The 72,089-nt window shown below is 29.9% G+C and overlaps 4 protein-coding genes across 11 annotated transcripts in view; all 4 read left to right on the top strand.

The window, feature by feature from the left end:
• The window catches only part of LOC113867249 (ribulose-1,5 bisphosphate carboxylase/oxygenase large subunit N-methyltransferase, chloroplastic), an 11,500-nt gene extending 5,496 nt beyond the window's left edge, over positions 1-6,004 (top strand). Inside the window, exon 13 of one of the 3 annotated variants that reach the window (XR_003505152.1) lies at positions 4,041-4,431. The gene's annotated coding sequence lies outside the window, so the exon portion shown is untranslated. Of the gene's footprint in view, positions 1-4,040; positions 4,433-5,648 lie in introns of those variants that run through there. The other 2 variants (XM_027502432.1, XM_027502430.1) reach the window with 2 other exon arrangements.
• A 6,733-nt stretch (positions 6,005-12,737) lies between these two features.
• On the top strand, positions 12,738-15,963 carry LOC113866952 (cytochrome c1-2, heme protein, mitochondrial-like). The gene is made up of 7 exons (XM_027501782.1): positions 12,738-12,794; positions 13,428-13,642; positions 14,152-14,431; positions 14,520-14,591; positions 15,226-15,342; positions 15,450-15,515; positions 15,847-15,963. Exons 1-7 carry the CDS (start codon positions 12,738-12,740, stop codon positions 15,961-15,963), a joined length of 924 nt encoding a protein of 307 aa, XP_027357583.1.
• Positions 15,964-21,091: 5,128 nt separating this feature from the next.
• LOC113866549 lies at positions 21,092-22,293 on the top strand. Its single transcript, XM_027501377.1, has 3 exons — positions 21,092-21,412; positions 21,810-21,860; positions 21,997-22,293. The coding sequence occupies exons 1-3, from the start codon at positions 21,092-21,094 to the stop codon at positions 22,291-22,293; spliced, it is 669 nt and encodes a 222-aa protein (XP_027357178.1).
• A 7,681-nt stretch (positions 22,294-29,974) lies between these two features.
• Positions 29,975-40,630, top strand: LOC113866951 (cytochrome c1-2, heme protein, mitochondrial). Of its 6 annotated transcripts, none has more exons than XM_027501776.1 (8): positions 29,975-30,041; positions 32,696-32,763; positions 37,503-37,717; positions 38,304-38,583; positions 38,667-38,738; positions 39,653-39,769; positions 39,874-39,939; positions 40,022-40,630. In XM_027501776.1, exons 2-8 carry the CDS (start codon positions 32,707-32,709, stop codon positions 40,136-40,138), a joined length of 924 nt encoding a protein of 307 aa, XP_027357577.1. In that variant the 5' UTR covers positions 29,975-30,041; positions 32,696-32,706; the 3' UTR covers positions 40,139-40,630. The 6 variants fall into 6 exon arrangements, with proteins under 6 accessions (XP_027357577.1, XP_027357580.1, XP_027357579.1 ...); XM_027501779.1 differs by having other exon boundaries at positions 30,032-30,177; XM_027501778.1 differs by having other exon boundaries at positions 30,036-30,145.
• The last annotated feature ends 31,459 nt before the right edge of the window (positions 40,631-72,089 follow it).

Raw genomic sequence — 72,089 nt, 5'->3', positions numbered from 1 at the left:
TCCCCCATCGTTGGCATCACTTTCTGGTGCAAGTCACCGTCTCCACCCAACTTCTGGTTGTCGTCTTCATCTCTGATGAAACCTAACTTATTTCTAACGTAAGCATGGACATTTTCTGGTTGTCTTCATCTCTGGTGTTATCCAAGCTATTTCTGTCGAAATGTATACTTTCTTCGATGATAGTGAGCCATTTGTGTTAGAGTTTTTTCCAATGATTGAACACTCTTTGATATATTCTCCTTCTCTATTTTGACTATCTTCATAATAGTGGTCATCCCGCTATCCACTATCCTACTATAGCATTTTTTAGGTTGGCCACTTCGAGTTGTTATCTGGGATTGACTACTATGTCTACAATTTTGACAACCATGAAAATTGGTGTTGGACCACCTTTAGCCTTCCAGCCTAGGTGTTGCTAAAGGTTGGTTGAGTGATGAGAGGCCTCCCCTTCTATTTAGGTCGAAATCATACAGCTCTTTATCTTAAGTCTTCTCGGGATTTTTGAATCATTTAGGATTTATAAATCTTTTTTTCTCCATACTTTGTCTCAAGATCTTAACGGAACATGTTTCTCCTCATCTCTAATATTCTTTTGCACACTTTAATTCCACTATAATGATTATTAGATTCACCTAAAATTTTCATGGCAACTTTCTTGACCTTCATAGCCATTTTGTCCTAAATAATGTTAGTATTAACTAGTGCAGTTCAATTACGTATTAACTGGTGCGGTTCAATTACCCTCTTCTACTAATTGCTTTTGAAAATCCAACTGTTTCTCACCTTAAGTAGCTATCATTTAATTCTTAGAACAATAACTTGTTGAATTCTCTATTTTACCGGTCTTTAAACAAACATTAAGGACCAAAACCCTGTGATGTCTAGTAAGGCTCTTTGCTGGAATCATTGTACACAACTTTTGCAAATTCTTTACCAAGAAAAAATCTATTTGCGACCTTGAAACTTTGCCCTTAAAAGTGATAAGATGTTTTGTCCTCTTCTTAAAACAAGTGTTCATAATCTTAAATCATAGGCATTTGAGAAATTAAGAATAAATTGTCCTTCATTTAACTCTTAAAAACTAAAATCACCATAAGCCTTTGTAAATTATCTTAGATCATTTAAGTCTCCATTTATGAAAATTTTTCATGTGGAGTTGATATTAATAGTGTTTTGTGCTACCAATAACTTTAAGGACATAATCCTATATTCCATGAACCAAACCAAAAAACACATTTGTTTACAGTGTGTTACTTCTGGTTTTGGCTAGCCCTAGTACAATATTATTGAGTGTAATCCTTGTGAAAGGTTCAATAAGTTTTACGTTCCATTTTACCTGGGCTTGCTTGGATCAACTATGCAGCCTTAGGCAGAGTTATTGGCTAGTTCAGCCCATTGGCGTAAATTTTTCCCAAAAATTGCTTTTGTTCTCCAATTTCTGGTAAGTTTTTGTGATATTTTCCTTCTCATCAAGTACTATGCCCACTAATAGCCACTATTTTCTAGCTACTTTTTTTTATCTTCAACCCACCACCTAACGACACTTACCTTCATCGGAGCTTCCACAAGTAGGCATGACTTAGCTGTCTTGTTGGTGTTGTCGCCTGTTTACGGTGAAAATTTGCAGGATGTAAACAAATAAATTCAAGAGCAATCTGGGACTGAATTTTAGGTCCTTTTAAGTTGTTTTAAGTGTGTTGTGATTAGAATGATTGAATCAACGTTGTAAAGCATGAAATTGTCCAGGAATAGTAGTAGAATAGTGAAACCAATATTAAACTAAATGTAAAAAGATTACAGAAACCAAGTATACGTGAAACTAAATTGCAACAACGTAGATGAACTGGAAACAAACAAGTTAAAAAGTAAATTTTAGTAAAATAAACGTATGACTTCAGCAACAACAAACAACAACAGCCGTGTGGGTTCCTGGTAGCTAGTATCTGATTTGGTGCAGAATTTCAACGTGCAGAGAGTTTCAGGTGCAGTGTCTAGGTGTAAAAAGTTGTCCTCGACAATGTGAAGCTTCGTAACATTTATAGGCAATGGCTCCTCAACCGCCTTCCATCTTTAATGGGCACATTTTGATAATTGTTTCCTGTGCGTGATTGCTTTCAACCATTGCTGCCTATTATCTAGAACTGCTTATGATTGTGCTGACGATTGTGGCTTGTCAATACCACTATTACCCAAGATCATCTCTTCATGCTCACGATCTTTTCTTTGTGTTTATGATCTTCAACTTGTGGTAACCGCTTTAAACTTTGTTCGAGCCTTATGATTTTTTGTTACATTTCCTCACCTGTTTTCACCGTGTATCTTGGCCTTAAAATAAAATTCTTGTTATGTTTTGACAATTGGGAGGAAAATTGTCATCCTTTGTTTTTTACCAATTTTGAGAGAAATCTGGAATCTCATTCAGGCTTGTGGATTTAGAATAATTTTTCTGTCGGTTTCTATTTTTTGACCAATTCTGAGAAATATCTAGAAGCTCATTTAGTCTTGTGGATTTAGAATAATTTTTCTGTCAGTTTCTATTTTTCAATCAATTTTAGGAGAAATCTGAAAGTTCATTCAGTCTCGTGGACTTAGAATAATTTCGTACCAATTCCTGGAAAATCTGGAAGTTCATTCAATCTAGTGGATTTAGAATAATTTTTTTTGTCGATTCTCCTTTTGACAAGTTTTGAGGAAAATTTGTGAGCTCCATCTTGTCTTGTGGACTTAGAATAATTTCTCTCATCGATTTTTTTTTCAATAAGTTTGGATGTTTTCAATCTTGGTCTCAAAATGTCCATCTTTTCGACCAAGATTAAGGCTCTTCTCACAACTCTTCAAAACTCCTTGAAATGTAGTATTCTTTCCGACAAGGAATGAGACTTTTCTCAAGACCCTCTAAAACTCCTTAAAATGTAGCTCCTTTGACAAGATTTTTAAACTTAGATTTTCATGAGTCCTTATTTCGTCAAGATGTAGGAACCTAGGATTCTTTTTTATTTCAGTCGAAAGATGTGCCCATGCCACTGCTCTTTGAGGTATGTTTTTTCTCGGAAAGACAGTCCATTTTCGACCACGAAAGTTCTGATAAAGGCCTTTGTAACTTAGAAAATTTTTCTTTCTCTCAAAAACTGCCATGTGGTAGTGTGTATATTTTTGGTTGCCATTGATTTCATTTTTTGTCATTGTTTTCCTTCTTGGTTGGTGTTCTCAACATTGTTTATGATCTTTCTCTCCTTAGTACTTCCTATGGACACCACTAACACTGTGCCTCTCTCTATTGAGTAATTAGATGGTAAAAATTATACCACTTGAGCTTCTTCAAATATTAGTTCTTGACTTGTGAGGCAACGTTATGAGGGAAGATGGTGAAACTATTGTTGAGGCTAATTGGTCTCGTTGGATGAAGATTAATGTTCAACTTTATTGCATTATTATGGCTAGTTTTCACCCTTTTGTGCAACTTGTTTTCTGTGCCCATGAGACGTGAAGATATATGAACTTTTTTTATGAGGTATGTCACAACCATGTGATTATTATTGGTTGTCTCTAGTCTCCTCAAGTTTTCAATGAATTCTTACCTCACTCTAGTGTCTTATCAGGGTGATTGTACTCTCTCTTGTGAACATGAAAAATCTCGCCCTAATTGTGACCATTGTAGACTCCTCTGCTATGCCCTTCATGGTCACTCTCCTTGTGTGGTCAATGTTGCTCATTCCTCTTAACAAGTTCATTTTGACTCTGCTGGATTTGACTACTTGCTTCTCAGGTGCTGTCTATTTCTTCTGATGACTTATTAAAGTGGTGTGCTCTCCTCGTGTGGTCAATTCGTTTGCTAACATCACTCTCATTCTCTTCTTTTCTCTCTACTCTTTGTTTTCTAATGTTGCTCACTCATTGTTTGCTAATGGTTCTCTACTCTTTGTTTCCATTGATAATGTCTTCTATGTTCTTGTCTCCCTTTTAATCTATTCTCTATCCTTCGTCTTATACGTTTCTTTAATTGCGTTGTTTCATTAACTAAAGATTTTGTTACCTTGTAGGATAGAGCTGGGCTTGTGCTAGCTTTGTCAATCCTTTGATATTGGTTCAGCGGTGGATACCAATGATTCGTGTTTGTCACTTTCCATTTGCTTCTTGATTATTACCATGTGGTGTGCTACACTTCTCTGAAGAATTTGGCTTGAAGTTTGCAGACTTTTTCTTCTATTGCCTCATTGGTTTCACCTAAGGAGAGATCTATTCTTGGCATGTCTGCTATACACGTGAAGAAGTCATAGTTTTTCTTAAGAAATTCTGAGTTTACTTACATAGCAATCAATTTCACCTTATACAGCAAGTGTTCTCATTGCAAAAAGGAAAAGTAGGATTGTGTAATCTAGGGGATTATCTTATCTAAATGATAAGATATTGGTCAATTTAATATTTTTTTCTCTTAATTATTATTGTCAAAGTTAAAAAGGAAGAGAATAGATAGACTAAACCAAAACAAGACATAAGTGATAAAATGACGGTTTGCCAAAATGTATCTTAATAAATAAACTACAATACATGCGCTTCTCCTTTTCATCATCAAAAGCTGAGGCATTCGAAGACGACAGTTACATGTTAATACTTTTAATGACAAGACAGTGACTATTAAATATTTTATGTTAATATCTTTATTTGCAATGCAGTAATATAAATTTTAATGATTAAAAGTTTAAATGATTATGTGGAAAATAACATGTAAAACGTCACAGTTAATGTGACATTTACAAGGAATTTTTTTTAAATAAGCTGTTGCAATCAAATTTTCTTTTTAATTTTTCAAATGTCAAATAAGTAGTTTTTGGAAACTAGTATATTCTGGATCTTGAGTAATGCTAGTGATACACTCTTTTATTTCTATTATTGACTAAAATTTATTGAAAATTGCAAAAATCTTTAATTTAGGAGAAAAAAGAGTGAAACATACATAATTTTAGCTAATAGTAAGGCAGAGTGTTAGAGTGTGTATAAAAAGTGTGTTGCTAGTATTATTTTCCGTATCCTTTACCCCTACAAGTATGAGTTATTAGAAAACTAAGAATTCCTCTCTTAAAGTAGTTAGAAATTGAAGACTGAACTGTTATAAGAAGCAATCACTCATATATATTACTAAATAAAATACCTTTATAAAACAGTTAGAATATATTTGATTACTGTTTTAAAAACAGTTTTCTATTTTAAAAATAAAATTTAATATAAATTTGTATTGAATTTTATTTTTAAAAACAGCAAACTGTTTTTAAAAAGGAAAACAAACACTCCTTTAATCTGGATCTTTGCCATGACTTTTTGCTTTACTTTACTTGCCTTATTCTCTCTATAGAGCAATTAGAAATTGAAAAGGAAGCTATTATAAGAAGCAGTTCACTCGTATATATATTCCAAAATAAAAGAAACAAATGAATGAGATCTTGGCCATTGACTCTTTGCTTTTCTTTTGGCCATATGATAATCCATGAGGGATTTAGGAGATCTTCCAAATTACAGTCCACAACTGGGTCTATTTATAATAGTAGACAAAATTTCCAAGTCTAAAAGAAAGAACGGGACATGACGTTTGATTTTTTCAAAGACCATCCATAGAATAAAGGAATTTCTGAATATTGTGATGGATTTCGTAGGTCAATATGTTTGAGTTATGGCTCATGCAATGCTCTGCGTGCTTATCCATTGAACAACGATGCAAGAGAATTCTGGATTTAAAGGGGTTGTGGACGTGCTTATATATTTCCACCTGAAGATAAAATCTCAATCCTCTGCGTGCCCTCTACAATTAGAATTCGGCATTGCTTCATTCCCTAGGTAAGGAAGCATCATTTAAGCAAAGTTTTGCCTGTCTTACTGTAGACTGTAGTTGAACGGTTGCACTGGAGATTATAAAATTTGAGTGTTGGAATGATAGTCAACTTACTTTGTAAATTGAAACCTGAATCACTTTCTAATTCAATTATGTATATATTTCTATGCAGCTCTGGATTATATTGATCCGGTCTTTAATTTTATTCGTGAAAAACCACCTGTTTGTTTACTGAAGTAGTTGGAAAAATGTTAGATGTCGAAAGAAATTTTATACTAAATGTGCTATAAAGAGAAACTAAATAAGATAACTGAATTACCTTAAGGCTTAGAAAAGTGGATATGTTGGTGGTTCTAGGTTTTGTGGGTCTTGTTGGAGTTGAAGATGAGATGTAGAGATGCAAAATGGGTGAGTCTAAACTAATTTAGCCTAACTCATGGGTTAGAGCTAAAAAATTCACATGTAAAAAGTGCATAGGGTTAAGTGAGCTAGGTTATTTAAAAACTTATTATAATTTAATAAAAATGTTTATTTTATATAATATTTTTTACTATAAACTTGTAAATAAATAAAATTACTTAAAAATAGAGATGAAAAAAAATATGTTATATTATATATTTAGAATGAATTATTATTATTAAATAATATTAAATAAAATATAATAATTTATTATTAAATTAAGTTACATGTTTATCTAATTTTTGTCTAGATTATTAATAATTATTAAATTATAGTAACATTTTTCATTCATATAATTTTATAAATAATTTTTAACATTTTATAATTTTTTTAATATTAATAATAAATTTTTTTTATGTTTTAATATTTTTATGTTATTATTTATTTATTTACTTTTATAAAATTATCTTAGGAATAACACATTTAATAAATATTTTTAAAGTAAAAAATAGAGAAATTAAACTGATAGCAAAAAATGTTAACTAAATTTATTAAGTCGTCTATTATTAAAATGTTTAAAATAATTTATTTAAATAAAAAATGTTAAAAAAATAAATACAACATTATCATCGTAAAATTTTAACTCTATGATACTTAATATTACTAAATTAAGCAAAAATAGTAATTTATAAATTTAGTAAAAATTGATGAATATTTGTAAATTTAAATTTTGACTCATCTTAATTTGATAAAATTTATTTTTAAAGTGAAATAACTTGATTTGATTTTGAATTGATAGAATTTTTTATTTTTCAAAGTATATTTTTTATATTTAAAATATAAATTGTAATTAATTTTAAATAAAATAAAAATTGATAAATAAAGACATGTTTTTTATTTAAAAAAATAATATATATGCATGCCACAGCATTCCAATGTTTCTTTGCAGCAGTATACGTAAAATGTTACGACTCTAGTATTGACTTTGATTTTCGCCCTCCATAAACATCTGCGCACAATAACACAATTGTTGTTGAACAATTACTCATTTAGGTCGTTGAAGCAATTGAAAATGGAGAAAGGGAAAAAGAAAGTAAAACAAATTGAATTGAAGTGGGGTAATTTCGTTATCCACATATCCTCTCAATCACCTTCCTTGGCTGTGAAAAATGTCTGGATCTCTGCCTCATTGAAAGTACAACCATGCATCCCAGAAACCAGCTAATGTGGGTTTCACAAGGTAAGGAAGCTTTCCAATCAGTGACCAAGCAGCAATTAGTAACAGAACACTACTTTCAGATGTTCATTAGGGAACTAGTAACCAATCCTTAAGTCAAATGCGTTAGAATTTAGTTGCACATTCCATCACCTCACTGACTAGTAGGGATCTACAGAATGCCTAGCTAGTTATTAATAGCTCATAGAATACAACTAAAAGTAGTCCAGCAGCCTTCTGTCAAATAACACGGCAGCAATGGACCAGAAGAATAAAATAGCTGCATAATATTTTAAAAGATAATTTTTATTTAAACCACAACAACCAAAAGTTGCCAATAGCCAATATACAAACGATAATCAAGTTATATTTCACTGGTAAAGTTGGCTGTAGGAATCAAAAATATAATTTTCTATTGGGAATTATGTTCAAACACAAATTATTGACCTTTAAATTCTTAATTATTTTGTAGTCCCCCTCTAGTAATAGGGTCAGTTTTTCTTTTGATCTACTTTTCTGATTGGGACTTTTAACTATTTTATCAACAGATTCCCAAATCACCTATGAAGAGATTCTGTAAGGTTTTCTACAATAAGTGCCACATCAATTAGTTTTTTATTTCTAATGCACTCATTCCTAATTGTACAATTGGCTATATACATAGCATGCATAATAAAAAAACTATTAGTGTAGGATATAATTGATTGGAGATGACATTCAAAATGTTAAAATGAATGGTAAATAGAAAATTGCTCAACCAAAAGCAAGGCAAGGAAATATGTCCCACCAAAAAGTGCAGTGGTAAGAATAGATCAACCCTACTTTTAAAAGGCAATATGGTGTAATAAACTTAAGCATAGACTACAACTATGTCTGGATTCACGAACAAGGATGGAATAAACTAGATTGAAATAGAATGGTATTATGTTTAGATTATTTAAAATAAAATGGGGATAGGATTGAACTAATCTTTCTTTTATTTATAAAGTATCTAAATGATGGAAAGGTAACTTTATTCTGCAATCATTTCCAGGTAGTTTTGTCATATTTTGTTTCATTCTTATCAATTCGAATGTAGCTTACGAGAGCAAACATGATAGCAGGTCGTTGGATCTCTTCAAGAATGGTCATGGTAAAATATTAGACTTGGGGCTCGTCTGATGAACAAAATGAGACAAGGAAATGATATGATTTAAGAGTTGAATAATTATAGGATATGACGAGGAAAAAATATACTTTTATCCTATCTCATGTTTGATGTACATTAGGATATTATGTATGAATAATTTTTTTTAAAATTAATATAATTACTCTTTTATCAAAATTAATATAATTTTTTTTAAAAATATTTATTTAACAAGATAAGTTAATCATATTTTATTATTTAATAAATACCAAAAATAAAATAGGATACAATAAACTATCATATCTTATCGTCTTATCTTAATCATCAAGCATGTTTAAAGATAAATTTCTTAATTTGCTCTTTTAAAGTTATTTGGTTACTATGTTAGTCTTATAAAAGTTTTGGTCACCAAATTAGTACATATAAAAGACTAAAGTGGTGTACAAAAAGTATTAATTACATTTTAATTTAGTGATAAATTAAATCTTTTACAAAAAGATTTTAGAATGTCATAAAATTAATTTTTATGGAGCCTGAACTTGTTGTAGAAAGAATTTTAGAGACTAAAAGAAAACTAAAATGATGATAAAGAAACTTTGAAAAATTAATTTAATAACCAAAAATTTTAAAAGACTATTGTGATGATGCATATAATTTTGAAGAACTAAATTAGAGATTTTCTTTTATATTAATTAAGGAATAAATTGATATGAGCATTGCATAAATAATTTATTCATTGATAATCCAGCCATTAACAAATTCGAGTCTTTTGTAAGATACTGTAACTTCGTACCTTTATATAATATGCTCCTTATTTTCAATCCTCAGTAATTGACCTTACATATATAGAGAAAAACTCTCTTAATTGGTTTTTAAACCTAGCAAGATCTTTGCCACGTTAATTAGCTTCAGTCAATGCTCAAATTTCTTGGAATTTTAAGTCCCGAAACAATGATATAAACACATTAAAACTTCCGGAAAAAAGTGCACCTACTAACTAGTATTTCCTAAACTTAAGATAGGCAAATAGGATAATGTCAATGGATAAAAATAAATGCAGACCCTATTTCTAGTTAGGACAAGAAGAGTACATAAAACCCGAAGGAAACCTGAAGAGCTCCCCAATTGGAATCACTCATTGGTTTTGGCACACCTGGCAAAACTTTACATTTCATTTTGCATCCAGCACAAAAACGTCACCATAAGACACCACTTCTAATTTTCATAAGAAAATATAATTGATTCCAATTCAACTCTCAAATCTTTTGGACTCAACTATCCTATCATACAATGTATCATTTTTAATCACAGCTGAATGGATGACACAACTGTTGTCAACAAAATGTTGCGGATAAACAAGAACTGGATGATACCTTGTGCCTATGTTTAAAAGAACTAATTTGAACTTTTCATTGTATGTAGTTCTTAAAATTTTGATTCATCTGTAACATTGAGAGCCAAACATACAATTTTGCAAATAGATCAGATAAAGAGTTACACTTTTCAAACTAACACGTGGGGTAGTAGTAAATTTGAACCTCTCAAGAAATAAGCACAATCTAAGTCATAAACAAAAGGATGAAATAACCACATAGTCGAATCGAAACTGCCATAAAACAAATTCTTGATCTGTGCTGCTGTTACATCCACCAGAGGCACAGGTATCAGGTGCATGCAGGGCATAAGTTCATAACTCAAAAGTTGTTGACGCGAATCTCTCAAGAAAGCGGTTCTTGGCACTGCTAGCAGCTTTTCCCCATAAAAATCATACATTGACCACAACCAACCAAGAAGTATATACTATACATACAAAGCATTCATTGGTAATCCTAAGTTAAATGTTCAACAGTTTGGCTATGAAAAAAATATAAATCGTAAAAACAACTGTTCAGAATCATATAACACAAGACGAAATCATAATTTTTGTGTAAAGATAAGTAAAATTAAACAAGATTGAAGACATTGGGGGTGAAGATATCAATTTGTTCTTTTATTTATTAATTTTATATTGTGGGTTTAATAGTGATCGATGCGAAAAATAAGAAATGGTTTTGACAAAAGGGGTCACCTTCTTGTGGGTCTAATGGAAGAGTTGTCACTGACCAAATTGGATGCAATGAATAGGTAACCAAGAGCCTTGAACCACCCACAATAACACACATTCACCTATCTCAGTTTTAATACATGAGTTTTAGTAAGAACAATAATATAATAATGCAGTAATCTGATAACTTAGCTCATTATTATCTTTAGATAGGTTATCAAAAAAAAATAATTAAAAAGTCTAGGGTGTTACATTTAGAATAATTAATGGTTTGATGAAATTTGAAAAATTTCTAAGGTTAGAATTTTGAAAGAGGAAAAATTTATAATTCTTTATTTTAATTAAATGAAACATGATATTTTGATTGGTAAATTTTATATTAAAGAAGGTTCAAAATGATTTCCTTGGTCTATTCATATAGATATTTTAAGAAGAAAATGAGAATAAAAGAAATTTAAAAAGACAAAAAAAATGATAAAAGAACCTGATTGTAGCACTTAAAAAATATTAAAGGAATAAATTTAAGTAACAAAATTATTGGAAAACAAAAATGGTATGATAATCATAATAAAGAAACTAAAAATATAGTTAAACTTATAAATTTATAAAAAAATTGTTACAAATGATTTTAAATTAATATAAAAAGAATTAATTAATAATTAAGTTTCACTATTTATCTATTTGTGAACCTTAACATAGGATTAACCTTTATTTAGCTTTTACTCATTTTTTATATTTTTATTTGTAGTTGATAATCTGTTATAAATAGTAATCGTTTAATGGATGAGCGTGATATTACGAGTTGAAAGGATTATTTTGTTTAAATTTTTCAATATCTTGATTGGATTAATGTTCTCATTTATTTTGGTAGTAGTTTTTAGAGATTTTTTTCAAAAAAATAAAGACACATAGGGTGATAATGAAAGAGCAAATAAAGCAAGTACATGACATATTAAAAAATTACATTGAGAATTTCATATTAACAACTTAATAAACTGCTTAAATTCTCCAATTTGTTCATTTGACTTCTTCAAATTTCAGTTGTTAACTGAAAATTTTCAAAGTTCCTCTTTTGGTTAATCACTCTCACTCTCCCGTTAATTTTGAGAGTGGACTTTGGGTATTATTGTTATGAACCTGTCAATAAAGCCCAGAGCAATTCTCGTTTGCATCCCGAATTATCCTCTTTCCATCAGCATGTTCTCTCTCTCTTTCTCTCTTGCTCCTCCTTCTCCACCTTCTCCTTATTCTTCTTCCTTCGATCCTCTGTTCCTAATTGAGCTTCTATTTCGTGAGTCCTTTCTCTTCATTTCCTACTATCTCTCATATCATTGTCATTGTTTTTTTTTTTAAGAAAATGTTTAGCTATCATTGCAACTTTGAATTATGAGTTTTTTAATTCTCGTGTGTATCTATTTGCACTTGTAACCGTTGAACATCTATGTGTGGATTCACCAGGTTGATACATTTTGTGTTTTTGTTACTGTCGTCTTTATTATTTTTGTTGTAGAATTATGTTATTTGAACCACTTTTTAAAACATCTACACCTCATTTTTATACTTTATTGTGCTTGGGGACACCATATTGCATCTCCTATAAGCTGAAAAATGTGATATTGACATCTACTGGAGAGACATTGTAGGGGACACTGCATGATGTCCCCACTTTTGTTTAGAAAAAAAATATAAATAAGTATGATAAAGTATAAAAGTATGATGTTTAAAAAAGTGATTCAAATAACATAGCTCATGTATGCATGTCTTGGCATATATATTTGGTGTTGAAAAGGCCTAAAAATACACAATTTGTGGGCGAGACTGAATTAAAGTTGCTATTTTTTTTTGTCTATAACAATTACTTTCAAACAGTGCATCCATGAGTAGTAATCCTATTTTTTTCACTTTGCCTACCTTATCCCTTCAATTTTCATTTTATGATTCAATTTTCATTATTCTTCATTGCAAAGGAAATTAATAATTTTTACTTATTACTATTCACACGTATTTGATGATGATGTCTTTATCGTTGTCGTTATGTATATTTGTTGAACTATATCATACTTGGTTGCTGCATTTATTTACTTGTTTGTAATCTTTTTTATATAAATGATTTTCAGTGTAAACTGGGATGGCTGGAGGTGTTATTCAGCAGTTATTAAGGAGAAAACTCCAATCTCATTTCCTTGTAAGCATTAACCCCCCTTTTTATCATAATTTTATACTTTTTACAGTATATACTTTTTTGGTCATGTAGCTTGGAACTTAAAATGGAGACCCTTGGAACAAAAATTAGAGGTTGGAAAAATAAAAATAAAATTCTATTATACAAACACATTGGTTTTTCTAGAAGATGTTAGAGCTAACTATTTATCAGTTCTTATAAGAGCTTATTTGAGTTGGATTGTTTAGTGTTAGATTAATATTACAATACTTCTGAAAAAATTGTGTATACCACCGTATCATTGTTGCTAATTTGTGAAAGATTTATCATCTTTTTAAGATTCATATTTAGAACAGACTACAACACATCATATATTACACACACAAAATACTCGAACAATGTCAATCTTTAATTGAAACTAAAATGTTTGTAGTTGATAAAATCGTACATCTTTCTAAGTCTTAAATAATAGGATCTATCTTCCATTGTAGGTTTGTAGTCATTGTTTGACATGTAGGAATAACCAATATGCATATTGGTGTGGTGGAATTACATACTTGTGCATATAAAATTTTTTGTTGAGTGTATAACAATTTACCTTCTATGGAACAATCTAATTGTGTTTTTTGGCTTATAGTTGTTTTATACTTACTACAGAAATTTTCTTTTATGTCATCAATTATCACACAGAAAGATGGTGCTGGCTCTACAGGCAATAGCTCCTTTAGAGCAATGGCATTAATTGGAGCTGGTGTCTCAGGGTTTTTGTGTTTTGCTACAACAGCATTAGCTGATGAAGCAGAGCATGGCCTGGCAGTGCCAAGCTATCCATGGCCTCACAAAGGCATCCTTAGTTCATACGATCATGCTTCGTGAGTTCAACCTATAATTTTCCTATATTTTCCTTTCTATTCTTTTGACTTAAAAATATCATTTGCCAAGTTAGCAATTATATATGTATAGTTAAACTAGTCCCTGTTGCAATTTAAACGTGAATTACAAGTAATTATTAATCATAGATATATGCTTAGTTTATAAATATATGTTTTTAAGGTGACATGTGATTTAACATGCTTTAAATCTTATTTAGCATATATTGATTAGTAATATTTATTATTCATTATTCTATAAAAAACTCATACAATGATTAGTAGAATGTAATTTTCTAAAGGAAACAGTTGCAATTACAAATTCCAAAATATAAGTACCCCTCTCTTATTTTCTTTTAAGGTATTTTTCTAGGCTAAGATTCATGATATGTTGAATATGCATTTTGCTCTATGCTGTCATCATTTGTTCAAATCAACTTCATACATAAATACTATATAAATATTTATAATAATTGAGGTCTTAATACATTTATGTAATTCTTTATGAGCAGGGTTCGTCGTGGTCATCAAGTTTATCAACAAGTTTGTGCTTCCTGTCATTCTATGTCATTGATATCATACCGTGATTTGGTTGGTGTTGCTTATACAGAACAAGAGGTTAAGGCTATGGCAGCTGAGATTGAGGTGGCTGATGGCCCTAATGATGAGGGTGAGATGTTCACACGCCCTGGTAAACTCAGTGATCGCTTTCCTCAGCCATATCCAAATGAAGCAGCTGCTAGGTTTGCAAATGGAGGAGCCTATCCTCCTGATCTAAGTCTTATTACCAAAGTAATGATTTTGTGGTCTGCTAGTAATGTCGTTAGATTTCTCATTACTACTTTTATATCAAAAATAATTTTACCCTTTATATTTTTAGGCTCGTCATGATGGTCAAAACTATGTTTTTGCACTTCTAACTGGTTATCGTGATGCTCCTGCTGGTGTTACGGTAATTTCTTTTCTGTACAGTTTTTTTTTTTTCCCCCTAAACTAGTAAGTTTTACATATTAAACTTGTCATATATGAAGATTTCCAAACCACTTGATGGGTGGTTCAAAGCCAAAACAAACAATGTTGTAATATCTATTGCATACCTTTGAAATTTGATCAAGCACAATCAATAATGCTAAAAAAGTTTTACCTTTACTATTTTCTTTTTTCTTGCACACCAATAAATAAAAGTTTGCATGCTTGGTGAGTCCGGGATTGTTTAAGACCATTTTATATCATGCATGTGATTTTATTTTTTTTAATTTTGCATAAAGTTTCTTCTTGTATTTTTTGTAGGCTATTCCTAGGTGAAACAAAGTTCTTAACACTTAACACATAATGGTTAATGTTTCTTTGCATACTTATAATATGTGACTCCAGTTATCATCATGATCTAAATAATGAGTGATGGATTTCATTATACTTTCTTAACATTCTAATTCTTGTTGAATCAAAATGTTTGATGCAATTTCATGATTAATTGGTCCCCAATTCCTATACTGTGTCAATATTGTGTAGGCCATGCCTAGGTGTGCTAATATTGTGCTCAAAGTGAAAATTTTGTTTATGGTTATCTTTAAATAATAATGTAGATTCGAGAAGGGCTACACTATAATCCTTATTTTCCTGGCGGGGCCATTGCCATGCCTAAAATGCTTAATGATGGTGCTGTTGAATATGAAGATGGAATCCCTGCTACAGAATCTCAGGTTCTTCTATTTGTCAGGACTGGTTTCAGTAAACTTATAACAATTGAGTATCCATGAACTTAGGAAGAATGAAGCAAGTTTTTTTCTTCTATTATGTTTTGTTGCAGATGGGTAAAGACATTGTGTCTTTCTTGTCTTGGGCTGCTGAACCAGAAATGGAAGAGAGAAAACTGGTTTGTTTCCTTCATAATCATATTTCTATAAAGGCCCTATTTGTGTGAGCTTGTGCAGTCTTTACAAGATGAGAAAAACAATATAAAATAAAAATAAAAATTTTCTCATAAATTAAAAATAATTTATCCCCTTCAGGTTTTAAAAATGTTAAATAAGAGTAACTTTCAAAAAATAAAGAAGTATAAATTAATTTTTACATGTAGGAAGAGTTTGATTTGTATTATTACTTAATTATTTTCTTTTTAAATAATTATCGAGAAGTTTATCCAAATTAAGCCAAAATAAAAAAGAAAATATCTTATTTTCTAAAGACATTGCTGCCATATGCAGATGGGATTTAAATGGATATTTATTCTATCACTGGCATTACTTCAAGCTGCCTATTACCGTCGCCTTCGATGGTCTGTTCTTAAGTCTCGCAAGCTGGTTCTTGATGTTGTCAACTAGCTGCATTCAACATTCATTTTTCACTTCAAGAAAGATTATTGTTGGCAATAATTTTGTCAGATGCTTAAGTTGCCTCATCATATCAAATTTGTTGATTGAGTTATTGAAGCGTATTCTATTTTTGTTTGAGATAGAAATAAAGTTGTTCCATGTATGTGAGATATAGTTACTTTTTTTTTTTTCTCTTTTCTCAAAGATGTGTATTGTTTACATTCTCCAAGATCCCTAAACTCATTTTTTTTTTCTCAATCTGGATTGTTATGGTAATTGACCTGTGATTGAGGTTTATTTTGGTTATCTTTAAAAGAGAGAGAAGTTCAAACTGTTCCTTTTAGAAATTGGAAACAAGCTTCATTTTTACTTTATTGATGTATTGTTATGATACATGCGGCTCCATTAAATTCAACTATCTCTCTCTCTCTCTCTGTATATATAGATAGATAGATAGATACCGTTTATCTAATTTTCTTTTTTCCTAATGAACCGCTGTGTGGTTGATGGCATATGAATCAAGAGTACAAAAATTTTATGCAAATTATGAAAAGTAAATATATAATTTTATATTCTAAACCATAATATATGTTAAAATAAAAGAAAGTGATGAATTATCAAATTTTTTAATTTATATGAAATTTTATAGACATAATTTATTTCATAAAATTTCCTATTCGTAAATGTTATTAGAGACGTACATTATTATTATTATTATTATTATTATTATTATTATTATTATTATTATTTGTAACAAGGGAAAGAAAGCAAGGCAAAAACAAAATACATTTGAAGATTGCAAATGAAGATGTCATTTCTTGTCGGGAAAAAGGGTGGTCCTCAACCAAGTTGGGCTCCTGCAGAAAGAACCAAGGAAGGCATCCTTAGCTTCTTCCAATAAAAGAAATAGGATGTGTTATAGTCACCATCAATAGGCCTCAAATATTTAAAATTAGTTTGGCATGTTTGTAACTATGAGACCTTCTATTCATGTTAAATTAAGTGATTTAAACAAATCAATTTCACATATTGGCATGTCCATAGTTAGTTAGAACTAGAATTTGATAAATTTTTATTTACATCAAACGAAGAATGTTAATACACATGAAACTACATGTTCAAATGTTTTAAATTTGTGTACAATCTAATTTTTTATTTTTATTTTTGAATTTTCTTTAATTAATTATAATAAAAATATGAATTATTATGATAAATTATAAGTAATTGTGCACCAAATTTAAAAAGCTGAAAGATACTAAAGACACTTTTCCTTATATTTATGTATTTTTCTTCTTTCTCACACTACTCTTTTTGTTTATATCATAATAAGTGGTCTTGTAAATGTATATTTTGTAGTTGTTATAGAGAGCGTAAGGCTAAGGATGATTTTATGAAGAGTTTTTTTTATCTAATTTTAGAATTTTCACTTTAATTTTTGTATAATAATTGTGTTAACTTATTTATTTTTTTATATGTACATTTTGTTTCTTCATATTAAACATTAATTTATGTCATAACAATTGATATTATAGATATTTACTCGAGTAGTTGCTATGAAAAGTGTGGAGCCAAGGGTCATTATTAAAAAGGTCTATTTTTTATTTTATTTTAGAGTTTTTATGATAATTTTTGTATAGTAATTTTGTTATTTTTCTATCTTAAGAAAGCCTTCAAGAGAAATATGCAATTTTTTCAAGACAAAAAGATTAAAAAAATATATATATTAAATTTTAATAATATTTATGAATAAATTTAATTCAAAATTTATCATTAGTTTATTAAGGAACTTATTTTTCAATGCAAGAATAATTATATTATTTTTTATATATACTTTAAATTCTTAATATAATTTTGTTTACATACATGCATATACATACAAATACACTCTCAACTACAACTAATCATACAATTTCTTTTTTATCTATAATCATCAAATTACATATATCTAATTTAAAATAAAATATTTATGTATTCTCTGGCTATTAATTAATAATTATTTTTACATAAACTTTTAAGATCTTTTCAAATTTAAAATAAAATATAAAACTTTAAATATATTTTTTTTATATCTCAAAACATGTCTTTTTTTAATACATAACTCATATAAGGTATGATTCATAATTTATACATAAATTACACCACCTTAGGATGACTCATTATGTTTAAGATGAGCACATATTATGTTAAAGTAAACACGTCTTGTACTCAACATAAATCACACTATCCAACATGAGTTACATCACTCTTATGTGACTTATGCCTAATCACTATATAGAACATAAGTCACATCAACTTACTTATGTCTAAGCACTAGGGTGCTTACTTGAATACATTAGCGTTATTTCTAAACTAAAGTTATTCTAAAAAGATTGTGTATGTGATTGAAGTTTGGGAAGGGTGCATACTTGAATACATAAGCGTTATTCCTAAACTAAAGTTATTCTAAAAAGATTGTGTCTATGATTGAAGATGGGAAGGTGGGACCTAAGATTTTTGGAGTCATGCATAGTTGACTTATAATGGTGCTTATATAATTTGAATAATAATGAATAAGTTTGAATATATAGGCTCCAATTTAATCAAAATTTAAAACAAAAATTTGTGCACACTACCTTATCACTTTTATTCTTCACCTTAAAAGGCAAGTTATATGAAAGTAAGTAATGCTAGTAATGCTAAAGAATGTTAACTCATGAAGAACAGTTAGAATAGCTTAATATTATTTTGTATTGTCGGTCCATGTTATTTAATAAATGAAAAGGCCAAGTTTTATAGATTAAGTTGTACAACGGACTCCCTAGAAAGTAGTTAGCTATCTAATATACTAATGTTACTTTCCTAAACGTGTAAACATGGATAGCAAAATAGAAAAAAAAATAAAAAAAATAGCCAACTGACCACACACTAACAACATTTCCTAGTCATAGGTAACAAAATAAAAATGCAGATAATAAAAACAGAATTGAATAACTTCAAATATGTTATTGGACTCAGTCAACAATCCCTTCCTTAAACTGTATGCTCCTTGCAGCAGTTTATCCTAGAATCATCAAGCATGCCCATAGCACCTCGCAGATATTGGAAATCCTCAATGTACTGGATAAGATATCCTACTCGGCCACTACGACGAAAGAAGGAATCCGAATATCCCTTCGGCCTAAAAAGACGAACACCTCTCTAGTCAAATTAAGATAAATTGGAGATGATTAAACAGATTAAGGTAGATAATCATTAATTATCTACTTAAATGGAAGGCTTAAGATAAGGCTAAGTCATGAAGCTCATTAGCCCAAAATATTGTCTATAAAAAAAAAAAGTAAAGAGTACAGGTAAAAAGTTGACTTCTGAATAGTAAATAACAATTATTGTCTAAAATAACACCTGACTTTATCATCAGAGTGTCTTTTGCAGGTACCTTCCCTACGTCATATAAAGAGGATCTGACATATCTATGAGGACGTCACGACGTAGGACAAAAGAAGAGATAATTGAAGACTATAGTATCCTTAGCAGAAACATTTTGGCACCCACCATGGGGCCCGAATTGCTTTAACTTCAATCAATTATGGTACTAATAAGGAGCCAACATGAAGGACAGAGTTGGCAATAGGGAGTTTCTCATCAGCAGAAGGAGACCATGCCTAACCAACCTATACCTGAGGTTCTAGCTGAAAGGAGAGGGGATGAAAATATCTCTTCGATGGTAAGACAATTAAGGGCTGAAATGATGGAGATACAATGATTAAAAGAAAAAAACGCTCTTGAGTTGTTGGCCTTAAGGAGGGAGAATGCCAATTTGAAGGATGAGATCAGAATTTACATACCTTCTCAAACTACCCCTTTTGCCCAGGAGCAAGGAGAATCATCAACTTTGCAGGAAAAGCCAAATACATACCAGCAAACAAGGACTACTCCTCCTGTGGAACGAGATAGGACGTCGGGTTGAAGCCTTTTCACCCAGCTTATCATGGAAGCTAAGTTACCTGAGAATTGGAAGGGCTTAACACTGGAAAAGCATGACGAAACATCTGACCTTGAAGAGCATTTGAATATCTTTACAACTCAAGTTGACCTATACATAGACAATGATGCCTTATTATGTCAGATATTTCTCACATCACTTCGTGGACCAGCCCTCAACTGGTTTACCAAGTTGCCCCTTCGTCCATCGATTCGTTCACAACACTTACCAGACGATTCAATTTGTAGTTCGCCACAAGCCGTCATCATCCATTGACATCATTAGCATTAGTTAATATTCATCAAGAAAAGAAAGAGACACTTAGAGCATTTATGCAACGCTTTGGCAAGGTGGCCCTATCAATCCACAACATGGAGTCGGCAGTCGCAATGCACCACCTTACAACAGCTTTAAAACTAGGGTTTTTTGTCAACAATATATGCAAAAAACCACCTATCGACTTAGATGAATTGAGAAGTCGAGCAGCTAAGTACATACAAATGGAAGAGTTGGTCGAATACCAAGGCCATGTCCAAATGGAACTGGGGTCAAATCAAAAAGAGGGTGATAGGAATGAACCATTCAAAAAAAAAAAGAAAACAAGGACTGAAGAGGTGGAGTTGAGCGGCCCCCAAAACAGGGGACATACCACTGAAGAATATATAGCCCTAAAGGATCGCATTGAGATTTGATTAAAGCTGGGCATCATCAAAGATTTGTACAAACGCCAGCTGAGAGGGGTAGGGACTACTAGTTCGAGCCATCAAGGAGATACAATGATAGAAGAACGAAATGACAGCGTAGTAGATCAAGAGAACCACCTATCAAGCATCATGATGAGCGCGAGAAATACCCTCGCAGAATTATTAACACCATAGTAGGTGGGTTTGCTGGAGGTAGATCCACCAACTCGGCCAGAAAAAGACATTTAAGATATGTTCAGTCAGTAAATCACATATCATTGGTAAGTAGAATCCGGATCTCTCCCATCACGTTTACCGATAGAGATTTTCAAGGGGATCAAGGTTGCATTGATTGGAAACTCGAGGTTGCATTGATTTGTATACGCTGTTCGGTTTAAAGCTGGATGGAAGACAAATCAAGGTAACTTACCTAGTGGTACATGCATGCACCTCATATAATATACTGCTCGATTGTTCGTCCCTCAACAAGTTGATGGCCATAGTATTCACTCTTCACCTGGCTATGAAATTCTCGTCTGATAGAGACAGAATTATCACAGTCCATGCAGATCAGAAGCTGGCTAGAGAATGTTATTTTGCAAGTATGCGTTTAAAACCCTTCCCTGGGCCAAGCCGAGATGTCAACATCGTATCAGAAGTAGAACTAGATGTAGAACTTGACCCAAGAATAGATGAGGGATTTTGGGTTGAACCCAGTGAAGATAAGAAACCCTTTCAACTAGGGAAAAAATCGAAACAGACCACATACCTCAGAACAGGCCTATCCTTGAATAAACAGCAAGCACTTCAAAAGGTATTGCTAAGCAATGTCAAGCTGTTTGCATGGACAGCAGTAGATATGACTGGAATAGACCTAAATTTTTTCTATCATCACCTATTAATATACAAAAATGCAAAATCAATCGCTAAAAAAAAAAAGTAGGGGGTGATCGAGCTCATGCAATTCGGGAAAAGACTGATAAGTTGTTAAAAGCTAACTTTATCCGAGAAGTACAGTACTCTACGTGGTTAGTTAACATCGTCATGGTGAAAAAGGTCAATGGAAGATGGAGGATGTGTACCGACTTCACAGACCTTAACAAAGCATGCCCTAAAGATGTTTACATTTACCCAATATAGACACTTTAGTTGATGGAGCAGTTGGCCACAAGATACTTAGCTTTCTCGATGCATATTCCGGATACAACCAGATTCGGATGTACCCACCTGATGAAGGAAAAACAGCTTTCATTACTGATACGGTGAATTTTTTTTTACAAAATTATGCCTTTCAATTTAAAAAATGCAAGGGCAACCTACGAACGACTAATGAACAAATTTTTTACTAATCAAATAGGAAGGTGTATGAAAGTTTATGTGAAAAATATGGTAGTGAAGTCAGCTTCCCTTGGCGATCACATAACTCATCTGATTAAAGTTTTTATTGAAGCACAACGTTATGGGATGCGATTCGATCTAGAAAAATATATGTTTGGGATAGCCAAAGGAAAATTCTTGGGCTTTATGCTATCCGAACGAGGAATTCAAGCTAACCCTGACAAGTGTCAGGCAGTTGTAGATATGCGCAGTCCCGATAATACTAAGGAAGTACAACGGTTAACTGGCCGAATAGCTGCATTATCTAGGTTTCTTCCAAGAATTGCTGAAAAACCCGACCTTTCTCGGATCTATTAAAAAAGATTCAAAAGTTTGAATGGTCCGGTGAGTGTGAAATCGCCTTTGCAGTTCAAACCCCTGTTAGCGATCCCTTCAGTCCTAATAAAACCAAGGCCTCACTTGGAAATGATTGTCTACTTAGCAGTATCAGAGAAAGCCATCAGTTCAGTATTATTACAGGAAATACCAGAACAGGTGCCAGTATATTTTGTCAGCTAAACATTACAAGATGTAGAGTCTAGGTATCAGGTAATGGTGAAAGCAGTCCTAGCCCTAGTTCATACAGCTAGACGCTTAGGACACTATTTCCAAAGTCACCCTGTAGTAGTACGAACTGACTGACATATAGCAAAAATAGTCCAAAAACTCGAGTTAGTAGAACGAATGATGACTTGGGTTGTGGAGTTATCCCAACACGACATCCGTTTCAAAACTAGAGGACCTCTTAAAGCTCAAATTCTTGCAGATTTTGTCAATGAACTCCATCCAACCGAAAAGCCAAAAGCCGACATATGGAACTTGCATGTAGACAGATTCTCAAACACACGAGGTAGTGGTGCAGGAGTCATTTTGGAAGGACCAAATAAAGTGATATTAGAACAATTAATCCGTTTCGGGTTCAAAGCTTCCAACAACCAATCCGAGTATAAGGCACTTCTGGCAGGACTCAAATTAGCAAAGGAAATCGGGGTGAAAAGACCTTATTATGCTACAGTATTACCAAGAGTTCAAACGACTACAATCCAAGTTTGATGACCTGTACGTCCAACATACACCGAGAAACTCCAATATACAAGCCGATAGACTTGCAAAATTGGCTAGTCATCAAAAGCTCAGGCAGCTCCAAAGTGTTATTCAACAAGAAATTCATAAGCCTAGCATTTGGGGTCATGAATGTATGGAAGTGGAAGGCACCCCTCAGAATTGGATGACTGCAATCATTCAATATCTTGTTAGCAACAAACTCCCAGATGATCTGGTTTAGGCTAAACGAATTCGAATGCAAGCAGCTAAATATACCCTTTTTCAACGGTGAGTTGTACAACAGAGGAGTTTCAACTCCTATGTTGAAGTGTCTCGATGAAGAACAAGCCAATTATGTGATGAGAGAAATTCATGAAGGTATTTACGGTACTCACTCGGAGGGATGAACAATGGCAACAAAGGTATTGAGAGTTGGATACTATTGGCTGACCTTATCCAAAGACTGTGAGCTTTTTGTCGAAAAAATGTATCCTTTGTCAATAACATGGTCCACATATACATCAACATGCTGACAACCTTTATCCGATCATCTCACCTTGGCCCCTTGCAATATGGGGAATGGACTTGCTAGCGTTCAGCAGCGACTTGCCTGACTCAAGGCCTTCCTCATCGGCGTTAGACAATTCGGCTTCATCTCCAGAATCTCTAACAGTCGTATCCGGATCGTTTATAATATCAATTAGCCAAGAAGAAACACCCTCAACCCTCTCAGTCTCACTCAAATCCCCTACCTATCATAAACAATATTTGACCTTGATTAGTCCGATAAAGAGTCCCCCACTCGATTGAATCGGCCATAAAAGAATAAAAGGAGAAGAAAAAAGCAAAGCAAGACAAACATACCTTAAAGTCTAGAAGGGAGAAAACTTCCAACAAATTAGCAAATATACCCCTTAGTGCATAGTAGAAAAGCGTACATGATACCTAGACTACCACCTATTTATAGAACATACGCTTTTAGGCAAATGAAGGGTTACACCCCTCTTTTAACCATCAGATCTCTTCCAGATCAACGGGTATAAACGAGTAACCTTTCATTTCAAAGCACGACCTACGAGGAAATTCTAATCTACTGAAACTCTAAAATGCCGACATATCATAAGGCTTAGAAGGCAAAAATACGCAAGATAATTTGATCCTTTTCTGATAGAAATTCAAATACTCCTTTGGCCTAACACTAACAGATTTTAAATCGAGTACCCTATCGGTCACATTACCAAGTTCAGTAGATCTAAATAAACCCTTATGTCATACTTCCTCGGGCTTGAGGGACTAGTGTACTAAATAAGATATCCTACTCAATCACTATGACGAAAGAAGGAATTTGAATACCCCTTCGACCTAAAAAGACGAACACCCCTCTAGTCAAATTAAGATAAATTAGAGATGATTAAACAGATTAAGGTAGATAATCATTAATTATCTACTTAAACAAAAGGCTTAAGACAGGGCTAAGTCATGAAGCCTATTAGCCTAAAATATTGCCTATAAAAAGAAAGTAAGAAGTATAGGTAAATAGTTAACTTCTGAATAGTAAATTGCAATTATTGTCGAAACTGACACCTAACTTTATCATCATAGTGCCTTTTGCAAGTACTCTCCCCATGTCATATAAAGAGGATTTGACATATCTACGAGGATGTCACAACGTAAGACAGAAGAAGAGATAATTGAAGACTATTGTATCTTTAGCATGAACATTTAACTTTAAGCAACTTTGTCGTGATATTTGCTAATTGATCTTTTATACTGTAGTAATCTAGCTTAATAACACCATCATTGCATAAATCTCTCAAGAAGTGGAATCTAAAATTAATATGCTTAATTCTTCCATGTAATACTGAATTTTTGAATAACTTAATTATAGAAATATTATCACAAAATATCATAGTAACTCCTTCCTAGCAATAGTCTAGATATTTCAAAACCCTTCTTATCCAAATACACTAACACGCACATAATGCTGCTGCTATAAACTCAGCTTCAGTTGTGGATAGGCTAACCATAAGTTGTTTCTTTGACGCCTAAGAAATCACACCACTACCTAACAAAAAAGTATAACTAGATGTGCTCTTTCTGTCTTCAAGATCTCCTGCATAATCACTGTTAGTATAAGTGAATAGTTCTTGATTTGCACCAGCCTTATAGAAAATTCCCAGATTCTGAGTGCCTTGTAAATATCTCAGAATCCACTTTGCAGTCAGGAAATGACTCTCCTTTGGGTACTCCATAAAGCGATTGATTAGACCAACAGAATGTGCAATGTCTGATCTTGTAGCTATAAGGTACATAAAGCTTCCTACAAGTTGTTTGAATAGAGTGTTATCAACCTCCACTCCTTTGTTCGCTTTCAGCAACTTAATACTTGAAACTATAAGACTCTTTAATGGATTATGATCAAACATATCAAATATGTTCAACATATCCTTAATGTACTTTTTTTGTCCAATAAAAACTCCATTGCAACCTTACAAAATTTCAATACCCAAAAAAATCTCATCTTGCCTAAGTCAGTCTCTGCAAACTCATTCATCATCATAATCTTAAACTCTTGAAACATCAGCTCATCGTTACTAGTATATATGAGATTATCTATATAAACACACAATTAAAGTTTCACCTTTGTGCTTCTTTTTTAAAATAGGGTCTATTCATATGAATATTTCACAAAATCATTAGTTGTAACATGAGATTTCAATCTATTGTACCAAGCTCTCGGAGCCCGTTTAAGGCTATATAAGGCCTTTTTGAGCTTGTATACTTGATGTTCACGTCCCTGGAATACATAACCTGGTGGCTGCTCTAGTTAGATACCTTCATTGATTGATTCATGCAAGAAAGTCGATTTAATATCAAGCTGATAAATGTTCCATCTCTTCATGGCGGCCAGTACAATAACAGTTCTCGCATAGAAGCAACAAAAACAAAGAAAGGTGGTCTATTTCTTTCGCAAACCAAATACATTGCAGACCTGTTATAACAAACAAAGATGAGAGATTGCAAATTCACATCTACTCCCATGACATTTGGTCTTAAGCTCTCAGCCCATGAAGGAACACATTTTTTTGACCCTTTGCTGTACAGGTCTACAGTTAGAGCTCTTCAGTATGCAACCTTTAGTAGGCCAAATATTGCTTAGTGTATGAATAAAGTTTGTCAATTCATGCAAAATTCACTTCACTTTCATTGGAAAGCAGTAAAAAGGATTTTGCAATACTTACACGAAACCTTAAGTCATGGTCTACATCTTCAACCATCCACTCATTTACAACTCTATACTTATTCTGATTCAGAATGGGCATTTGATCCCGATGATACAAAATCAAAATCTGGTATGTGTATTTACCTTGGGCACAACTTAATCTCTTGGACAACTAAGAAACAATCAGTGGTTTCGAGGTTTTGTACAGAAGCTGAATACAGAAGTATTGCGATGACCATCACTTAACTCGTTTGGCTGAAGACTTTACTCCATGAACTCCAAGTATCTCTCCCTTTGGATCCCCCACCAATATTTTGTGATAACCTTAATGTGGTTCTTCTCACAGCTAATCCTATTTTACATTCTAGGACAAAACACTTTAAGCTTGATTTACACTTTGTTAGGGAAAAGGTATCCCAATCCCAAGTTTCAGTTATTCACATTCCTACAACTTCTCAAGTGGCTGATATTTTTACAAAAGTTGTTTCTTCTTCGTTATTTCATCAATTCTGTTTCAAACTCAATGTTTCAGCTAAGCCTTCACCTGAGTTTGAGGGGGAGTGTAAAGGAAAGTAGTTATAGCAGTTAGGAATTAGTTAATTCAGTTATCCAATTCTCTGGTTTGTTTTCTTGTTCATTTGTAATCTGTATATAAATATATATTGCATCCTTTCATTGTAAATATACATAATAAGATCATATCAATAATACTATATACCTTCTCTTGTTCCTTCTTCATTCTTCTTCTATTATCCTCTAAGCCTGATACCTTATAGTTACCTTGGGGTTTCTTTAGACATTCATGTTGGAAATGTTCAAAATCATGGCAGTAATAACATTCTATTGTAGCCTTATCCACCAGTTGTCTATCTCCTCTACCTCTACCTCTTCCATGTGGAGCTCTACCTCGAGAAATACCTCTTCTTCAACCTCGTCCAGCACTTGTCTCATCCTATACAACCTTCAATACTTGCTCTTTATGTAAATTTTGGTCTTTTATTAGTTGCTTGTGTACTAACAGGCTACTTTGTAGCTATCTACAGTCATGAAATCTAAATTTTGATATTATTCAATAGAACATACTACATAGTTATACCTAGAGGTCATTGAGCGAAGAATCTTTTCAACCACGTTAAGATCAAACACTTGTTAATCACATATATTTATCTTGTTTGCAATTGTAAGAGTTCAAGAAAAATAATCATAAACTGATTATCCGTTCTTCATTTGCAAAATCTCCCAATCATGTCATAGGGCTTAAAGCTGTCCTCGCTTTACTTTGGCAATGCCCTGATATTTCTATTTCAAAGAATCCCAAATCTCATTAAATGTTCCTTTCTTTAAAATCATTTCAAGCACAGCTCGGTCAATTGCTTGAAACAAGTAATTTTTTACCTTCAAAACTTTTAACTTAAGATCCTCCAAATTTTTCTTCTCATTCTCCGTCAATACAGCATCGGCTACATGTTGAGGAATCTCTAAATTTATAAGATTCCAATACTCTTTAGACCTCAAGAAATTATCCATGAGCATTGCCCAATGATCATAATGCTTATTCAGTTTTGGAATTGCAGGTTGAACGAAGTTGCTCTTTGCCATGGTTGAAGTTTGTTGCTTTCTTCTACTAGAAACCCTACCTAACTATGATGCCAAATGTTAACTCACAAAGAACAACTAGAATAGTTGAATATTATTTTGTATTGTCATTCCATGTTATTTGATAAATGAAAAGGCCAAGTTTTATAGACTCGGCTATACAACAGATTACCTAGAAAGTAGCTAGTTATCTAACATCCTAACATTATACTCCTAAAAGTGTAAACATGGATAGCAAAATAGAAAAATAAAATAAAATAAAACACCCAATTAACCACACACTAATAACTTTTCTTAGTCATAGGTAATAGAATAAAAATGCAGATAATAAAAACAAAAACGAATAACTTCAAATATATTCTTGGACTCTATCAACAAAGAATGCATATAAAATTTGGAGTTACTTAACACTTTCATCTTTCATTGCTCATAATTTACATAAATTTTTATTACAATAAAAAACAATTTAAGATACTTGAGAGTGACACAACTTATCTTTAAGGTGCATTGTGCTATTTATGCTTAAGTACATAATGTGTTCACATTAATCAAAGTGTGCTTATTCCCTAATAAAATATAATTCACTCTAAAATGATGTGACTTATGTAAAAACTATAAATCACACCATTTTTATATAATTTATGTGTTAAAAAAACAATTTTAAAATTTTACATAAGATATTTTAAGCTTCATATTTATTTATTTTAAATATAAAATATTCCAAACCTTTACATTGGTATTAAACCTTTATTTATCTTTTATTTATTTTAACTTTTTTAATATTTAATAGTTATGTAATAAATAGTAATTATTTAATGAATAAACTAAATATCTAGAGTTAACAATGATTACTTTTTAGTCTCTTGATTGGTTTAATGCACTTATTCATTTTAATAGTTATTTTTAATGGTTTAATTATATTTTAAATCTTATATTTTAGTTTATATATAATTTCAATATTTTAGTTTAATTATTTATATTTAATTTTTATAACTTTTAACGATTCAAATAACTATTTTATTTAAAATTTTAACCATTAATTAATATAAATGTAAAGAAAAATGCGATATATTATTGATTTGTTTATATTTTTGAAGAAAATAAAATATATAAATAAAAATATAAAAGTTAAATGTTGTTATATTTTATAATTATATTTTTTATTCAACCATTTTGTATTTATCTTAATTTATATAAATTAATAATATAACATATTTTAATTTTTATTAATTTTTAAATAAAATTTTAATATAAAATATTAATTTAAATTTAAGAAAAGATTGAACACGGTCTGTAAGTCACCTAATCTGGGAAGTTTTTTTCCCCGTAAACACACTTTTTTTTTATCATAAAGGAAAATGGTAATTGGGTATATTTTTAGGTTTGTACATTTAGAGAGAGATAAAAGGAAAATAAAGAAAAATAATAGATATAATAAATAATGTGATGTAATAAAAAGTTATTATAAATTTTATATCGAATAAAACACTATCTTAAATGTAATTTTTAACTCACATTATTCTTCCTTATTAAATTAATCTTTTAGGTTAATTTTTCTTTCTGTCCTTAATACAATTGATACTTCATGGAGAGTTAAGATTAAAAAAAACTACCACAGGATGTTAAAATCAAAAAAGAAAAAGTGTGAATATTAACTTTCACGTATTATGAATCTAATGTTGAGTAAAATATGGTCAATGTAGTTAGCTTTTAAGTTGTGAAACTTTTCATTTAATAAATTAATATTTTGAATTATACTCTTTTTTATATGTTTAAATCGTAATAAAAAAGAAAGATAAAAAAGTAAAAAAAATATTAAATATTATTAAAAGAGTGTATGTATTCTTATTTTTAAGATTTATTATCACTTTTTTATTTAATTTTTTTAATTTTATGATTATACTAATAGTAAAATATTTTAACTTTAAATTGTTTACAAATAGAAAAATGTTTTAATCACTCACTTTCAGGTTAATTTTTAAAGTGGGCTTTCAAGTATGGGAATGACAGCGGTCAATAAAGCTTTTTAAAAGTGGGCTTAGGGGCATTGATAAGAAAGCCCGTCAATGAAGCCCAAAAGCCCAGTGGTATTCTGTGGCGACTATGATAAAAGCGTGTCCCAAATCTCCCTCTTGTATCGGCGAACTTCTCTCTGTCTGGCTCCTTCTCCTTCGCTTTCTCCTCGTTCTCTCGCTTCCATTTCGTGAGTCCACTTCCCCTTTTCTCTTCATCTCTCTCTCTTCCTCATTATTCTCTAAATGTTGAGTTATCACTGAAGACTCGGATCTATGACTTTCGAATGATAGGGTTTTCAATTATCATGTATTTGCTTTGCACGTGTAACTATTTAACATCTATTTTACTTTCTGTTATTTGCCCGATTCAGATTTCGTGTGAATGTGTTGGTGATGTGGATTTATGTGGTTGCTGCCTTTTCTGTTTTTGCCACTGTATTTTTTTTAAAGCATATTTGGTACTAAAAACACAATTTGTGCACGTGATCTATTTAATTTAAACTATAACGATTACTTGTAAATAGTGTGTGTGAGAGTGGTAGTGTTATGTTCAATGGACCAAGAAATTAGTGGGCTAAGAGAAGATATAGCAACCTAAGTGTATGGAAGATTATGTTCACTAAGTAGTTAGATTATGTAATTGTGTGCTGGCTCAATAGTATTGGCTAGTGTAGATTTAGGGGAGTGCAGGGTGCGTTAATTGCGTTTTGCCATTTTCTTTTTTCTGTTATTACATTGTGGCGTTGGACACTGTTATTGTTATAAAATCTTGTGTGTAAGAGTGAGAGTCGGGTGAAGAATTTGTCGCTCTTCTAGTAGGTCCCAGTCTTTGAATTCAGGGAAGAAATATCTTGACGCCTAAGCAGTTGGTGCTTTCATTGAGAGACACCATGGCAAACAACACATGATCCCAGGCTAATATAGATTCCTTGGAGGAAGATGTTGTGCTCACTGTGAATCAAACCATTCTGACTAACAGTCAGAACATTATGGATGAGCTTTTGGCCAAGGTTACTGCACTGGAGACACCTCAAAAGCTGTCCATATTGGAATCCCTTTTCCAGCACTGTCGCCCTTAGAGCAATCTCACCATGATGAAGTGACATCCTGATACCATGTGAAGTTATATGTATCCAGGTCTGAACAGAACCTTTACGATGGATATTCAAGATAACTACTTCTTTGAGTACCATGACACGTTGAAAGAAGTTTACAACCCTGTAGCTTCTTTTTACATGGATTGGCTGGCTCTCGGATGGTTTTAGTGGATGTTTCAGAATGGCCAGTGCCAAATCAGATCATGGCTGGGTTACATTTTTGGAAGCTCATTTTTCCCCCTTGTGCCTTTTATCATAGCAGGGTGCTCCAAATCTATCACAATGGATAGTCCCCTTCATTCCAGTGCTCAGATCATAGTGTTACTACAGCATTATTGTGATCTTTTTCAAAACCCTATTGAAGAAATTTTGCAACATGGGTGTCATTTGACATAGTAACAGTCCCTTTTCCTCCAGTCCTTTTTGTTGAAAAAGAAAGATGGTACATGGAGATTTTTGTTGATTATTGAGCACTCAATGCCATTGCTATAAAAGATTGATTTCCCATTCCAGCACTGGATGAACTTCCGGATGAATTAGGTGGGATGGGTTGATTTTCTAAATTGGATCAGATAAACAGTTATTATCAAATTTTAATGAGGGAAGATGATGTAAGACTGCATTCTGCCCAGACCAAGGTCATTACAAATTTCTTGTGATGCCGTTTGGGCTGTGCAATGCACCATCCTCTTTTCAAACTACTATGCATTATTCATAATTGTATTTTTTTTTACAAGTCATTGGTATGTAGTAGGACCCTTGATGACCACTTGAACACACATACAAAAGGTGTTTTAGTATGAGAAATGTTGTTTAAAATTTGGGGTAAACTCAATGAAGAGTGTGTATTATTTTAAAATTTAGTTTCGATATGCTTCACATGATAATTGTCAAAGCTACTATCATAATGGTTGCATAATCTATTGATTCAAGAAATGTGTGGATTAAAACTATTTAGGAGCAAAAGCCTTTGCATGATATCTGTCCTTATAGAGTTTTAATGATATCTAATTATCTATTGTCCTATGGGCTGATAAAAGTTCTCTCTTAATGGGTTAAGGTACTATCAGATCCATTGGTCAGTGACATGGACAATCATCATATCATATTTTGGAGTTTCAAAGAACATATATAAAATTTACAGTTTTGTTAACATCAATTCTTGGGATTGATTTTAAGCTACTAAAAGTATAACGTTTTCATTGAAAAAGAAATCATTTATCATACTTTTTGTGTCTTCAATGTAATATGCAGTTTCTTTTCAAATTATTATTTTCACTTTTAGTTATTTAAAATCAACCCTAGGGACTTATGTTAACAAACTGTAAAATTTACTTAGTGTATATTATGCATAAAGTTCTAAGATTATCCTCTCTGTCTTTGTGTCCATTCTTATCCCGTCGTTTATTGTATCAATTTCTTCATCATTCTTGTTGTCAATATATGTTAAACCAATAATTAGACTATGTATTAGTGTATAGAATGTATAAAGTGATTTCTCTTCACCATAATAGAAAATATGGAGTTTGCTAGCATTTTTCCTTGCAATTTTCATTTTAGGGTTCAATTTTTATGACACTTCATTGCAGAAACAGTTGTTATTTTTTACTTATTGCAATTTTCACTTATTTTGTGATGTTGTCTTTATCATTGTCGTTGTCCATATTTATTTAACTTTACCGATTATACTTGGTCAATGTATTTATTTTCTTGACTGATATATTTTTTATATGAATGATTGTCAGTGTGAACTGAGATGGCTGGAGGTGTTATTCAGCAATTGTTGAGGAGGAAACTCCAATTTCATTCTCCTGTAAGCATTAACTCTCTTCATGATAATTTTATTCTTTTGTATTTCTGGTCCGTGCAGCTTGGGACTCTTAGACCAAATTTGTGGTTGGGAAAAGAAAAAAATGTTGTACAAATGGATTGGTTTCTGTGGAAGATGTTAGAGCTGATTATTTATCTTTTCTTATAATTGCTTATTTTAGCTATATTTTTTAGTTTTTTAGATTAATGTTACGGTACTGTTTAAAAAGATTACCTCTATCATCATATCATTGTTCCTAAATTGTAAAAGATTTATCAATTTTTTAAGAGTCAGATGGAATTTACTGCACCATAGCCTTAACACTCATTCAAAACATTTAAAATTTTGAATACACCAATCTTTAATTGAAACTAAAATGTTTGTAGTTGACAAACTTGTAGATCTTTCAAAGTCTTAAATGAGCATTTGATGATAGACAAGGAAAGATAAATCTTAAGAAGGAAAAAAAAAAAAAAAAAACTCTTCCAGAATGCTTATTAAATCTTCAATGGTTACCTTATACCTAAATATGGTTTAGAGGATCTCCATAACGTTTATTAAAATTTATCCAACTATAGTTATGAATTGCAACACAAAATGCTTTATATAAAGATATAATGGTGCTCATCCAAAATGTATTCTATGTCAAACAACAATACCTTAGTCAGAGGCAGAGGGATTGGGGTGACCAACTATTGCCACAGTCACCCCCAAAATTTTGACCTTTTCAATATGATATAGAAAAGTTATGGCACCCCCCAAAAAGTTATTCTTCAAAAGGCTTCTTATGTTTTATTATAGGATAATAATGATTCTGTTATTAGTCAGTTAATTTATTGGTTAAGTAGTTTCAGTTTGGTTACTCTAATTAATAGTTTGTTTAGCTTTGTATATTTATCCGTGTACCATTGTATCATAGTGTGTGACAATGCATCAAGTAAAATTTCTCTTTTCACAAGTTGCTATTTGTTTCTCATGACTCAATGTATAGCTGTGTAGCCTTTCCCACAGCTAGGCATTCTTTCTCATAAGTTCATGAGAAGGGTCTGGTGTCTCCTCCAAGAGTTAATAGTTTATTACTTTAATAAATAAAAAATCAAAAAAGAAACCAAAGTTGCCCACATCAAGTCAACAATGTTCGTTTATTATATTTAGCTTCTTCCTCATCTCTGGCTTGTTGGGGTGAGGCACTAAAGATTGTCTTATTTATTTTTGTCATTTTTTATTAGGAAAGGGTGGTGTATGTTGTGATTCAAATTGCTTATTTATTGCTATGATACAAGTATATAGTGAATTTTTACTCACTTCTTTTGCCACTAATCTCTTAAGTGTTACTTTGAATTTTTTTATTTATTATTTTTAAATCTGGGTTGAGTATGTTAAAATGTGAAATGGAGTGATATCAATTTTTATAATTTATTTATTCATATAGTTTTTTCAAGTTGAAAGATGTATAAGCAAAAACTTATTAACTCGTCTTTTACGAAAACAGAGAAATAAACACAAGCCATATCAACTTTAAATTTGGAAATTAATCATGTTAAAAGGGTTGTTGAATAACATAAGGTAAAGGTATATATACTTGATCATTATATTGAAGTAGTTTGTATGTATATTATGCATAGTAGTCAGTAGAGGCCGCTATCGTGGCGTAGCGGAGCAGCTTCCTGCCGCTATTCCAAGTGCATATATAACGGTTCAGTGTAGTGGCGGGAGCAGCGCGAATCATGACCAAAATAAAAAAAAAAATCGTGGTTCTCATGGCTGCTATTTGATGCACGACAAAAATGTCAAATTTACCCTTGTTTTCTTAACATTAGAAAGCTTTAAGGGGGGCAAATTTGGAATTTTGCTCCCCCTTTACATTGTCAATTTCTGCATGTCGTTGTATCATTCAAACTCAGTACTCTTGAACCCTAAGTGCTCCTATTCACCATCTTCAGCAACTTCTGCTTCTTACAACAAGCTTCACAGTAGCTGAAGTTCTTTTCTGGCCAAGTTCCAGTTATCTTCCTCATATCCACTCATTTCTGATATGACCCATTTGCGTTAGGGGCTACTTCCCAACCAAAATATGACTATACATTATATCCAGCCAAATTATAATCATCTTCATTTCCAACAAGACTCACATTTTTTGGCAAGACCATCTGTTTGGGGGCTTTTTCCGGTGAGATCACTCTATTTTGTTCTATTTTTCTTCTCTGTTCTATTCTAACTTTGAAGAAACCCTTCAAATGATTGAAATTTGAAATCTTCAGCAAATATGAGTACCATAATTTATATTTGATGTATTTTAAAGTTTCAAAAACAGCAGTCATCCCGCTATCCACTATTTTGCTATAGCATTTTTGGGGTTGACTGCACCATGCTGTTACTGTTATTGACTACTATGTATTATGTTAGTTACATATCAAATATGCTACATATATTTTGCATATGTTAGTGAATTTTTTCTTCACTTAAAGTTAATGTACTATTGGTCTTACTCCCCTTAAAATAAAAATTCTAGCTCTGCCCTTGACCTTAGTCCATATCCTCTCACCTCCGATATTTTACTTAGGTTATTTACATACTTTTAAAAACAAACAAAAAGAATAGAATAGCAGTTCTGAAGCTGAAAGAACAGAACACAAACAGAACTTGTGTTTGCAATAGACCTGGAGTTTGAAAGAACTAGACTTCAATTTGTCTTTCAAGTTGTGTAAAATCATCTACCTTGCAGACATTGTTGCTTCTTCATGACTGGATGACAATGCCAGATTCATCATGATGGATATTGGGTTCACAGACATAGTCACAACAAAAGGACAACGGGTTGATGTCTTGATGTGCTGGTCAACATGCTGGACTTGATGGATACAGAACTTAATGTAATGGCTGAGCTTTGAACAAGTTGCAGAAAACGGATGAGGATTAGACTTTTGATCTATTTGTGATTGAGCTGTCAAAATTGTGTGTAATGTGAGCACTCAAATTAGTATTGTGCTGGGTCAATTGGGTGCATAAATAATATTCTTGAGCAGAATTGCTGACTCACTTCTTACTTGCAATTGTATTTTTAATTTGCATGAATTTATATCTTCCATTGCCCTCTAAAAAACGAATATGTGAAAATATTCTTGTTTCCTTTTGAAATTTTCAATCAAATATATATAACCTCCTTGGTTGATGTCCTTGGAATAAAAACAAAATTGGTTTTCTAGCATCCGGATATCTTAGCCAAATTTGTTATCAAATACCCTTTACCAAGGATTTTAAGTCTCAAAGTCTGCATCACATAATGCAGCTACAATACAATATGTCAGTTGCAATGGTCACCACAACCATGTCACCTGGAGATTTGTGTAGCTCTTCTGCCACTATCATGAATTGCAATTTAGAACTTTCCACTTTACCATAGTCTCACTTTGGCTTATGAGCTTGATCTTTAAATAGTTTGCCCAATTTTGTATGTGCCCTTTATTCTTGTAAATTTTTTTCTTTTCCTCTAGCATTTTCTTGGATCTCATGTTCTTTTTGATCAACTTGGTAAGCTATGTTATAACCCTTCCCATCTAAACACTTCAAAATTTGGAAAGTTTATTAACTGGTTCAATTGCTTTACCATTGTCCGTCATCTTCTTTATCCCTTCCTTTTAATCATTTACTTGAAATTCTTGAATTCTATTTTAAATGTTTACTTTTGACTATCTTTTTTTATGATTAAACTCTCAAACTCTTTTACTGTTTTATGCCCTTCATTGAGTAGGTTATAGAAATAAATCATCCGTCTTTTCTTGAAATCTTGCATAGTTACCAAAACATTTTCATCTTGTCATCTTTTTTAATGTGGTTCACTTGATCTAACTTTGCCTATGCTGTGCTTCCTTTATCTTCCAAACCTTCCTAAGATAAGAATTATGTTATGCTTTTAGCAGCAAACATATAAAATCATCGAATCTTTTATGACATGGATTGATAATATGATTGTGCTGACTATGATGCTTTTGAAAATTCTGTGTTTTCCCTACTTTTATAAGTCTCCCTTGCTTTAGTGTTGCATTTATGAGTATTAACCATTGTCACCAGTATATGTCTTGGTGTAGCTATTCTAGAAGCATATTGTACTCTTGCAGTTTTACACTGCTTTCTATTTTATACTTAAAAACTTTAAAAACCCTTGATTTTAAATTGTTGCCAACTTACTATTTAACAGCTACTTAATTCAAAGTTACATTAACAGTTTGTCTCATCCATATGTCAGTGTAAAACTTTTTACATTAATGGTAAATTGCATTCATTGTTGTAACCAAGTTTTTTCACTTGCTGGATAATTTTATAATAATTCAGGTGGTTTCATATGGTTCACTGGCACCATAAAACCTTTCATAATATTAATCAAAATTAAATCACAAGTAAATACAAATATGTCATCCAATAATGCTCCTAATCATTTTTGGTACAAAGAATACTTAGAAGTCATTTGGACTGATTTGTCTGTGACCTAGCTTTAATTATTCCCTCTTAATAGGACTTTGGAGGACTTGGATCTAATAATCAATTTGAATTAAGGAGAGCTATCTTCCATTATAGGCTCATAGTTAATAGTCATTTTTGACATTGAGAAAGACCATTATCCAAACCGGTGTGGTGGAAATACATACTTATGTGTCAAAAAATGTTATAGTTCATAACAATTTACCTCCCATGGAATAATCCAATTGTGCCTTTTGTTAATTGCTGCTTTATACTTGTTGCAGAATTCTTCTTTTGTGTCATCAATTATCACAAAGAAAGATGGTGCTGGCTCTACTGGCAGCAGCTCCTTTAGAGCGATAGCATTAATTGGAGCTGGTGTGTCAGGGTTTTTGAGCTTTGCTACAACAGCATCAGCTGATGAAGCTGAGCATGGCCTAGCATGTCCAAACTATCCATGGCCTCACAAGGGCATCCTCAGTTCATATGATCATGCTTCGTGAGTTCAACCTGAAAATTTCCTATATTTTCCTTTCTATCCTTTTGAGTCAACAATATCATTTGCCAAGTTAGCAACTGTGTCCAGTCAAACTAGTCCTTGTTGCAATTTAAATGTGAATTGCAAGTAATTATTAATTATAGATACATGTTTGGTTTCAGTTGTTTGTCATTTTGTACTTAATATCATTTTACATTTACACAACCTTGGATCAGTCATTTCATGTCTTCAAGGTGACATGTCAACTAACGTAGTATACATCTTGTCTGTACATAGGCTGATTAGTAACATTTATCATGCATTATTTAATCTAAAAAATATCATACAATGATTGCAAGAATGTAATTTCCTACAAGCAACAGTTGCAATTCAAAATCCTGAAATATAGGGCCCCCCTCACCCTCCCCCTCCCCCTCCCCCTCCCCCGTCTCTTTTAGGGCATTTTTCTGAGCCAAGATTCATAATATGTTAAGTTTTCATTTTGCTCTATGCTTCCATTTTATGTTCAAATCAATTTTTTACATGAATACTATAATTTTTAATGCTAATTGAGATCTTAATACATTTAACTACTTTTTATGAGCAGGATTCGTCGTGGTCATCAAGTTTATCAAGAAGTCTGTGCTTCCTGTCATTCTATGTCTTTAATATCATACCGTGATTTGGTTGGTGTTGCTTACACTGAAGAAGAGGTAAAGGCTATGGCAGCTGAGATTGAGGTGGCTGATGGCCCTAACGATGAGGGTGAGATGTTCGCACGCCCTGGTAAACTCAGTGACCGTTTTCCTCAGCCATATGCAAATGAAGCAGCTGCTAGGTTTGCTAATGGAGGAGCCTATCCTCCCGATTTAAGTCTTATTACCAAAGTAATGACTGTAATTTGCTAGTAATGTCATTTGATTTCCCGTTGTTTTTATACAAGAATGGTTTTTACCTTCCACATTTTCAGGCCCGTCACAATGGTCAGAACTATGTTTTTGCACTTCTAACTGGTTATCGTGATCCTCCTGCTGGCGTATCGGTAAATTCTTCTCTTAAATTTTTCCTAAACTAATAATCTTTACTTATTTAAGTAACTATGCGCATTCTACTTAAGTAGTCACACACATATGAAGATTGCTAGACCACTTGATCAGTATTTCAAAACTAAAACCGTGTTGGAAAATCTGTTGTGTTGCTTTGAAATTTGTACAAGAATGGTCAATAATGGTTAAAAAAACACCTTGTTTATTTCCCTGTTTTTGTTGTTGTACACCAATGAATAAAAATAGTATGCATGGTAGGTTAGGGATTGTTAGAGCCTAACATGGTGCTTATTTTTTTGTATATGATCCTTGGCTAAATTTGGTGTAGGCTATTCCTAGTTGAAATAGATTTCGTCAATGTTTACACATAATGTTTCGACTCCCAAAAGATTTCAGAAAGAAAAAAGTGTAGAATAGGAAAGTGGAAGAAAGACTTGTGTTATTGATCCAACGAAATTCAAGGAGCCCATCCTCCTCCAGGGGTTTCCCCCTATACAAGATACAAACTATCAATTACTTGATGATCCTTCCTAACTACCTTCCTGCTATTTTCTTACATCTTTCTCTAGCTGCCTCACTACATGTCTAACCATCGATACTGTCTCTCCCCTTTCTGACCCTTCTGCCTCTCGCACACACTTTTCAACCTCCTACATCATTGAGCTGGACCCTAACATATAATGATAAATATTTCTTTGCACTTACATGTGACTTAAGTTGCCAGTCATGCTTCTATATGTCATTGTACTTTCTCAACTTTTTATTTTTCATTGAATCAAAATATTTAATGCAAGTTCATGATTAATCTTTCCCTATACTGTGTGCCAATAGTGTAGGCCAGTCCTAGGTGTGGCAATATTTGGGTTAAAGTGAAAATTTTGTTTATGGTTATCTTTAAATAATAATGTAGATTAGAGAAGGACTGCACTATAATCCTTATTTTCCTGGCGGGGCCATTGCCATGCCTAAAATGCTTAATGATGGTGCTGTTGAATATGAAGATGGTACCCCTGCTACAGAAGCTCAGGTACTTCTATTTGTTGAGGATTGTTTCTTGTAAACTTATCACATTTGATTATCTATGAACTTGAGAATGAAACAATTTGTTTCTCCTGTTATGTTTTGCTCCAGATGGGTAAAGATGTTGTGTCTTTCTTGTCTTGGGCTGCTGAACCTGAGATGGAAGAGAGAAAATTGGTTTGTTTCCTTTATTTTCCTTTTTCTACGGAATCAATAAAGAAAATATCTTATTTCCTAAGGACATTTCTACCATATGCAGATGGGATTTAAATGGATATTTGTTTTATCACTGGCATTACTTCAAGCTGCCTATTACCGTCGCCTTCGGTGGTCTGTTCTAAAGTCTCGCAAGCTGGTTCTTGATGTTGTCAACTAGCTGCCTTCAAGTTTCATTTTGCACTTCAGGAAAGGTTGTTGGCAATAATTTTGTCAGACACTTAAGTTGTCCCACCATGTCAAATTCGTTGGAGTAATTGGAAGCGTATTCTATTTTTGTTTGAGATAGAAATAAAGCTGTTTCAAGAATGTGAGATATAGTTACTTTCACTTTTTCTCCCTTCTCATCAGACGTATATTATTATTACCTTCTTCAGGAGCCCTGTGCTCGTGTTTTTTCTCAATCTGATTGCTATGGTAATTGACCTGTGGTTGAGGTTTATTTAGGTTCAATTTAGAAAATTGAAGCAAGGTCAAAATGTTCCTTTTAGAAGTCGGAAATAAGGTTCATTTTCACTTCATTGCCATATGATTCCAATAGCTAAGTATTGAGGAAACGCTTGTTCGTTAAGGTGGTTATGAGCACATATTATCAGCCTTTAAGGCCGAGGGCCTATGAAACACATACAAATAATCTCGAAAGTTAAACTCGGAAGAAGAGAGGCTTGTGGACTGTTTTCTTGATTATCAAGAAATATTATATTGATCACGTGTATTAAAATATAGATAATTTAGACTTTATAAATAAGTAAGTTACCAGTAAGATTTATTTAAATATTAAATAAAGTAACGAACTACTAAATTAGAATTTGATGAATAATTTAATTTTAATTAAAATAAAATTTTGTATACATGATTTATTTTATTCAAAATTTTAATTTAACAGGTAATTCAATAAAATTTATTACTTATAAAATATTATTAAATGTGTTTATTTATTTTTTTTTATTTGTAGAAAGGGGGAGAACAATGTAACAAAGAAAAGCATCGGACAACAAACAGATTCCAAAATGAACGAAAATATTGTTAGCACTAGTCCCCATTTAGCATAAGGGTTGTCAATGGAATTAGAATCATGACTCAATAGGACAGAAAAAGCCCATACCACCGTGTCATAGCCATAATAAAGTTAAATCTCATTTATACCAATTAATAAATTTTTTTATAAATATTAATATGTATATTAAATTTTACATAATTTAAATATTTATAGATTTTTTATTTAAAAATTGATATTTAATTATATTTTAAAAGCATAATACTCATAATAAAGTGATATGATAAAGTATTTATTAATTTTATTTTTATATAATATTTTATAAAGTTGACCTACTTGATAGAAATTTGAATGATAATACACTTACTTTTGACTTAATATCATCTAATGTGTGTAAAAAAGCATTTATTCTTCACACCAACTTAGGAGAGGAAGATAATATTTTCGTCAATATTAAAAAAATAAAAATATTATGTGTATTTTAAATGTTTTTGTCATTTAGATTTTGATATTGTCACTTAATAACTTGTTATCAAGTAGAGATGGCAACAGTTATAGTATTCCATGGGTACTCACAAAATTTACCCATAAAAGGTAAGACATGGTATAGGTATGAAAAAATATCTGAAAATTTTAATAGAAATGAGTGTGAGTATGAGTATCTAAGTACTCACCCCGTCTCATATCTACCCACCCACTCACACACACACATTAACTAGAACTTTATTCTATAACTATATATTGAATTTTTGTATTAACTAGAACTTTGTCCTATAACTTATGTTAATTTTTGTCTATGTTTAAACTTTGTTCTATAACTATGTATTAAATTTTTGTATTATTATACTATTGATGTAAAATTATATAAGATTAATATAAAAATATATTTAGTGATAAAGTAAACTAAAAAAATTATTTTAATTCGTATTTTTAGTAGAAAAAATTATTTACTATTTTTTATCATTTAACTAAGCTAATATAATTTAATTATTACATAGTTGATATAAAATTAATTTTTTTTTAAAATTATTTATATATGACAAACATACAAAATATTTTTCATACAAATATTTTTTTTATAAAATCATATTGAGATTTAAATCATAAAGTAAAGGACAAATAATAAACATATTGTAAATATTTTTATAAATTTTACAATTACCTACTATTACCGTAGGTTTATTATTTATTGATAATATTTAATTTTATTTTTTATATTTTAATTTAAAATAATATTTTCCTATGCAATATGTCGTTACAGACACAACTATAATCTATTGAATCTAAATAATATTATTCTTACTATTTATTTACATTCAAAGAAAATTTTAAAAAGATATAAAATATATAAAAATGTTGTTAATTCTTATTTTTGTTATTTTTAATGAGTTTATTATATATTTTTACAAGTGACATGTTAAATAATTTTTTTTGGATGAAAAAGTATAATTTATTTTATATACACATATTTTTTCAATACAAAATTTTAATGTGACCATTTATTTTTTATTTAAATTTTTTTTAAAATTTATATACATTATAAATATTTAATTCATTAAAATAATTTTTTAAATAAAGTTATATTTTTTATAAAATATTTTCGTATAGTACATGAGTTAGAAGTACTAGTATATATATTAATTATATTATATTGTTTTAATTAATCTATTATTTTTCTTACAATTTTATATTCAAAAGTTAAAAGAAAATGTGTTGTGTGTCTATTTAGTACTTGAGTTTTTCTATCATAATTCTACTCTCATTTTCAATATCATTTTCATTTAAACCTATTGCAGCAACCATGAATCACTAGAGCTAGTTGCTAATACCGCCACAAGAGGTCACCAAGTGACCCCATATGAAAGGTCACACATTGTGTAGATCCATGTCATCATTGTCCAGTTTAATATTGTTGTCGTTCAATCAGATCTCACACAAGACAGGGTTATTGTTAACAAATTAACTTGTGTTTTTAATTTCGCTTATGGTTTCTAAGAATTTTAATTTAGAAAGTTGTTGTATTAAGATACATTTAGCACTTGTGATCTTTGAATATTTATTTTTTATCTATGCTTGTACTTTGTTCGGCAATTACATATTGAATTTTGTATTATTATGCTATTTATGTGAAGGTATATAAGCATATTTTTCTTGATAAGTATTTTTTTCCTCAAACAAACGCAGGTAATGGATACAGTATGAGTATGCAGATACCTAGAGAGTATGGATATGAAGATTAATGTTATTATCCATAAGGGTATGAGACTAGGTACAAGTATTTTTTTAAAACGCGGGTACGAGGATAAGTATTATAGTACCTACCAATTGTTATTCTTATTATCAAGTGGTTTCAAAACTCAAGAGGGTCCAAGTTGAGTTTTAAAAGTTTACACACACAGATATATAGATATATATATATATATATATATATATATATATATATATGTATGTATGTATGTATGTATGCTTTTAAAAGATATTACTTCCTACAATTGAATGATAGATAAAATAATAGAGAGAAGCAAGAGCTTATAGAATTAATCAATTGAAGAGAAAATAAATTAATTAATTTTTTTTAAAAATATTAAAGATAAAGAATTAGAAATAAATTTATTCTAATTTAACCTTCAAATGTATGCGCGTGTCTAGTCTCCAAGTAAAGCTCTAGATTTTTTTTACTATATTAAAAAAATTATAATATTCGTTTGCGAGCTTTAGATTGTCTCTCAGATTAAAATTTTACTTTATTTCACACTTTTACATTATGAGAAATGTTTCACCTCACCAAAAAAAAAATCATAGAAAAAAAACTCTTACAAAACTTAATTTACAACTTGAAATACAATAAGCAATATAGCTTATGAAAGATAAGCTTTTAAGTTCATGATCATATAGGTTATGTTTCTTTATTTTTCTGTTTATGATTTTAACCCTAAAACCTTGATATTTTTGTAAATTTATGCAAGCTAATTGATTACTTAGGTTTCTTAATTATTAGTTTTATTCTATTTTGATTTTAGCATATTGCAGAATTTATATATGTGGTTTTTGTTTTGATTAGAAACAATATGCGTGTGTGTAAACTCGAAATGATTAGGACTCTCTACATGATAAAAAAAAAAAAAACTTCATTGTTACATTCTAATAAGTTAAGGAATACTTCCTAACATATTAGATAACAAATGTAGTTAATTTATACCAAAACAAAACAAGCTTAACAGATTAGACACTTCTACATAATAGATTATCATTAAATTATTGTTTTTACTTTTTTAATATTCACTTGCTAAAGATTAGGCTAGAGGAGTTAATGAGTCAAAGAGGTTCAAAAAATCATATTTTAAAAAATGTAATCATCTAGTAATTAGTCCAAATCATTTATAGATTATATAAATATGTTATTAATTATTTTTAGTCCTTTGAACTCATCACAGCAATTTTTATTACTTTTATTAAGATGAATTCAAAATCTAGAGGATTATATGTTGTTCAATAGGCTTAAATCATTAATTGTCCATTGTTTATTACTCTAAGATGTTTATTTGACATTATCAAAATTTTAAAATATACATAAAATAAACATGTAGCTAACATAATCTCTAATTATATAATAATATTTTTTAAAAACTCAAAGTTATTATTTATAATATTTATTATTTTTTTATTATTTTTTTGTAAATACTTGATAAATTTTCTTATTTTCTTCTTTATCCTCATCACATTATCCATTAAATTTAATATTTTCATTTCTACTTTCTTATTTTTTTACTTCTCTCTCAAAATATATATTTTGTTAAGAAATATATAAAATATTCTTCTAAAATTATATTTTGTTTCAAAATTTATAATTATATATATTTCCTTTATTATGTTTAAAAAAAGTATCCACATGGTATTACTTAAAAGTACAAACAAGTATAATAGATTGTGAAATAAAATTATGTATACTATTTAAATTAAAAATTATGTATGGATATTACATTATAAAAATTAATCAAGTAAAATTATAAGAAAAAATAACTTTGGCAACAAGAGAGTGAGAGAGAGAAAAATTAATTTTTAATGACAATATTAATTGAATTCACTTTGTTTATATTAAATAAGGTTTAAAAATTCAAGAAAACAAAATTACAAACTATCCTTAAGACCTAATCCCATAAGCATAGAAAATGATCAAAATTAGGAGAAAAATTATCTAAAAATATTCAATGCTTATATTTATTTTAAGTCATGTTAGCTAACAAATTAATGCATATATTGGTCTCACTAAATGCATGATAGAAGCTAATTATTCTACAAGATAGGAATAAATTCTTAATTTTATGAATTAAAGGTTATAATTTACTGACAACTCTTCACATTCACTAAATGGATAGTCAATTTTAAATTTATCATCAAAAAAATCTTTGTCTAATAACTTAGTTGAAACGTAATGAGAAACATATCATTGGTTCCTTCTCAAAGAAGACTTTAATTTTTTGAGAACCTAGTCATTGTCAAATAAACTTTAAAATATGGTTATGATTATCAAGATTATTCTTACTCTTATCAATAATCTCAAGTTGTTTTTAAAATAAAATTCTCATTCGGAGAAGGAAAATAAATCATAAAATTATAATAAAAAAAATAAAACAATGAGGAATACTATTAGAAACACTAGTACAAAAATAATTTTCTATAACAAGATTTTACATGGTTAATAAATAACTAGCCTGCAAAAAATGCGATGATATTTTTAAAATTTAAACAAATTTTTTTTACACCGATTAGGTCATATCTGATGTAAAAGATACTTATTACATCAGTTTAAAAAATAATTGTTGTGATAATTACTTTTCACATAAAATGACCTAATTGATGTAAAAAAGGAGGCACGAGTTTTTTAAAAAAATTTTGTAGAGATTTTCTATATTAGTTGTACATCATAACCAATGTAAAAAGTGTTTTTTAGATCGGTTCCTTTGACAAACGCTGTAAAAAAATATGTTCAAGTTTTTTTTGTTAGTATACTTTCCACATTAGTTGTATACAATAATTGATGTGAAAAGTATTTTTTTACATCGGTTCTAACATACAATCGATGTGGAAAAGTGTTTATAACTCCACTTTACTACTTATGAACAATCACCACACAGAGCACTCTAATGTTTCAATTTCTCTCTACCCAAACTTTAGAATTTTTATCACAACCTTGTTTCTTCTTAATCTTGTTTATACGTAAATTCCTCTCTAATCTCACGTCTAGTAAACAAGACATTTCATTTCAATGCTTATTTATAACTTTAGAATTTTACTGATATAAGCAATTCCTATATTTTTTAAGATCTTGCCCTCGTTTTTAACTTATGGAATTGATACATCTCTGCAATGTTGAAGTTAGACGCGACGTCATTTTAAGTTAGTATAAACTTGTATATTTATGCTTTCTTCGATTATGTCATAAACTTGTATATTTATGCCTTCAACCTTATTCAATGAAGTTTGTTTATTTTGTTATTCCTTTTATTTTTCAATATTTGTGTATTCTAAACCGTGCCATTGTATATGTGTAATTTTTTTTTACCCTTTACTACTGCACACAACTTGTTTGTGAAATTCTTAGTACCTTAATTTATGCTTTCTTCGATTATGTCATAAACTTGTATATTTATGCCTTCAACCTTGCTCAATGAAGTTTATTTATTTTGTTATTCCTTTTATTTTTCAATATTTGTGTATTCTGAACTACGTCATTGTATTCTTTTTTTATCCTTTGCTACTGCACACAATGTGTTTGTTGAAAAAGTTAAATGGAATTCTTAATACCTTAGTTTATTGCATTTTTATCATTATACTTTGTATACTATTAGGTCAAGGTTTAGGGTCACTAGCTAACATTATGAATTCATTATGCTAACTAACTATTTGACTAATAAAACCCTAACTGATTACCAATAGAGTTACCTAACACTCTTTTCCCTCTAAAGTTTCACCTTGTCCTGAAGGTAAATAGTTTTGACAACTACAAACATGCCTACTACTACCCAAAAATAAATCTCACTCCTCCTTGATCAAACATAAACATGTAAATACCCCTATGGTCCTTTAATATTATGATGATTTCTCTTCAATTATTCCGCGATCTTATAGCTCTTTGTGAATATACTACTGCATATGTTTTGTAGTAAGTTAATCATATTCTCAAAATCCAAAACTTTCATGTTATGTTGGTGTTTCGTTTGTCCTTGACTGTCCCTAATAAGTCTGTAATTAGGCCCTCTTTTACTGCTCATATATTGATGTCTGACCTTTATTTTATTTGAGTTTTACACTAATTTATTTGTATATTGTGCAGTTTAGTATAAAAAATCACAACTAGGTTTAAGACATGTTTTGGACCCAAATTGGTTGCAAAATAGAGCTTTGCAGCAGTCAACAGGCCCAAACCCTATCATCAAGCAAGGGAGTGCTTCAAGCCCAATTAATGAAGAACTTTTAGGATTTTCAAACCTTAATAAAAAAAGGAACTCATGCATCTTGTGGTATATATTGGCTTTTACTCTTTAATACACCTCTCATCTCGTCTCTCTTGCACGGGATCTTTGGCATACTCTTGGCAGGACTTGGAGCTTCGAGCGATCATACTTGAAAACCGGGAACTCATCTCATTCTAGTTTTCTTTTCTCCATGGCTTTGTTTACAATTGTTTTAGTTCTTCTCTTTAGCATGAGTAACTAAGCCCATAGCTAGGGCTATGGAAACTATTATTCATGAATTTATGAGATTTTGAAGTTTGAATCTATATTTGGTTTTTGTTTGTGATTAGCTTTTATCATATTGCACACAATTATAATCATAATTAATTATATCGTTAGAAGATCGTACCTCAATTAGTTAACAGATCTATAGGATAAAACGAGGCAAAGGATTAGGTGAACCAAACCAATCTTTCTCTTCCAATCGTTAAACAAGTTCATACATGTTTTATGCTTTCTTTAATTGATGTCTTTCATGATCATTGAGGATATTAATTTAGAGAAAAGAATATTAGTATTACATGATCATTGGATATTAATAGTATTTATATGAATGATTGGTAATCACAAAGAAATTAAATTTAGAGTTAAACGGAAAAATAACATAAAGGATTGAATGAGAAAACTCATGCGTCCTAGGTTCCTCTCCTATAAGTTCAGCCAAGACGTGTGTTATGTTATTTGCTTTTATTCATAATTAATTTTATAATTAAATTATGGTTCCTACTTAAGTTCACATATTTTAAACTCAAATAATTGAATTAAGAAATTCTTAGTAACTGAAAATCAATCCTTATGAGACGATATTTCAAAATCTTATTTTAAAACCCTATATTACTTCTCGACGGGTATACTTGCTCTTCGAATAAGTTTTTGTCCCCTTATGTCTTCTCCCAATCTCATCTCTATTTCATCTCTGGCACTATGATTCTTGATATAAATTCTTGTAAATTTCTTGTGGTAAATTTATCTTAATTCTTGTATTTGTTTCTTCCTTAAGTAACCACCCTTCAATTGTCCTATTTCTAGAGCTATGAATCATAGTTAGATAAATGCTAGACATACAAATGACAAGTATGAGAATGGGCTAGAAGAGTTTTTGGAATTCGTTAAAAGAAATGTGTCTAATAATAATAAAAAAATTTATTGCCCTTGTCTAAAGTATTTGAATTTAAGGCAGTTGAGTATTAAAGATATAAGAGAACATTTGTTTTGTGGTGGATTCTATAAGAGTTATACGACATGGATTTGGTACAGCAAATTAGTAGATATACACACCTTCTCCCAAATAATTGATGGTGATCTAGATATGAACAATCAACTCAAAGATTTGATCCATAATATCAATGAAGAGTCTTTTCAGAGAGGACATATTTTTGAGAATTTGTGTGAAGATATTAATAAGACTTTGTATCCATGGTGTACTAATTTTACACAGTTGTGAGGAGTGTTAAAATTAGTTAACTTGAAGGAAAGAAATGGATGAACTTACAAAAGTTTTACAGAATTGTTTCAATTATTGAAAGATATGCTTCTAGAAGGTAATACACTTTCAAATCATAATTATGATACAAAGAAGATATTGTGTCCAATGAGTATGGCGTACAAGAAGATAAAATTTTATCTTAATAATTGCATCTTATATAGAAAAACCTTTGATTGGTTACATGAGTGCCCTGTTTGTGGAGTTTCACGCTACAAACCAAAGGATGGTGATGAAAGTTGTGATGTAAGAACACAAAGGCCCCTTGCCAACGTTTTATAGTACCTTCCAATAATTCTTAAGTGCAAGCGATTATTTGTTAGTACCAATGATGTAAAGAACGTTATATGGCATTCAGATGAAAGGAAATATGATGGAATGTTGCGTCATCCAGCTGATTTAATTTGTCAAGTGCAGCAAATAGTAACAGAAATATTGTCCACTGGGATTAATGATTCAATTACTACTTCATAAAAATTCTCCTAGTTAAACATAAAAAAAAAGTATGAAAAATTAAGGAAAAATCAATTCTTGTGGAGAAACATAATGAATCATGAGATGAATAACCAAGTTCGATTAATACAAGGAGTAATAACAATGTACAAGAAATTGATTATAAAACTGTATTGAATTACATAATAAGGAAAACTAAGAAAACAAAAAAAAGTTTGTCAATTGATTGGAAATATAGGTTGAGTTCAGTTTCCCTTAATCCTTCTCTTTTGTATAGATTCATATACAATTCAAAATTCAAGTTCAAGCTAATGATCAGATTTTCTAAATTACCCAATTCCAATTCCTTGGTTAATTGGTTCTAAACTATCTTCTATATTCCTAATTCTTTAGGTAACCTGAGAAGAAGGTCAACATTAAGTACAACAATTCGAGTAATCACACATTTATAGATTTCTATTCCTAAATAATCTATAAATGTGTGATTCAATCTAAATTCAAGAATAATTAAAATCTCCCAAATGAATGATTCTTTTCATCAATCCATGAATACTTAGGAACAAAGAAGCATTAAGTGTGAAAATGAATGCATTAGTTAGGTTCAAAATCTGGATTGAATTCAAGTGATTAATTCATTACAATGGGTTAGAATTTAAGTTCATCATTCTTTAACTTTAATGAAATTAACAACGTATAGCATAAGTGTAAAGTGAGAAAAAACTAAAATTTGAGATTGAAATTAAATGTATTAGTAAAAGAAATTAAATATTACAAGAAGAATAAAGATGTAGAAATTTGTCTATTCTATAAAAGTGAAAACCCTAACTTCCCAAAAAAGATAGAAAAGCAAAAGAAAATAAAGAATGTCCTAACCAAAAAGCTAAAAATCTCCTTTCTTAAAAATGATTTATGTTTTTATATGTGCTAATCTAATCGTGTCCTCACAATTAAGAATGTGAGCCCATAAATTTGCTTACAGAATTCCAACTTTCTTCCATAAGATGCATGTGTAATTACTTTCCTAAAAACCTTCAAAATCAATTGAATAAATTTAGTGATTGAACTATTCAATGCAATTTCAGATAAATAAATCTTTTTACTAAATTCTTCAATTAATTACATGAAACTAGATTAATTATTCAATGGAAGTAACCAAAAACACATAATTTATTTAATGAGTCAAGGACATATCACAATCCCAAACTTAAAATGGTTGCTTGTCCCAAGCAATGTTCCCTCCCTCTAAAGCACAAGTGCATGAAAAAAAATAAGCATATCGGTACAAGGTACATATCCAGTACAAGTACGTGTTGGGTACGTACTCAAGAAAAATTTTCTTTTTAAGAAAAAAAAGTGGGTATATATTGGGTTCATTTCGGATACGCGTACCCATTAAAACGACGTCGTTTTGGTCATTTAAAAAAAATTCATATTTTAATAGATCCTCAATCTATTTTCTAGTTTTCCCTTTTGTAACTTATTTTGTACCCAAATCATAAAAGCTAAAGCCCTCAACTTGACCTAAGAAAACTACAGCAGTTAGAAAAGGAAGGGTTGTCATAACATCGATGAGTTTGCACCTTCTATTTGAGTAGAGATCCCCACCAAGTCTGTTTGTGGGAGAAGAAAGGTTGAGCCAGTAGTTGTTTTTGCAGTCTTTTTGCTTGCAGTCCCACAGGCAGCTTAACTCTTTCTCTCTCAATCTAAACTGGTGAATTCTTCCCTGAATTTGAGCCCAAACCCACCTCTACGCAGACCCCATTATCTGAAGGATAGGAAACTTTACTGCTTTACTATTCTAATTTTCTCTCAATTGTTCATGTTTTACCTTTGAGCCCCCTACCTTGCATAAATAAACTAGTTTTCACCTCTAGTTTTCTCTTATTTATTTTTCTGTTGAAGATCCATTCAAGGTTGAGTCTAACACCATTATGCTCCTCCAAGCTCAATTTTGCTCTACGTTGTTCTGCTTAATTCTGCTTCGTTCAACTTGGTATAAGTTCTGCCTCCTTCTTTCTGTTTGTTATTTTTGCTGGTTATTGTTGTGCTTCAACTTAGACATTGTTAGTTCTTGAAATTTTAGTGCCGATATTATGATTAGTGTTGTTTTCTAGTTTAGGTTGGATGCTTATTATGTGATTGAATGGTTAGGTTGATTTGTCAAAAAGTCTTCTCCACACCATTTTAGTAGTGGGTTTATAAATGTCTCTTCCAATCCTTCCATATCCAATAGTAGTAAATTTACTTGTGGAAGTGTTGAAAGTCTTTGTCCTCTTTGAGCCTATGTGACAATTGTATAAAGTAAGAAAGATGAGAAGGGAATCCTAGATAAAAATGCAATTATTGCAATGAAATTTATAATGGTTCTTACTCTAAAATTAAGAATCATTTGTTGAGGAAAAAGAGACGCGATGTAACAATTTGTACAAAAGTGTCAAATGAATATATTGAAGAAATGAAACTAGTTGAGAAAATGGTCATTAAAAAAGCTAAACATATGCAAGTACCTTTACTTACCAGAACAAGAAGTTTGAATCCCCCTGTGGATGGAAGCAAGAGAAGAAGAGGAAGACTATTGGAAAGGGCATTTAACAATGAGACTAGAGATCACTTGACTTGTGAAATTTCTAGAATGTTTTATTCATGCAGTTTGTCATTCAATATTGTTCGTAATCCATATTTTGTTAGTTCTTACACATTTGCTGCTAATATTCAAATCTCAATTTTTCTTCCATCGAGTTACAATGCTATAAGAACTTCACTATTGTAAAGGGAAAAGACCAACATAGTAAAGTTACTCTAACCTATCAAAGACACTTTGCCAGAAAAATGTGTGAGCATAGTTAGTGATGGTTGGACTAATACACAAAGAAGACCACTAATTAATTTCATAGCAGCATGTGATTCCAGTCCTATGTTTTTGAAAGCTATTGATTGATCCAGTGAATATAAGGATAAGAACTATATACCAAACCTCATTCTATTAACCACTAATGAGGTTAGAGCACAAAATGTTATCCAAATGATCACAGATAATGAACTAATTTGCAAACCTATTCGATCTATTGTGGAATTTATGTATCTTCATATTTTTTGAACACTTTGTGTTGTCCACACACTAAATCTTGCACTCAAAGGTATTTACTCTCCAAAAAATACACCGGCTAATGAAGTTGCTTACAAATAGTGTAATTTTGGATCTCTCAACTTGCTGATGATGCATACTTCATAAGAAATTTCATTGTGAATCATTCTATATGACTTGGCATGTTCAATCAATTTAATAATTTGAAATTGCTTGCCATTGCCAAGACTCGATTTGTGTCAACCATTATTATACTTAAAAGGTTGAGAATCCTTAAGCGTAGTCTTCAATCTTTGGTGATTAGTGAACAACGGTCTCATTATAAAGAAGATGATGCCCCAAGAGCAAACTTTGTGAAAGAAACAATTCTAAATGACAGTTTTTAGGATAAGATTGATTATATCTTGAGCTTCACAAACCCTATATATGAGATGGTTCGTTCTTGTGATATTGATGAATCAATTCTTCATTTGGTTTATGAAAAATGAGATTCCATGATCGAGTAAGTGAACTTTACAATATATTAACATGAGGGCAAGGAGTTAAATGAAGATTCATTCTTTTATGAAGTGGTGTATAGCATTTTGATTGATAGGTGAACTAAAAGCAACACACTACTTCATTACTTGGCTTATTCATTAAATCCTAGGTAAAGTTAATTAATTTACAAGTTTCAATTTATTTTACTTGTTGGGTTATAATGAACTAACTTTAAGTTATTGGTAGGTATTATTGTAGGCAATGGCTTGAGGAAACACCAAATCGAGTACCTCTACACGAGGACAATGAGATTTGTATAGGAAGAAACAAGTGTTTGAGAAGCTACTTTTTGTATCCAAAGGAAAAATTAGAGACAGCCTAGGAATTTGTTAAATTCTCAAGTGGTAGAGAAGAGATTGGCCAATTTGATTGTTTACAAGATAGGTGGAACTTAAAGCCAAATGAATAGTGAGTCATGTATGGTGTTACGCTTCCTAAACTTCAAACTATTGCTTTAAAAGTTCGTTCATAATCATCCTCTTCTTCTTATTGTGAGCGAAATTAGAGCACCTATTCCTTCATTCATTCTCTGAAAAGAAATAGGCCTAAAAAAGGTAAAGATTTAATTTTTATACGTACAAATCTTCGATTGCTCTCAAGAAAGAGTAAGAAATATGATAAGGGTGAGACCTAAAATGTTGGATATTGGTGGTGATAAGTGAGATCCATTTGCAGGAGTTGGTTTTCTTGAAGTTGCTACTCTTTTCCTTGATGAACAATATTTGAAGGCAATATTTTTTACTGATGATGGAGAAGGAAATGATGAGATTGACACTGTTAGAGTGTGAATTCTTAGCCTTTTGTTGTTGATTGTAGAACAACACATTGTATTTAATTTTTATTATATATAGACGTACCTTTACCCTAGTTTTTGAAAAATTAGCATACCCATACCGCACTAATACTATACTTGTATCCATGCAACGTAGTTCCCTCCTCATGAACAAAGATTGAAATCAGAATTCAACACACAATTTTCTTGATCCTCTCTTGCAACAATGGAGATAACTCTTGAATGTTCATAGGTAACTTAACCATTTCCAAACACCATGAATGAATTAAACCTCACTTTCGGAATTAGTGTTTCACTTTAACATTCCATGTGTTTAAGCTTGTATTTACTCTTCTAATTGCTTTTGCTAACATTCCTTACCATAGGCTTGGCAATGTTCTAACTCACAGTTGCCTATGCAATAGTGTCACAAATCAGGAGAACTTTGTATGAGTTGCAATGGGGTCAAGGCTAAGGTGGGACAAGATCTTGAGTTTTAGTTAATCTCATGAGTCAAAGACGATATGAGGGATGAGTTTAAAGAATTAAGAATTGGGATTAATTGCTTGAAATTTCTTCCTACGTACACTCATCCTCTCTAAGATTGTTGCTTGTCCCTAAGCAATTTTCTAACCCAACTTAATTCAAGAAATCATCTAAAGCAGTGCTCAAATCCTCTAATTTGCAATGTATAAACATATTGGCTTTTCACTTTTATAGGTTAAGAGTTAGAACAACATAAGAAGAACGAGGTTCAGGCTTAAGGGGGCTGGACAATGGATGAACTTGAAGATAAGCTAATTTTGGTTACGTGGCTACATGAAAAACATACTACCTCAATCATGTCAATGACAGTAAACCATCACAACATGAAAAGAATAAAGACGAGTTTTGAAAAGAATAAGCAAAGCAATCATTCACACAGCAAAGAATTTGGTCCAAATGCTAACAAGGTAAAATTAGAATTTAAAACATGCATGGATTACAACATTCCATTCAAAATTTGCCTATAAATCATCAAGAGAATTATAGCTACACAATAGAGATGTTGAAGTGTGCATACTGGTGGGATTTTAGTAAAATGCAATGGAAATTCATACACAAGGAAGGGAAATTTCTCAAACATAGTATGCCTAAGAGTAGGGTAAAAATAGTCAAAGAGAGACTCCTTTGTATTTAAGTAACCCAAGGCATGGAACATGGCTTCCGCCTAAATTGGTATAACTTGCAATCAAAAGAAAGCAACAACTTGTCATGCAATAAATCAGTGCAATAAATGGAAAAGGAACAAACAACATATTTAATTGAAAGGTGAAAATAAATATTCGTGGGCACCCATATGCCTCCAAAAACCAATTGTACTTAATAAAATCTCATTAAAACTAAGATTAAAAGAAGAAAAGATTAAAAGAAGAATAGAGTTACTTAAAACAAAGAAAGTAGCATAAGAATAAGCTTTAGAAATCATCCTCTTTGTCTTCTTCAGCAGCAATGGCAGGGTTGGTTTCCTTAAAAATGATATGTAGCAACTGGCTACAAGATAATCCTTCTTGTTCATTGTCATGAACTTGTAAGTCTTGAGCAATTCAGTCTACCTTGGCCTCTAGGTGGACCATACCTTGCACCAACAATTAGATTGTCTGGTGGTGGATTTTTGCAATTGAACAAGTAGAAAAAAGATGATAGATTGCTGGCAGAAGGTGTCTTCTCAGCTCTTCTGCTAGAATTCCTAGCAAATCCATCAATAGCAGCTGTAGGGATCCATTTTGGCTTTTGAACCTAGATACAAGATGGATCAATATTCACCTTTGCCTCCTTATAAAGTAAGGTAATAAGTGATGGGTAGGTGAGATATCTCTGGTTGTCGTCTTCAATAATTTGACAGAATTCCTAGTAAATGAGTCTACCCACATTGATATCAATGCCCATGATTATGTAATACAAAATCTGAGCTCTCATCAGAAGAAGTGTGGCATTGTGGAGAATGGGGCTCAATGACCCAATGATAAATTGAAATAGTGCGTGAGGAATTAGGAGCAAATCACTCATCACTAGACTATGTGGTTTAGCACTACACAAAGGTCTTCATTTTGCCCCTGGTTTGCATAGAATGCTAATGATCCTCTGATAGTCTGGGGGCTTCTCCAGGAAGAGGGTAAAGTCATCATGTTAAGGCTTGTGGATGGGTCTGTCAATTTTCAAAACTTTGTTAATCACCCCTAGTGTGAAGGACACTTTGGTGTCATGCACTATTGTGTGATAAGATGACAAATTGATATCTGCTTGTGAGTCATATTTTGTATTTATGTAGAATTCTTGAACCAGAAGTCCCTTCCCTGTCAAACCACAGAAGAATTCTCACTTCTTTGAACTAATAGTTATGTGCAGTGGCTCATAGTCACCCTCCTTGAATTTGAAAGCTCTGTCCTCAATGATCCTCTGAAGCTTAATGTTATTGTTGTGATATTTTTCATGGAAAGGGCTTTAGAATGGGACCTCACTGACTTTTTCATTACTCTCAATGTCAGGTAATGCCACCTTGCCCCTCTTGGTCCTATTAGCTGCAGTGTTTTTCCTTATTTTCCTGTCAACATATAATAATGTGAGTACTCTGGAAAGTAGATTAATGGTGAGAAATTTTATGTTGATGTGTACTATGATAGCTAGAGACACACAAATAGAGATAATCAAAACCTCACAAAAAAAAACATGACAGATGGTGTTTGATTGCAATCAGAGAATGGATGATTTAACAAACCAATGTACAATACATAGAAGTACCATGTGTTACTTCCTATTAATAAGAAACAAACATACAAGGTGATATAGCAAGTAATAGACGTAAATCATAATGCAACGTATAGATAATAGACAAAGAATGGCTACCTAACATTAGAGTTTATACAATCAAAAAAATATGTGGACCTAATATGGACAAATACCTCCCCCAAAAAGACAATGAAAATAAGCAAAAGAAAATTTGCATGCCCTAAAATATGACAGGTGCTGATTTTCTACATCAGTTGTCAACCAATGTAGAATGTGACAACTTACTATATTATTTGTATCTACATTGATTGTAGAACTGATATAGAAAGTAGTTTGTAACAAACATAGAAAATTATTTTTGTACTAGTGAAATCATCTATTGAACTTACTACAAATAAAAGGTTATTCAATCTCACTTTCTTTTAGCAGCAAAACAAGCTACATTACCTAAATCCTCAAAACATTAAGATAAGATAAAATATTAAGTCAAAAGATATCAAGAATTCAATTGTTCTTCTAAAATTTTAATGTAAAACTGTCACCAATTACTAAAATAGTTCTTAAATAATATTAGATAGAAACACATTATCTAAAACACTTTTCCTAACACACTTTTCACTATTGATTAAAATTTATTGAAAATAAAAAAAAGTATAAGAGAGAAACATTAATTTAGAAGTGAGAAAAAATGGGATCTACATGATTTTTGTAGTTTTTTTAATAAATTTTAGCCAATAGTAGAAGGTGTGTTACAAAGAATATGTTAGAGAGTGTGTTGCTAACATTACTCTTATCCAAAATAGTCATTGAATAGTATAGTTTCAAGCTTTTAAATATCCAAAAGCTATCAAAAAAATTAATTGGTCGCTAACCTAACTTAACCTTATAAGACTAATCAATCTTATACAAATCCTTAAAATCTAGCCACCATTGTTTTTGGAAGAATAAATTTTATGTCAAATTATTAAGTGATTTTCTATAAGAAACAAATGAATCCTAGATAAAAATATTTACATATTATGTTAAGTCCTCACACACTTCAAAGGAAATAAGATGTGTTTACATAATAAGCTTAATTGTGTTTTCAATCTTTTTATTGTTTAGGAAAATGTGTTTTCTACAATCTTCTCTCACTTCTTTATTTCTTCTTCAATAAAACTTAATTAGATTCAACTATTTTTCTCATAAGTATTTTGATTGATAGAAGAATAGAGAATGCATTGCATATGGTTTTAATCCTCAAATTTTGTAGCATCTTTATCACACTGGAATCCATTAGCAGGCTAACATATGGTGTCTTGAGACGTTGTAGATAAATTTCATAGTTATCAAAAGTGGATATATCAATTTGAACTCCAGCCCTGTTGAATTTGATAAGAACATATCATAAGCCCAAGGTTCATGCCTCCCCTATCCAGTGAAGTACTGTTAAATTACTTATCTCTATAAAAACTTTAAAATACTCACTATCATTGCCACAACACCTATGAAAGTGGGATAAAAACTGAATTGATACCAAACAAGAAGCTAAATAAGGTGGAGCTTTTCAGGGACTTGGACAATAAAACACCCAACTCATCTTCACCTTATGAAGTCGCCAATAAATTTAGAATACATACATATATATATATATATATATATATATATATATATATATATTTTGCTTTGGGGCTTGTTAAGTATATGGTAACTTATGCAAATAGTCACACTTTTAGCCATGTTTCTCAAATTGTTAAACATAATTGAGAAGAGAGGCAACGACATAAGCATAGGAGAGAAATTGAAAGAGAGAAAACTTAAGATAACTAACTACGCATAATTAGAAGAAAAAACATACAACCAAAGTTATGGTAGCAGTCAGGTCAATTTGGGAATTTGGGATTAGAGAAAAGAAAAATGAATTGAAAGAAAGATAAAATTAGAGATTTTTTATTTATTTTAATATTTAAATAATAAAATATTAAAAATAACAATGATGTGATAGTAATGAGTTGGACTTCCATGATCCAACTCATTATTTAAAAGATGATAGTAATTCTTAACATTTTGAAAATGTTAGGGATTAAATTCTAACAAAAAAAATTAAGGACCTATTTCAAAAAATATTACTTTTATAGGGACTAAAAAACATAATTAAGCTTATATAATATAATTAAAAATACATAAAATACTAGCTTGAGCAATGTTACCCTTTTAGTAAAAGAAATTGAGTCAGTCTTCTAATAAATTTTTTTTCTATTGTTATTCAGGCCACATCACCTCTATACTAACCTTATTACAAATTACAAAAAGCTTAAGATAAAAATTAAGCTTGCTTGTAAATTAAATGCTCTACTCTCTACTAAACTCCCTAACCTTACCATGATTCACATTGTTAAGAAAAAGGAACTTAGGACTTTTTAAATTTTTTTTCTTAAACTTTACAAATTAATTTCAAACCTTTGAATAGTTATAAATTGATGAAAGGGTGATTCAACTATAAGGATAATATCATCTTTGAATAAACGGAAAATATTAGAATATCCTTATCAAAACAAAAGGAATTCCACTTTTATAAATTTATCTCATCTAAAAATTTAATGAGTTAGTCTCTCAGTTGGTTATTCTTAGAAGGCAAAAAAAAGTATTAAAGATTGAAAAATTAAATTAGCAAATAGTGGCCTAAGACTATCCTTTTTAAAGGTATCTTAAAAAAACTCCAATTAATCTTATAATATGATTTGTCTAGGTCTAATTTTATAATTATAAAACATTTATGATGGTTAATATTTTTAAATAATAAATAATTTTTTGAAAAATAATCACATTGTCTACCCAAAACAAAACTATATTTGATTATCTAAAATCAATATCATTCTAAGCCAAGTTAGGAATGACATGGATCACCTCTAAATCATCTTTATCTCTCTCAATAAACTTTCTAATTCTTTTATAAATTTGAGAGTTACATAGTTTATTAATTAAAATTTTATTATTATAATAATAATTTTATCATTCTTTAACAACAGTCATGCTTAAAGCATTTTCAAAAGGAGTTTCTTCTTTTTAGATTTATTGTATTATAAGATCTTCTTGTAATATTCATTACTTTTAACTATTATTATTATTAACTACAAGATGCAATTATTTATTTTTATTAACTTAATCATTATAGATGAATTTTTCTTGCATTTTTACATAAGGCTCTTTTCCATTGTTATAACTTTCTTTATCTTTAGCAAGCTTTTCAGATATTTTATTTAAAATGTTATTCTTTTCCATTTGTTTGAATGGCTTTGTCCATTTAGCTTTAGGTTTATTGTTTTGAAGGTTTCTAAACATTTTGAATATTATTACTATTTATATTATCATCATCTTTATAATAATATTTCAAATTTAGACCCAACCTACTATATTTGCCTCTTCTCAAATTATTTTGGTAATTTTGATTCTTATTTGAACTTATTTTCTTTCTTTAGTTTCTCTTTACGATTATCCAAGAGTTAAACAAATTTTGTTCATTCTCTTTCTTAGACTTAACATTATCAAAATTATCCTAGTTCATCATGCTCTTATTTTATTTTCACTTATTGTTAACATTGACTAATAATCTATTATTAGAAGCCAAATTTATATCATTAGTCAATAGGTCCTATTTAGCTAATTCCTAACACTTCTCTTGTTTATAAATGTATTTGGCATAAGAAAAATGTAACACCCCAAATTTTGTAATATTATTTATTATTATTTATATAAGTATAAATGCATATATATGTGCATATAAGTGTAAATGAATGTTGTAAATTTGCATTGAAGGCATAATGATGGTGTTTTTGTGTGTAATGAGTATGAATATGTGTATATATATGTACGCGTGGGTGTATGATTGATTAGATTGGATTTTCTAATGCTGAAAACAGGTTAAGAGTGTAATACTGGGTTGTCCTCGCTGCAACGAGAGGATTCTCGCTAAAGCAAGAGGGCGTTGGGTAGAAAGACCAAAACTATTGCCTTCTTGCTGTAGCAAAAGACGTCTCGCTGTAGTGAGATTCTGCAGAAACTAGAGTGTAAATTCCTCTAAGTTTTTCGCCGCAGTGTGTGGGCGTGTCACTGTAACGAGTTCCCTCGCTGCAATAAGAATATCCCGCTGTAGTGAGAGTGTCGTGACCAGAAAAGATTTAAAAGAGGTTAGGGTTTGGAGAAGATTATTTCTCCCATTCTCTTCAAAGTTCCTTAGATCCTCTCATTCCCAGACCCCTTTTCTACTGATTAAATTGCCTCCAAAGCCGTTCGGAAGCTTGATTAAGGGTTGAATTCGTGTGGGGAACACTTGGAGGTGAGTTTTAATGGTTAGGATTTTTGTTTTCATCCCCTTTCCTCTGTTTCTCGGTTTCTTGGGGTTCTCATAGAGTTCTTCCATGTATTTTAGGCCAAAATTTGTGTGGAGAACACGTCCGAGGTTGAATTCGAGTGTGGATTTTTAATCTAAGGTAAGGAGGGACTCTACCAAATCTCGATGTGTTGTGATTCTTGTATATTTTGTGGATTATTGCAATGTGGCTGAGATAGAGAATAGAAAAAATGTGTTTGACGAAATTTGATGGGTAATGTGATGTGTGATGGAATAGCTGGACCCCGTGGGGGTGCTTATGTGTGATAATATGTCATTGATTGGTAAATTAATGTTATTGTGAATAAATAAAGGCTATGTGCCGTGTATTATGGTTAAAACGTGGGCTATGTGCCGTGTAATATGAATAAATATAGTTGTGTGCCATGTACAAGCATGAATATTGCGTGTGTGAATGAAATGTATATGAATGAAGCGTGTTGGCGCGTTATAATGTACTGTGAATGGTTCAGCGATACACTAGGGGTGTGGAAGATGAGGACGGTAGAAATACCATGGGGAAGAGAGAGTGGTGGTGACACCGACTGTGGAACGGGTGCACCACAGGCCACACACTCTCTTCCTGACTAGGTCTCTGACCACTACCTTTGCTGAGCAACCCGTGACTGCCCACGTGGTATCCGGGAGGCGAGGGTAACCGACGACCATTCATGGTGTGAATCTATGATCATAGCGCCACAGTGAGCGTGGCTGGCTTGCGCGTGCACGGAATTGTTGTCATTATTTGTATTTATGAATGTACGTGTTGTGGATGCCGTGAGTGCATCGGTGTTGCACTGAGTGCATCAGTGTTGCACTAGAATGAACTATGTGATAATGCTGCCTGCAAATATGTCTATGTAATGTGTTAAAATGATTTGGAGGTGAGACTCTATAATTATTTGTGTGTTTTGAGTGGTGTAGAGTACTCACCCTTACATTTATTTTTCAGGTAATCAAGATGATCAGCACCGAGCTCAATGAAGGGACGGATGGACTGCAATAAGACTTAGATTTTATTTTGAAAAGTGTTGTAATTGAACTAGTCCTGTAGCAGTTATTTGATATTAATTTGTAACCCTTCTCTTATTTTGAAATATCTTACGAAAATTGGTTATTCGAATTTGTGAAATTATTATTTAATTGAAATTAAATTTTAGGTGTTACAAAAAAACATATAGTGCAAATATTCATATTCTATATGAAATTCTTAATATAATAATTTTAATGAAAGAACAAGTTTTTTTTTTAATTCTTATTTCATACATATTCTTGCAAATCACTTAAATAAATAGAAGTGTTAATATCTATTTTAAGTATTAATTTTAAGGAAAAACATATTTGTCAAAGAAATTTCTTATTATAAAATGTTTTAGAAGCGTATTTAACATTATAACTCAAACATCTACTTTTCACACATTATAATCTTCAACTCTAAAGAAAAATCTTTAACATTAGATTAAAAGATAATGATTTAGAAGTGAACATGATCTCAAAAAGGTTGCTAACCTATAATATTCCAAATAATTAAATATAACCCCAAAAATAATCACTAACTTAGATATGAATTTTAACATTGTTACAAGCCCCCAATGTTTTCAATTTACTACCCAACTTAACATTCCTTATCATATTGCATATTGTCTTCATCATATGTTAAACTATGCTTGACAATCTTTAGGGTCTAATAATCATCCTTGATTTGATTTGCATTCTCTGCAATTATTTGAACTTTTTTTTTTTTATCTATTATTACGTTTTTCGTATTTCTCATTATCATATCTTCTTCCTCCATTGAAGCCTCATTGACCATTTCTGCATTCTCAAGAATGACATTAGAAAATAAAATGTGTTTCTAAGATAAAAAATTCAACAATAATACTTGAAGAAAAAACTTTAATAGAGCTTTTTATTTTGTTTTTTCTTTCAATTTAATAATATATATTTAATACTTAATAAAACTTAATCAATCTAATTCATTATTTTTTCATATATATTTAATACATAAATTAAAATACATTACATACTTTTTTTATCATATATTTTATTATATCTTTATTTAATTTTAACATAAATAACTTAATAAATTTTATAATTACAATTGTTTTACTATAGTGCATGAATGATATGCTAGGTATTCAAAATTTTTATTTACTTTTTACTAAACATCAATATTTTATTAAAGATAAATTTAGAGTACAAGGAGTACTTTAACCTGTTACAAGTTTAAAGAAAATTAACAATACATATTAAGAAATTATTAATCTAATTCACATATACAATCTTCCTAAAATTTCTTCAATTGTATCGATAATAAAAAAATATTTATTATTGGTCATGTTTATTATTTTAATAATATTTTTTTCTTATTTTACAAATGTTATTTCCCATTCTTCAATGTGACAATGTCTTCTATTTTATTCATGTTCATTTCGTAGCATATATAACTTTTCTATAATCAAATACATATTTTATATTTCTAGTAATTCTTAAATAATTATTAACTATTTTTTTTCTTTTACCTTAAAATCTCTCTTTATCCTCACATATAGAAGTTCTGTATAATTTTATAACTTTCATTTAAATTTTTGTTATCTCAAATTTCATTTTATTGTATTTTCAATTATTTTTCTAATATAAATTTTTCTTATAAGCCTAAGCTACTTATATTATATTTATTCATTTAAATTAATAATATTTTTTATAATTTTAATATTTTAGTTTATATTTTAAAGTTTTATTTACATTTAAAACATACTATGCATTCACAAATACATCATGGTAATTAAAACCTTAAAGAATATGATACACACCAATATAAAAATCACTGTTTAAGGTTGGTTAAAAATGACATTTAACATCATTTAAAGAACCGATGTAGAAAGTCATGACTTTATACATCAATTATGAACAATTGATTTAGAAAGTGTTTTTCTTATTAATGTTTATCAATAGGGTTAATGTTCCTTTGATGGTTCAGCAAATAATTTTTTAATGGTGTCAATTGATAGACGATGCAAAGTCGCTATCAAAACAACTAAATTTTTTTTCAAGATTTTGTAATATAGAGTAAAAACTAGGTCGATTCATGGAGATAAATTCTCAGTCAAATTCAATTTTAGGTTTTCTTTTAAAAAATGCAAATAAATTTTTTTTTGGATTTTGAAAATTGCAAATTAATCAAATTGAATTACGAACAGAATAAAATTGAGTAAAAATGAATTAAGTAACATCAATATACAGAATACCAAATGCGTGTAACTCTGATTACCACAGAAAAGTTAATCACAATCGCAATACATAATTCTAAGATTAGAGAGAAAAAGAGAACAAACTCGGAGTAATTTAGTGCCGAACTCAAGTCAAAATTACAGCGTTTGAATTTCGTAAATTGAACGAGAGATTTAGTCTTCCATAGAAGCACTTAACTCATGCAAGAATGAGAAAAGAATGAGAGAGTTCAAGAGAAAATAAAAACAAGAATTCTTATTTCGGGCAAGTCTCAAAATCTAAAAGTGTCTAATCGCATCATCTAAATCAGAACCTTATCAGTCTATTTATAAGCTCTGATTAGGATAAACTAAATGACAAAAATTTGGGCCTTAATTATAACTACAAGCCCAAATACAATTATCTAATAACAAAGGGTCCAAATACAATCTCGCAATAATATTCAACAAATTTTTCTCAACTTAAAAAAATCATAAAAAATTGAAATCAACTCCAAATTCAATGATCCATATATGCATTTTGAAGTCTTGAATGTGTAGAATCCAATGTAACTAAAATCAGACAAAAATGATATTTGTAGAAAAATTTATGGCCGAAAGAGTAATCAGAAGTCAAAATTACCAAAAAATACAAAATTGAAGCATTTATTTGTAATTGGCCAAATTTATTCTAATAAGTAGAAAATGGTAAAAACTCTAAAAATAAAACATATTAAAAGTGTTTATAAACTAAAATAAAATTATATATATAAACCTAAAATATGTCACATCATTAATATTCATTAATGTCATCAATAGCAATAATTTTCGTTGTTAATATTTGTCAATATTATACTCATAATTTAATTTTTGTTGAGTTTGTAAATAAAAAATATAGTGTTCATCATCAATGTTCACCAATATTTACTTAAAATTTAATTTTTATTGAGTTTATAAATGAAAAATACATAATATTTTGTCAATGTTGTCTATCAATAAGTTAATGCCATCTACCAATGAGTTAATGAAGAAGAAAATACATAATGAAATAAGATAAAATTATTGATTTACCTGGTAATAGTTTGCGTTTGTTAATAATGTAGCCAACAATGCTAACAGAAGTTTGAAAATGTAAGTAAGAGTTCATATTTATCAATGGCTTAACAAAAAAACTCTAACAAAAGATGGAGATTATAGTTAAGAATTTATGTTTGTCATTTTCAATTTCTGTTATTTCACTTGTCCGCAACTTTGAAAAAAGTTATCTAAAAAGTACTTATTACATTCATCATGAAAATTGATTTAAAAAGTGATTTTACATCAGTTTCATAAATAACCGATATAAAAAATATTTATTACATCAGTTCCAAATACAATAAATATAAAAAATATTTTTTATATCAGTTATTTATCAATCAATTTAAAAAATTCTGCAATTTCTCACCTTTATAGCCATAAACTTTAAAGGAGCAAAACTTTTAAGTCATAACTAAGGTTTACACAAATTATATGTTTACTTTATATAATTTTTTAAGATCCATTCAATCTAAACTTTAAAGAGACATACTTTCAGCACTAAATTTTGAAAGAAGTTTAGACAAAATTATTTTTTAAATTCTAATTTTTTTAATTTTTATTAATTTTTTAGTATTTTTTGCTTGATTATTTTTTAAAAAATTTAAAAGTACTTTCTTTAAACTGAGGTAGAAAGTCAATTATTTTGATAATTAATATTAAAAAATTATTATTTTTAATAAATTAATTAATTATTAATCGATGTAAAAAATTTATTATAAAGGGCATTTATATTTTTACAGCACTAATATGCAAATTAAGGTATAATAAACCTTACACAATAATAACATGCAACAAGACTATTCTAACCAGAGTTTAGGTTATTAAATATTAACACATATTAAATGTATATTCTCATTCTGTATTTTATAAAAATAATATAAATAATTAATCTCACTCCACATAAATGATAATTTTTTATTTTTAGATTAATCATTTATAAGCGGTAAATAACATAGATTTTATAATAAATATGACTTTGCTTCTTACAATTAGAATAAAAAATTAGTAGTAGTTATTTTTTATAATAAAAAAAATCAAAACGAATAACGAATTAGATACAATATGTTATTCTATCTTTTTTATTTTTAACTCAAATTTTGTACATATAAAATTTATATTAAAAATACGATAAAGCTATAGGGTAGACTTGTCATGTCTACTAGTTCACAAATGTTAAAAATAATATAAAAAATTATTTTATTTTATTTTATCTCCTATCTACTAAGATGACTCTATGCTCCGTTTGGAATTGGATAGAATGAAACAAAAATAGGAATAACAATGTAGTTTTTTTTTTATTTCATTGAAATAAAAAAAATAAGCTATAATTTTTTAAGATAAAAATTTATTTCCTGCTTCTAATTTTTTTCCTTAAATTTAAACTTTAAATTATTTTTCTTCACTTTTTTTTTCATTCTACTAAACATTGGTAAAGGTTTTTTTTTTATTTCATATTAGATGTCATTTTAATATTGTTTTTTGCCTTAAATTATTATAACTTTAAAATATTAAAAAAGCATTAAGTTTTTCTTTTTAATAATACTCTTATTTATAAAAGAATTTTTTTTAGTTAAAAACTATAACAACTCTAAAAATAATTTTATAATTTAATTATTTAAAAAATTTCAGCATTTTAATAGAGATATTTTAATAAATTAATTTATTTAATATTTTAAAGATATTTGCATGACCTTAAGTGAAATTTAATATAATACTGAACAAGTAGTTATTTTTACTTCTAATTTTATTTATGAGAAATAAATACTTAATTTATTAAAATTAATAAAAAATTATATAAATTTCATAATTCTATATTTTATCATGTATATTTATAATATTAAATTATCAAATTAATGTTTTATATTAAATGAATGATTCATTCTACTTATATGAACTATGACTAACGGTCTCATTAATACAAATTTTATAATAAATGAGAGTAAAAATAATTTAACATTTTATGTATCTAAAAATAAGTTTTTATTTTTTATAATTAAAAAAGTGTTTATAAATATTTCTTCTGGTCTTTTATGATAAAAAAATAGTTATAATCATAAATTTACAGTAGTATATTATTTTTAAAATATTTATAATAATAAATAATGAACCTGATGAATCATACATTAAATAAATTCACTTGTCTGGCTTATGAGTGATTATTTTATTATCACAAATATTATAATATATATTAAAAAAATATAACAATTAATACATCTAAGAATAGGTCATTATTTTTTATAATTAAGATAAAAATAATGATGGTTATTTCTCATAAAAATAACTAAATATAATATTATTGATAAAAACTAAATTTAATCTTTAAACTTGAGGATAAAAAATTAAAATGATAAAATTTTATAAAAAAAATTATTGAATAGTTGAAAAATATAAAAATATAATAAAATTTGTATTTATGATAAAATATTATTCATAAATATTTAAACTAAAATATAAAAATAATAAAATTACTTACATAAATGAGATGAAAGGAAATAAAATATAAAAAAGTATTGGAAATGGAGGATAAAATATTGTGGAACGCTTCCCTAGTAAGAGGGCACGTAGTGGGAGTGGAAAGGACAGGATTTGGAATGTGATTGGGCATTGCCTCTGCCGTGGGACCAATCACAACGCCCCAAAATACGTCTTCAAGATACGCCACTTTCTCCAAATTCAAATATCGCCCAATCACCATCCTTCACTCTTCTCTCTGACACGTGCTGTTTCTTCACCCCGCCACCGCTATCATTCTCCACGCGCCTCCAACGCCCGTGCAGCTCCCTCCAACTGTGGTCCTCATTTTACTGTAAATAAAATTTTATATTTTTTAAGAAAAACAGTTATAGAATCCAATGATTGTGTTGTTTAATTGAATAAAAATAAGACAGAAAATTTTTGAATTTTCCTCTTTGCTTATTATTTAAATGTATAAAATAAACGACCCTACTAAATATCTGTGGTTATCGGATGAATTTTGTGCAAGTAATTTAAAATAACCAATCAAAGCAATCACTAAAAAGAGTCAAAGTAGTTTATCATAAGTTTATAGAGAGGGCGAGAAAAGTCATCATTCCATTACCCAGTCAACATTTTACACGATAAAAAATACAAAAGTTTATAGCTTATTGGATCAAATTAAAAGGTTTTAAATTCAATTTTATCAGATAAATTTAGATTAAAAGGTTTTAATGATCAAACTCTCGTTCTCATATGATTGTATTCATTTAAATATATTATTAAAATAATATGAACGATTTAAAAAGTTTTAAAAAAAATGTGAGGATTGTTATATTTTTTAATGTATAAAAAGAAAGCACGCGAGCAGTTGGCATGATGAAACTGTGTCACTGAGTGTGGTTCTTGAGTCAACATCATTGAACAGTGGGTTGACGTTAGGATGAAGATACACGTGTTTAATAGCTTTCGGCAGTGCTTGACACCTTCTCGCTTCTAATTGGCTTCACTATGGACCCACCTTTGCGTTCCCCGAAACTTCTTTCGGAAATTATTACATTATCTAACCAGAATCTTTTAATTTCAAAGAAAATAAAAATTCAGGAGAGAGAACCATTTTTTATTTTAAATAAAAATTATTATTTTTAAAAAGCACTTATATCTATTAAGGTGGGTAAGTCACACTTTAGATTGACGTGACTCTTTCAGTTAATGCTAAAATTTGACGTTCAATTTTATTTTTATTTAAATAAAAATAAATTTATTTAAGTTAAAATATAAATTTATTTAAATAAATTATTTTGACTTGAGTGAAATTTATTTTAAAAAAAATTAAAAATAGATAAAAATAATAAGAGGGGTGGTAAAGAGAATAGAAGGTGGAGAGTTGAGTATGCAATAAAGAGTGAGAGTAAGAAAAAAAAAAGAGAAAAGTTGAGCATGGAATAAATGGAAAAGAAAATTGAGAGAAGAATAGAGAAATTGAATATAAAAGATGAAAGAATATTGAATATAAAGGTTAAAGAGAGTTGAATTAGAGATTGAAGAGATCTAATTTTATTTTTTTATATAAGTAAAATATATATTATTAGAGAGTTCAAGAAGAACTCAAAAGTCATATACACAGATAAAAAATCTAACACCTACTTCAAAAAATAAAAAGCAAAAAATATACTTATACAAAGTTAAGATGGATGCAATTTCTAGGGTTCAAATACCAATCAATTAGCAAAATAGCTTCTCCCTTACTAACCAGTGATAGTCATTTCTAGGATCTCAGAATAATAGAATCTAGTACTTCTCTCTCGTCCAAAACACTATTAGAAAACACAATTCTATTTTTATGTAACCACAAAGACCACACTGTACTTACCCAAACAATTAATAAACATATCTCTTCTCTTTTATTATAACTAATATCAACCCAAGAAAGTAAGCGAGTCGATAAATTTGAAGGCAAAATCAGTGAGAATCTAAGTCAAAGCGCAGTAAAGTACTAGATTTGAGATGAAACTGAGCACGTTAAAAACAAATGAGTTGGAACTTCTGCCAAACCATGACAAAAGCAACAAGTTATATCATCAATTTGAACATCACGATCAATCAGCAAACATTTACAAGGAAATGCATTCAACAACAATTGTTAAGTAAATACTAGACACTTAAGAGGGATCTTTCTTCTCCATAGTCTTTGTAAGGCGTCTGCCGTACACTGATTTACATACACTATTAGGACCATCAAACAGTTCAAATAGTCATGAATACGCAGATTGCACTGAATAATAATCTGAAGAATCTGTCCTCCATACTCATTTATCTTCTTGTACTACCTTAATATAAACTACATCTACAAACTCTAACAAAAAATTAAAACTTGAGATCTCATGTTAAAAGAATCCTATTAGGTATGAAGATAAGATTGAGAAAGAAAATGAAAAATTTACTTAAGCTAAAATAATTTATTTAAGTGCAAATTGATTTTGTATAAAATTGTTTTATTATTTTTTATATTTTTACTTACGTCAAAATAAAAATAAATACATTAACTAGAGCATATACATATCCAGTTTAAACTTATAATTTAATTTTATTACATTTCATTTGACTTATTCCTTGAGCTTAAATTCATTTTGTTTTAATTAACACTAAAATTATATATCCTATTTAATTTGTATATTTACTTATTTATTATTATAAAGATAAATTTTAATTGGTGTTTATCAAAGGGATATAATATTTTTTTTCATTTTTATATGCTTAAAATTTTGTATAAATTGAGAAAAATCTAAAGTTTTAAAATTGTAGAAAATATTAAAAGAATTAATTATAGTAAAATTATATTAAAAATAATTTTATTTATTATTATTTTTATAATTTTAACATAATAAAAAATTTATTAATTTTTTTTATACATGCTTAACCTAAGGTTATGGTTAATAAAATTCAAAGATTATTACTTACTCTTTTACGAAAAGAGATTTCTTTATTTTAAAAGTGAGTTTTAACTAACTTTGTTTAATATATTTTTTTTGTAAATAGTAAATTTAATTATTAGTTTAAGATTTCTTAATAAACATATTTAGTTTACAAAATATTTATTCTGAGCTTTTTTTGTCCTGTAATCATTTTTTGGCTTTTTATATTTTTATAAATTTTAAGTTTTATTTCCTCTTACTAATATAGTTTTAAAACACTGTCAATATGTTGATAAAAAAAAAAAAACTACAAAACAATAAAGGCTAAAAGAAGGATTGAAGAAAAAAAGAGTAAAATATAAGGATAAAATGTTAATTTAAGTCTATCTAAAAATTACTCTCTGAAAGAAAAAATATATATTTAGATGTATAAAATATATTTTGCAAAACAAATATACAAAGACACTATTTTCCAGGGTAATCTTTTCTGTAAAAGTATATAATAATTGTTTTTGATTTTTTTTCTGTATTTATGGAGCATGAATTCTTTATCATATATCACTAAACATGTATTATATTAATTGTATCACTAAAAACTACAATAAAATTGAGAAACAGTAATAACCTATATGTGTTTTATGTTTATGACAATACATAGGAATGTTGTATCTCTCATTGGCTTGAAGCATGACATAGCATTTCATCTTTTCACGGGAATCTTTTTATGCTTTTTTGGAATAAGAAATTTCTGAAATGTTATTATTTATATCACTTATTATATATCATTTAAATTATAATATTAAAAATATATCATAAATAAAATAATAATAATTAAAAATACATATTCAATAATAAAAATTTTATTTTATTTTTAATTAAAACTTTATTATTATCCTAAAAAACCTATAAAATTTTCATCTGACTTTTCTATAAAATATAAGTGAATAGATTTTATCTAGTAGAAATTTGAGCAGTGATCGATTTTTTAATTTGATAAATAAATTTTATTTGTATTATTTTAATAATATATTAAATAATTTGAAAATAGTAGGGACCTTCAAAAATAAAATTTTTCCTTTAAAAGGTGGTTCATAACATATCACTAACAAATAAAAAAAAATTATATTCTCATACATGTAGTATTTGTAATAATAGTTCTAAAATTGTCATACATGTTCTTAAAATGTGTTAGTTGCCTCCAAAATGTGAAATATGTTCATTTTATATATTAATTGAGTAAGAAAAGTTTATATAGAGTTGATATTTGAAATGTTCTATTTGATGTTGAAATTTGGCTTTTATGGATAAATATAAATTATTGAATGTTTAATAGAAAAACAATGAATTTGAAGGCTTTTCGTTTGAATCCTTCCGTAATTAATAGGACTTGTAAAAAAAATTCTTGATAGATTGAATTTCATCTACTTTCTACAAATTAAAGCTTAATTTGAATGAATATGTTCGAGATCCAAA

Source organism: Abrus precatorius, unplaced genomic scaffold, assembly GCF_003935025.1.
Source record: "Abrus precatorius isolate BTA unplaced genomic scaffold, Abrus_2018 Scaffold5, whole genome shotgun sequence".
NCBI classification, from domain to species: domain Eukaryota; kingdom Viridiplantae; phylum Streptophyta; class Magnoliopsida; order Fabales; family Fabaceae; genus Abrus; species Abrus precatorius.
This window is presented reverse-complemented; position numbering and strand designations above follow the sequence as displayed.

Coding starts and splice junctions, on each gene's coding strand:
- LOC113866952 (XM_027501782.1), top strand. CDS start 12,738: ATGGCTGGAGGTGTTATTCAGCAGTTATTAAGGAGAAAACTCCAATCT. Junction 12,795..13,427: donor AACTCCAATCTCATTTCCTT/GTAAGCATTAAC, acceptor TACTTACTACAG/AAATTTTCTTTTATGTCATC. Junction 14,432..14,519: donor ATCTAAGTCTTATTACCAAA/GTAATGATTTTG, acceptor TTATATTTTTAG/GCTCGTCATGATGGTCAAAA.
- LOC113866549 (XM_027501377.1), top strand. CDS start 21,092: ATGGCCATAGTATTCACTCTTCACCTGGCTATGAAATTCTCGTCTGAT. Junction 21,413..21,809: donor AACAGCAAGCACTTCAAAAG/GTATTGCTAAGC, acceptor GGATACAACCAG/ATTCGGATGTACCCACCTGA. Junction 21,861..21,996: donor CAGCTTTCATTACTGATACG/GTGAATTTTTTT, acceptor ATGGTAGTGAAG/TCAGCTTCCCTTGGCGATCA.
- LOC113866951 (XM_027501781.1), top strand. CDS start 32,707: ATGGCTGGAGGTGTTATTCAGCAATTGTTGAGGAGGAAACTCC. Junction 37,718..38,303: donor AGTTCATATGATCATGCTTC/GTGAGTTCAACC, acceptor TTTTATGAGCAG/GATTCGTCGTGGTCATCAAG. Junction 38,584..38,666: donor ATTTAAGTCTTATTACCAAA/GTAATGACTGTA, acceptor CCACATTTTCAG/GCCCGTCACAATGGTCAGAA.